The sequence below is a fragment of the Trichosurus vulpecula genome, chromosome 5, assembly GCF_011100635.1.
Source record: "Trichosurus vulpecula isolate mTriVul1 chromosome 5, mTriVul1.pri, whole genome shotgun sequence".
Taxonomy (NCBI): Eukaryota; Metazoa; Chordata; class Mammalia; order Diprotodontia; family Phalangeridae; genus Trichosurus; species Trichosurus vulpecula.
The window spans coordinates 275,676,706-275,748,446 of NC_050577.1; the positions used below are offsets into that span (position 1 = coordinate 275,676,706).

Below are 71,741 nucleotides of genomic sequence, written 5' to 3' on the forward strand. Positions count from 1 at the left end.
AGCCCATTTCCATAGTCCTTTAAGATTTGAAGAAGGCTTTACATATGTTACCTCCTTTTGCCATCACGACTCTGTGAGGAAGGTGCTATAATTATCCCCATTTTCCAGATTAAGACAGTAAGACTGAGAGAAAGAGTTAAATTAGGAGGGTAGAGCACTGGACCTGGAGTCAGAAAGACCTGAGCTCAAATTTGACCTCAGCCATCTCCTAGCTAAGTGACCCTGGGCAGATTACTTAACCTCTTTTGGTCCCAGCTTTCTCATCTGTAAAAATCAGGATAATGATAGCACCTCCACTCCAGGGTTGTTGTGAGGTTAAAATGAGACAATATTGTAAAATGCTATAAAAGTACTAGCTACTATATTATATGTTATATTATATATAATATATATTATATTAGTAATGATTTGCTCAAGGTCAAACAAATAAACAAGATTTTAACCCATCTTGCTGATTTCAGGTCCAACTACTACATATCTACCAGGAATCATTGTGGAGTGGGGCAGAAGGAAGAACTCTTTTGAGCCAAGGCTTTACTATTTGCTCCCCTGTGAGAGGGTTCTGTTAGATAACCATTTAGACTTCTCCCAGTCAGGGATGGGCTGGAGCCAGCTGCTTTCCTGAGCAGATTGTTAAATTTGCAGCATGAGCATTTTGGCAAACATTACAAAGCAGGGCTTGATTTATTGTTCTGTTGATTATCTGGACTTAAGAAAGCATCGCAGAAAATGTTAATATAACTGACACTGAGAAATGTGTCATGCAACACTTTTTTTTTTTCCTGGAGGGCCGATTATTAAACATTCACCAGCACACCCCTGCTTCCAGTTCTAAATCCTATGAGTCTTGGCCCCCAAACAGCCCTTGACAGAGAGTGCTGGCAACTAAAACATATCATTCAATGGACAAGATCGACATCTGCTGGCCAGAATACTCATAAATACACACAGGCATTAAATGTAAGGGACTCCTTTGTATTTTGAACTAGAAAGGAACTTAGAGAATGAGTCCAATCTCCTCATTGACAAGAGAAAGAAACTGAGTCACAGAGAGCTGAAGTGATTTACTCATGGTGGCATAATGGTAAGTAACAGATTGGTCGTGAAGTCAACCCACTTTCCCCGGCCCCAAATTCTATGCTCTGACTCATTGTTCTTGGTATTCTATCTGTTCAGTATTCTATACTTCTGTCTCATTTGATCTTCAAAATATCCCCATGAAGTAGGCAGGGAAGGTGTTTCCTCATTTCCACATGAGGAAAATGAAATTCAGAAAAAGGGACTAGAAGAGAGACAAATTCCTTTCCTGCCTTCCTGACACCAGTGTAGTCAAAAGTCCATCCTACCCTCTTCCCTCTTTTGACCTTGGTTGCTAATATTTCCACACTCCCTTCCTCGATCCCTAGTCAAAAACTAGAGCGAAGGACAGTGACATCATGATGCACCAAGGATCTGTGTCAAGAGCCTGGTTGGGAAAATCAAGGCTCAGACAAATGACCTTTCATTCATTCCCTTGCCTCTAAGTAGGACTGGCCTTCCAATAACTAGCCCAATAGCCAGCCCGTTTCACTTTGAAAGCTCCCAGTAGAACTACTTTCCAGGTTTCCCTTACTCATAAGTTGGATTTTCTCCCCCTCTTCACCTCATCTCCTGCCATCACTGACTTTTCTTTATTTAGTATGGTACAGTGGAAAGAATTCTAAATCAGGAATCACAGCACCTTAGTTTTGAACGCAACCTTGTAAGAATCATTTGACTTGTAGGAGCCTCAGTTCCTCATCTATATGTAACCCAGGTGTAGGCTGTGGGTGTACTTGGTGCAAATATGATGGGAAATTTTGGAACTGTAGGCTTACAAGCAGCCCACGCCAGCTTGTGTCCTACCTTATGTAACTTTACAGAAAGACTCCTCATTAATCATCAAGGGAGTAGAATGTTTTCCCCCACCAGATGGCACTATACTCAAGCCACCAACTCAGTGGTCTTGTCAAGGTCTCTCTGACACAGGAGCAGAAGATATCTTCTTAATGCCCACGTTCAAGCCTTCCAACCCTCCCACACCCCACCCACCCCCAACCAAGCTGCATGTTTTCAAATGACTGAGCAAGAAAGAAACCCTATCTGAATTCTAGGCTAAGGATTGATATTGTTTAAGATTTTCAAATTAGAAAAATCTATATTAGATCTAGACCACCACCCCCTTCCCATATCCCAATTTTTTTTAGCTCAGTCTTGATCCTATTTGTTGACTTTATTTATATTTATGTGTATTTATATTACACAGACATCTGTAGTCACATAGCTTATTTATTTAACACAGAAAGAAGACAACGGGGTATATGGTGGTTTGTTTTTTTGTTTTTTTTTTGCATTCTTACACGTTCTAAGATTCACCTCTCTGTGTTGGCCTCCGTCTGACTACTCTCTAGACCTAGGATGCCCTCCCACACCTTGGTCTCTAGTTCAGTTTACAATCCAACCTCAGCCTTCCTGCCACTGCTCCCAGGACTGACTTCAGTTGTAGTCACAATTCATAACTACCATTTGTATCTCTCTCCATTCTCCCTCCCTTTGAAGTTCTCAGCTTCAAGCACCACAGCCTTAAAATCCTGCAGTGTGTGTGCGAGTGTACTCACACGAGCGCATCTCTCTTATTCTTTTTTTCTCTTTCATGGTCTCTCTCTCCCCCCCTTTCTCCCTCTCCATCACGTGTAGGATGTCTCTCTAAAGGGCAAAGAAGGAAGGAGAGATATCGCTACCAATCTCCTATGCACAAAAATACTTTGTCCAGAACACGTGCTTCCTGAGGCTGCACCACCTCACCGTGCTCAAGCAAAGTGTCGTCCTGCCTCAAGCTGGAGTTTTACTCAGTCCCACTCTTTTCCTAGTTAGGGAAAGGGGAAAATGTGGCCATGGGCCTCCGTGCTCTGTTCCCCAAACTAGCATCAACTCCAGGGCCCTAGGACAAGAATTTGGAGGGAGGATAAGAGGGTATGAGAACCAGTTGCAATATAAAATGAGGGATTTGGACTTTATGACTGTTAAGGTCTTTTCCAGCTCTAAATCTATGATCTTATGATTCTACCCTGAGTCTTGAAGGCTATAGTTGAAGCCCAAACTCCTAGGGAGATACAGCCGAAGTGCTCCCCCTCCTCTGTATCAGGTCTTCTTCCTCCTGTCTTACCCCAGTTCAGGTTTTATACTATCTTCAGCCTTGTTGAGGGAAGAGGGAGCTAGGCTGGGCTCAGGCTGAACATCTTTTTCCTCCTGGTCCTGTTAGTGTCTTCTCTATTTTCTCCCCACTTCCCCATTAGCCCATACAGCTCTGAAGTCTTCAGCACTTTGTCTCACTCCCTTCCCTAGGTGAACAGGCTGTCCCAGGGCTATCCTGTGTTTGAGCTGCTTGATGAGGGAGTTCACTGACTGCCAAATCACATAGACCAGCATAATAAGTGTTCTAGGTGGCCACTCAGTATATGCCTGGTTAGAGATAGAAAGACTCCGAGAGGCTGAATCAGAAATGGGAGAGACAAAGAAATCTAAACAGAGACACAGGAAGAGAGAAACCAGGGAGGCAGAGAGAGAGAAAGAGAGAGAGAGAGAGAGAGAGAGAGAGAGAGAGAGAGAGAGAGAGAGAGAGAGAGAGAGAGAAAGGGAAGGGATGGGATGGGAGGTGAGGAGAAGGGATGAAAAGGGAATGGAAGGGAAGAAAGAGACAGACAGAGAGGCAGAGAGAAAAAGATAGGTAGAGGGGAAGGGGGGGAAGGGAAGGGAAGGGAAGGGAAGGGAAGGGAAGGGAAGGGAAGGGAGACTGAGACAGAGAGGCAGACAGACAGAGCCAGACAAAGACAGAGAGACAGATACAGAGACTGAAACAAGGCACAGAGAAAAAGTATCAAGGAGAGGCTGGGACAAAAAAACCACGAAAAGACTAGAACAGAAAGACAGAAAAAATAGCAACATTAATAGAGAGAAATAGAGAAACAGAGCAAGGAAACTGAGGGAAGCGACCAGAATCAGAAATTGATAACAGCTCGAGACTGGGATAACCCCCAAAACAGTTGAAGAAACCCAGAAAACCGGCAATTCAAGGGAGTGTCTCTTATTCCTGGGAGTCAGGTCATTCCTTAGGCATCTCAAGGGGCTGCTTAAGTCGAGGGCTACCTGCTCCTTGACTGCCCAGCCCCGGCACACCCTGAGGCTGATACCAAGTCCTTTAGAAAGTGGCAGTCTTGAGATGGCTTTGAAGGGAGTCGCCCCCAAGCTGAACTCAGCGGTATTGGAAGTTGGGGGTGGGGAAGGGAACAATCCAGAAATTCTGAAATCTTCTCTTTATGTGCCCCCAATTGTATTTCTCTCTTTCTGTCTTTTTCTAGGTCTGTCTCTATTTCTGTGTCTGTCCTTTTGTCCCTGTCTCTGTCAATGTCTCAGTCTTCTCTGGGCCTTTATAGGCCTTGCATTTTTTTTCTGTATTATTGGTCTGTCTACCTAATTTATCTACCTCTCAATACTCTTGGTCTTTAGTCTTGCTATCTGAAAATCTACCATTGTCAGCTAGCTGGTAGTGCTACAGCTGTTGGTGCAATGGATAGCCCCCTGAGCCCGGAGTCAGGAAGACCTGAGTTCAAATCCAGCATCAGACACTAATTAGCGGTGTGACTCTTGGCAAGTACCTTAACCCTTGATTGCCTCAGTTTCCACAACTGTAAAATGGGGATAATAATAGCACCTATCTCACAGGGTTTCTGCGAGAATCAAATGAGATAATATTTGTAAAACACTTAGTACAGTGCCTGGCACACAGTATATAAATGCTTATTCTCTTCCTCCTTCCTTATCTGTCCAAGAAGGAGATATCTTGTCCTTTCCCTCTCAGGGGAAATGGCCTTAAAGAGGGAAAGATAGAGGAGGCAGATCAGGATTATTAATGATTTATTGGGGGATGGGACAGCCCTCCCCCAAATACCGCTATACACCCCCAGCCTACCCTTTGGCCTAGTTGATTGAAAATAAATAAGGTGTCTTTCAATGAAGCAGTCTGTCTCTCCTAGAGGAGCTATGGAACATGGATAGGGAGGAAGGGAGAGTCCTTGCTATTCCTTGGGATTCAGGTCTCCCTCACTTTGAGGCAGAACTGGTGAGGAGTTGGGCCCAGGCCAGACTATTGATTATAGAACTTGGGCCTGTTTGGCAGAATACTCAATAGGCTGGGTTCTAGGTTCTGGGTTCCACAGGTTCTAGATTCTAGGCCCTGCAGTTAGGTTCTGAATTCTAAGCCTCCAGGTATGATTTCTGAGGTCCAAGCTCTGATGCCTGCCCATCCCTGAGAGAAAACTCTTCATAGAGAGATCCCTTTCCCTCATAGTCCCATGACCACCCAGGAGCAAGTCCTAGCTCCCAGCTCTAACTGGGTAACCATGGAGACCGATTCCCTAGCCCAGAATGCCCGTCTATGGAAGAAGGAAACTTTGCTGTTATTTTTGTCCCTTTTTTCCCCCTGGATGCTTTATGGGAGTAAAGCATTGTCTCTCCCCACACTGCCAGGCACACGTCAGTGACAGGTAAGCTCCATAGTCTTCTTCCGTTCCTCTCGCTGCTCTTCCCAGTCTTCCTCTGGCTCATATGTACCCTTGACAATGGCAACTCGGTCGCTCAGACTCATGGAGTTAGGTACCAGCAGATAGAAGTAGAGGATGGCGGCCAGGACAGCCCCAGTGATGGGCCCCACCCAGAACACCTGATGAAGACGGGGGAAGGTCATAGAAGGTCAAACACTTGAGTCCAAATATTAAAAAATCTACCCAGAAGGGCCTGGATAAGCACCGGAGGCAGATTCCACAACCCAGCCCCCACCCCACCCTGCCCCACCCAGGGCAGGCCATAAATGCCTTCAAGAAAAATTGTACATAGAAATCCTCCTCCCTCCCCCTGCCCCAGGGGCAGTCCATATAATTTGCCAACAAATTAGCTCCTTCCTACTCACCCACACCTCCATTCTAAACTCTCACCCCCAGCCCTCCTCCCTTACATTCTGGGGGAAGGGAAAGACCCCTGTACAGCCAGCTATTTAATCCCATGGGTTTAGGGGTGAGGAGTTGGTTGTCTCACCCAGTGAGCGGGGCTGAATCTCTTCATGATGACAGCTGGACCAAAAGATCGAGCAGGGTTCATGGAGCACCCCGTGAAATAGATCTGTGGAAGAGAGGGTCGCAACCAGAGCGATTTACCCAACAGCTTGAACTTTCTTCCTTTTCACCCTTGGCTCCTCTTCCTGCCCTCAGCCAATCATGGACACTGATATGGAATTTTAGTGGACAAAGAAAACTTGTCACATAATCCAACCCCTGTATTTATCAGATGAGGAAACTGAGGCAGAGCGGAATGGCTTATTCAAGATCATACAGCACGTTAAGAGTGGCGTTAATATTAGACCCTTATTTTCCTAATTCTCAACTCTGTGATCTTTTTACCTCACCAACCTGTCTAATTAATCCTGGACTAATCAATTCTTCCACTCTTCTCATTTGATTCTTGACTCTTCCCTCTTACCCAGCTTCCAGCCCTCTTCAAACATATCCTGTGAGTTTCTAGAGGGACAAGATCAGAGCTGGAGCTTGGAACACTCAAAGCTAAACCAGAATCTCATGTAAATCTGGGCCTGGAAAAGGGGTTGTTCACCAGTCCCTTGAGCTCCTTGGCTCTCCCAAAGTCTGGGACCAAGGGAGACTGCCAGTGGGATTCCCATCTTTCCCCTAGGCAATGGGTACTCCTCTCACTTAGATTGTTATCTCCACCCTATCCCCAAAATAGAGCTGAGTCCTTGAGACTGGTTTGCTCACCCCAACCAGATGTCCCAATGTGACAGACAGGCCAATGGAGAGGGCTGGGGAGCCCACCGGCTCAGTGCGTCGGGTGTCAGTGGAGGAGAAGATGCAGAGCGCCAACTGAAAGGTCAGGATCATCTCTACCACTACGGCCTGGCCTGGAGATGTGTTGTTGTTGAGCTGCAGGTGAGGAGAGAAGTTGTGAGGGGTCACTGAATGGAAGGAACACCCCAAGTCCTTCAGTCATCATGGTTGCACTGACGAGTTTGTTCTCCACCTTCTTGGCTCTCTGCCTCTGCCTGAGACCTTAGGCTGAAATATTAGCTGAATCTCAGCCTTGAAAAATGACTTGGGCCCCCCAGACCAGACAAGCTTTATCTTCTGTCCAGGAATCCTGGTTGTAGATAGATTGCATGGATTGTAATTATGCATAGATGTAATCATTCACTAAGATTGTGTAGGGAGAGAGGGAACAAGTATTCATTAAGTGCCTATCATGTGCCAGGCACTGTGCTAAGCACTTTACAAATATGACCTCATTTGATCATAAAAAGTATTTGGGCCTTGCAACAGAGCCTCTGATAGGTCCCACATTTACTCGGGATAGCTCTGTCCTGCCAAATCCGAAGTGATTTAGAGGAGAACCTTGTCCTTCCAAGTGTACTTAGTTTCCTCTTCCCCCTCTATGAGGAGCTGCCCAACCATCCCCCTCCTCCCCACATCCATGCCTGTCCAAATGCCAGTGCCAACCCCAAACCTGTCTCTCCAGTGGGACAGACTGCCTCACAATAGCCGAGAAAATCCTCCTTTGGATTCAGACTGTAAGAGAGATTATGGGCCAGATTTGAGGTTAGGGAAAAAGGCTTCTATCAGGACTGCTGGGGTTGGGGTGTTGAGGGGGGGAAGGAAGGGGAGTAGAAAGATCACAGGATCCAAGGACAGAGTCTGGAAATGGGGGACCAGGAGACAAGTATGAATGAGGGATGCGGGCAAGGCTATGGGATTGAAAGGGAAGGAGATGGTAAAGGAAAAGAAATTTAAAAAGCAGTCAGAAGAACAGAACAGGGCAGGAGAGAGAAAAGACAAGGGAAGGGAAGGAGAGGAGAGGAGAGGAGAAAAGAGAAGAGAAGAGAAAAGAGAAGAGAAGAAAAGAGAAGAGAAGAGAAGAGAAGAGAAGAGAAGAGAAGAGAAGAGAAGAGAAGAGAAGAGAAGAGAAGAGAAGAGGGCATATGGAAAAGGGGTAGGGCTTGGGGGCAGGAGCTTGACCAAGGAGCCATTGGCACAGATTGAGGTCCCTCATTCCACCTCTCAACAATGGCAACCCTCCTACCCATTTCCTAAATGGGAAATTGAGGCCTATATTAGAGACTAAAGCCAGAAGCCCCCTCTGGGAAAGGGAGTGGAGAGAAAAAAGGCACCATGATTTGATACTCCCCTCCCTCCAACACCTCCTTCCCCTCCCCCTATCCCTCCCGAATCCCCCCCCCCCCTCCATTCAATTGGCCCTAGGCCAGGGACTCACAGCATTGACAGCTAGATTGCCTCGAGCATTGACAGGAGTGAGTCCATAAAGGATGCCTGCGCCAGCAATGGCACCCACCAGCTGAGCGACCACATAGAAGACAGTTCGGAACAGAGAAATCTGGTTGCCCACAAAGAGGGCCAGGGTGATGGCAGGGTTAATGTGTCCACCACTCACAGGACCTAAGGCCTGGGCCAGGGTGCCAATAGCCAAGCCAAATGCCAAGGAGATCTGTAAGATGCTGGGTAGTGCTGAGGGCCACTTCAGGGCTGAGCCCAAACCGAAGAAGACAAAGATGAGGGTGGCAAGGAACTCGGCAAACACAGCCTTCAGGAATGCCACAGAGCACACCTCCTTCTTCATCGTGGTTGAAGGCGCCCTCCCTGGTAGTCCTGGTGGTGGGGTCACTGTCCTCTTGTTGCTATGCTGAATCCAACCTGCCTGCTCTCTCACTCCCTCCTTCTGCCTCCTGGTTGCTTGACACTAGAGGAGGAGGAGGAGAGGGATATATAGGAGGCAGGAGTCCAGGTAGGGGGCAAGGGGGTGGGGAGTGGTAGAACTGGGAGGCTCCTCCACCCTGGGGCTGTGAGTGGGGAAAAAAGTTTCCATTTAGGGCTAGCTCCCTCCCACCTGCCTGGCCTCAGAGACAGCTTTCACCCATCCACCACTGATAGGCATCTGGTGACCAGTCCTGCTAGGTTACACAAGGGATTGTAGAAGTGTGGTGTGGTGCTCTCTCTGATCCCCAGCTCCCACCACCCTCCAGACTCCGTTCTGGAGCTAATCCTCTCTATCTTCTTCTCTTCCCTTGATCCCCTCCCCTTTTGTCTTCAGTCTCCTCTTTCTGTATCAGCCTTTCTTTTCCCCTTCCTCTCTGCTCTCCTCGATTTCTCCCGGTCTCGTTTCTGTTTATCATCAGCATTCTTCATCAATCTCAATCTCTCTCCTCTGCAGTCTCTCCTCAGTTTGGCTTCTCTTCATACGGCAGCACACCCCTGGGCTCCCGTCCTGCAGGATTCAGGCATCCTGTTCTTCCCAACCATCTCACCTGCCTGAGTTGGCTCAGGCAGCGTGACTGGCAAGGGTGGGCAAAGACAGTCATTCTGGCCCAGTTGGCATCCAGACCCCTTGCCTTTTGTAGTCCCCAGGGCTCCCTGTCTTTCCTTGCCTTTCTGTCTCACCCTGGGCATGAGAAACCTTAAAGGGTTTTTTTTTTCTACAAGGGGTTGAAATTGGCATGAAGGCACACTGGCAAGATTGGGCACGGTGCCCACCAGCTACTTGGCAAGTCTACCTCCCTATGGTGTGCTGACTAAATAGGGCTCTTTGTCCCATGAATAGGAGAGCTGTTAACCCTATGGGAGTGTTTGGCTTCCCTAAGGTATAGGCTGAGGTGGTTCCCCCTGCCTCCCCTATGGAAAGTAGGAAAGTGGCTCCAAATCCTTATTCTCCCTTTCCCACTTTCATGGGTGGGCTGGGACTAGGAAGTCAAGACATTGGGGTTCTTTTCCACTATTCACTGAGGGTGGGGGTCGGGGGAAGGTAGTCTTTTCTCTCCCTCAGTCTCTTTTTCATCCAGGAAAGGGGAGGGTTCATGGAGGGGAGGGAATGGGAGAGGAAGGGGTGACTTGGATGGTTTAACTGTTCTGCTTTGAGTAGGGTTTAGAGGAAGGAGCCTTGGGGGGCAGAGATAGGGAGAGTTAATCACCGTGTGTGTGAATAAGTGAATGTTTGTGCACCCCAGTGTGAATGGGTTGTTATTTTGTCACTGTTGATGTGTTTTTGTTTGTCTAAAAACAGATGGGGTGGAGGGGAAGTAGCAGGACTGGGACCCAGTCTGGATTTGAATCTAGAATCTGCTACTGGCCCTGTCCATGCCTGAACCCTTCTCCCCCTCCTCACCTTCAGCCTCTTCTTATTTTGACTCATTTCTCTTCCCCTCCTGGTTTCTCAGTTTCCCTCCTTGGTCCGGTGGTTCCTTCCCTCTGTTTCTCCCCTTGGAGAGGCAACGTGTCTCAGTAGAAAGAGCACTCATTACATTTGGAGTCTGGAGGCTATGAATTCAGATCTGGCTGTTATCTCCATGGGTCACTAAGTGACTGTAGGCTAGCCACTTACCTCTCTGAGCCTGAATTTCCTTACCTGTAAAATGGGGATAGTAATTCTTCCATTATCTTGTTGTGAGGAAATCCACAGCTCAGACCTCAAATCTGAGTTATTACTCAGTTTCTCAGTCCACCTAGATTCCTTCTTCCTCTTTTAGTGGAAGGAAGGGGTGTCCTTGGTTGGCTGCTGGCTTCCACAATCTGCTCTCCTTTGTCCCTTTCTCTCTCACCTTAAATCTCTCTCTCCCCTTCCCTGAGTGGCTCCATTTCTTCCTTTTGAACTCCTCATCTGTCTCTCCTGTTATTCCTTTTTCTCTCATTCCTCCCCTTTCAGCCTGTTTCTTTCTGTCCCTTCTGGTCTTCTCCCATTTTTCCCACTCCACCAATCTCAAATTCCCAATAGCACCCCTCCTCGAAATCCCCCCAAAGGACAGACTTTTCCATAGCCCCTCATAAATGTTAGGATTCCATGTGTTCCTCCCCCCCCATCTTTCTTTTCCCCATTTTCTTTTCCTTTCCTCCTGCTTTCTTCCCTCTTCCTTACCTAGGCTCAGGCATGTGGAGAATGAAGTTCTAGTGTGTGTGCCCTGCTCACTAGTGTTTAGAGAAGTGAGGGGGCCGGGATGTCAGGGAATTCAGGCAAGAATGGAGTGTTGGGAAGGACAAGCCCCAGGGCCCTGGACTGGGGAGGGGAAATGTCACTGATGTCCTTCAGCTGTTGTCGACGGTGGGATTCTTCTCACTCTAACTATACTCTCCTAATGACTTCATGGTGGATTGTGGTCTGAACTAGCTCTCATCTCTGACATCCTCTTGCATTGGGTAGCCTCAGTATAGGGGGACAGGATGATGCAGAAGAACGAGAGACTGCTCCCCACAGTTGGCAGATTGGAGCTCAGAAAGGAGAGCCAGCCTTGGCAGAGGGGGTAGAAGTAGGGTGAGGGAACAGGTTTCCTTGGCTGACTACCGGCTTTCTGGCCAGTGGACAGATGGGGGTTGGGAGTGGGGATGGAGAGAAACATTTTAGGGAGGGAGAGAGAGAGGCCAGAGGGAGGGGAGGAGCCTGAGAGTAAACATGAGACAGAGAAAAGGCCAAGGAAAACACTGGCCCATGAAACCCCACTATTGTTTCTACTCTCCTGGCATTTCCGGCTCGTGCTGCTTCCTTCCCCACCCCCACTTCCCCGTCACCTCTCCTGGAGCCAAGACACTGCCTGATGAAGCCAAAGCTGGTCTCAAGAAGGTTATAGAGGTCGTTGGGACGTCAAAGAGTTCATCTTCAAGTTCTCAAAGCATTTACCTTTCCTGATCTCAAAGCAGGAATCCTCAGGATTCAGGAACCCTCAACTCCCCCAATTCCTCCCATAAGCAGCACCATCTTGGAACTAGGGAAGACCCTTAGTCAGGTGGGGGAGGGGTGGTGGGAAGAACTGGCAGCTAATCCCACTCCACCAACATCCACCTCCTCTCCATCCCCCTCACAATCCCCTATACAGGCCAGCTGTTCTCCCTGTATTCCAGGTCATTCAGAATTCTCTAAACTCTCCTTTCTCTTCTCTCTTCTCCTGATGAGGTTAAAGAAAAATGAGGTAGGGAACCATAGGTTTTTAGGTGTGCTTGAGACCCCAAAACACCTACCCACCGGGTCCTGCCTAATGAATTCGACTCAAGCCTTCTCAGCCAAAGAAAAAGACAAAGTCTACTAAAGATTCACCATAATGGCTTGTCTTAAGAAATCCCATCTACTGAGCTAGATTGAATCTGAGTGACTTACATACAGAAAGGTTGTGGGAGGGATTGAGGGGTGGTCTTGAGTAGTCTGGGATGACTAGAGGAGGGGTTTAGAGCAGACTGGGGTGACTGGGGTGAGGTCAGCTGAGGGCTATAGATATATAGTCTTCTATATATCTATATCCTCCTTGATCATGATCAAGGGTGGGAAATAGCTGGTACAGATTTGGGCCTAGATAATGAAAGGCTTATGGCCTCAGGCAGAGGCCAGATCTAGTGGGGAGATTCAAGGAGAGTTCAAGGGGGTTCCCAGAGACTGTACTCCATCAGGTTCAAGGGGGTTCCCAGAGACTGTACTCCAAATTCAAGGGGGTTTCCAGAGACTGTACCCTCACCAACTCCTCTCCCACCTTTCTCTCCCACCCTCCCCAATCTTCCTCACGGTCAGGCATGCATGTGAGGCTCTAGGATATGTCTTTTTTTTTTCCTGGAGGGGGGAAGACAAGGCAATTGGGGTTAAGTGACTTGCCCAAGGTCACACCGCTAGTGAGTGTCAAATGTTTGAGGTTGGATTTGAACTCAGGTCCTCCTGACTCCAGGATCTCCACTGCACCACCTAGCTGCCCCTATGGATGTCTTGCTTTCCAGAGCGGGTAAGAATAAGAGAATCCCAGGGGAGGAAGAAAGAGGAGAATCGTTTGATCCCTGTCCTACAGTGTTGGCTCCCTTATATTCTTCACAACAAGAAATTTGGATTCCCTCAAAGGGCCTCACTTGTGGACCTAGAAGGCCATATGTGGCCTCAAGGCCCAAGGTTCCCCACCCCTGTTCCCAGGTAAATCAAGAGAGAAGATAAGATAGGCAAATTTCTCCTGGTCCTACAGTGGGATGTCCGTGGTAGGTAAAGCCTGGAATCTTCTCACTTCTGGGTACTCTTTGATTCAATCCAATTTAATTCAATAAGCATTTATGAAATGCCTACTATGTGTGAAGCACTGTTCTAGGTGCTGAGGATAACAAAGACAAAAATGAAATCAGTCCCTTCTTGATTTAGGGCCGGTGACTCCTAGGGAAAGTTCATATGATATGATCCCAAGAGCCACCTCAGAGCCAAGCTCTGCTATCATTCTGAGATCTTTATGGTCCTCAGCAATGCGTCCTGCCCAGTCCAGCCCAGCCCAGTCCAGTTCAGTTCCAAAGGCCTCTTCAACCAGCTTGGGATAGGAGGTATCCTTTTTAGTTGGACTGGAAGGCTTCAGACTGTCTGTAAGAAACCTCCTGAGGCTTCCTTTGGTTCCACCCTCTCCCTCTTCCCTGCCCAGTTTACAGATAAAGAAATTGAGGCCCTAAGAGAGGCAGTTCAGGGTTATAAACTAGAAGGGCAAGATTTTAGAGTTGAAGGGGACCTGAAAGACCACCTAGTTTAGAATAAATGGTCCTTAATTTTGGAAATGAAGAACCTGAGAGGTCCAAAGGAGGAATGTGACTTGCCCAGGGTCACATAGCCAGGAAGTAGAAAAGCCAAGATCAGAACCCAAATGTTCTGGATCCTGCACTCTGTTCCATTACTGTTCTCTCTCTCCCTTTATACCACTGTCTGGCACATACAATAGACCAACTGTATTATTCGACTACAATAGAATTAGAATTTCAGTGCTGGCAGATATCCAGGGTAACACCTGGCACAACCCTCTCATTTTACAGGTGAGAAAATCAAAGCCCAGAGAGGGCGAGTAATTTGTCTGAGAACATATTGCAACTTAGCAGGGGACTGGGAGCTGAGGGCCCTGAGTTCTAATGGTGGATGTGGTAAAGGAAAAGCCCCATTGGCATGGGAGTAAGCACCCAGCTCATCCCTAGGCCTCCGGGGAATCAAGGAGTATCTCTCTCCCTCTCTCTCCCTCTCTCCCCCTCTCCCTCTCTCCCTCTCTCTCTCTCTCCCTCTCTCTCTCTCAGTGATTGATGAAGGAGGAGAGGAGGCTCCTCCAGCTCCCCATCTCTTCCTCTGATTCTTGTTCCTTCCAGGACCGGTATCTGTTCTGTGCCCACTCTATGCCCTTAAATGCCTTAATGCCTTCTCTCTAAAATGCCAACCAGGCCACAGAATTTGGGGAGTAGAGTATGAGGTCAGGCCTCCCCTGGTGTGGCAGGGCATTCATTCAGCAAATTGGTGAGTTATCCACGTGGACTGAACTTTTCTAAGTTGGGAGCAGGACTGTCATTCATCAACAGATTGAAGAGACATCTACTGAGGGCTTGCTATGAGAGGGGAAGGTAAAAAGCTTTTACTAAGCACCTACTATGTGCCGGGCACTGTGCCAAGTACTTTACAACCTTCACAACAACTCTATGACATAGGGACAATTATTTTACCCCTCATTTTACAGATAAGGAAACTGAGGCAAACAGAAGCTAGGGGACTTGCCCAGGGTCACACAGATAGTGAGTATCTGAGGCCCATATGGAACTCAGATCTACCTGACTCCAGGTCCATCCCTCTAAATGCTTAGGTTAGGGAGTGAAACACAGACAAAAGAAAGGACTCACTGACCTCAGAGGATTAATAGTCTAGCTGGGGGAGGTGCCATAAACACAGAAAAGGACTCAGATGATGATTCAAAACACCTGTAGATACAAAAAGGAACTGACCCTTCTTGTCATTACTGGGTCGATTTCACCTCCCATAATGCTCAGCCAGGGTACTAATATTCAAGGCTCTCTCCCAATCTTGGCTGGGTTTATGTCTATGTGTCTGCCTGTCTCCTGGGTATATGTCTGGCCTGTCTCCCCTGTCAAACAGAGTGCTCCCTCAAAGCAGAGACCTCATTTCCTCCTCCTGGGCCCATTTCAGTATCACTGACAGGGCTCTCCTCCTCATCTCTGTCTCTGGCCTCTCTGGTTTCTTTCAGGTCTTAGTTCAAACCCCACCTTGTACAAGAAGCCTTTCCTAAGCCCCTAAATGCTATCACCTTCTCTCTGAGATTATCTCCCATTTATCCTGTCTTCATAGACTTGTATTCCTTAACAGCACAGACTTTTTTTCCCCTTCCCTTTCTGTGTAATCCACAGCATTTAGTCCAGTGCCTGGCATACAGTAGGTATTTAATAAATGCTTGTTGACTGAATGACTGACTCTACAAACAAAGAGTTTTCAGGTCAGGATGATTCTGGGCAGCCCTGGAAGATGGGGCAGGGCATGTCTTAGGGGACTGTAGAGGCTCCAGGGTCTCTACAGATACCCCGTCCCTTCTCACTCCCATCTCCCTTCCCAACCATTTGATTATTGAATTCACACTTTTGAGATACACCTCCTATGTATAGGTCTGAACACTGTGCCCAGATTTGTGCCCCTCCTATCTTCATTGGTTGCTAATTTACTTTGGGGAGGGAAGCAACCTTTAAGTTGTGGTCAGATGATCCTTTGTCTGGGATATGCCTGACCCTGAGGAAGAGCAAACGGGGGGGAGAGAAGGAGGAGAGGGGGAAAGAGAGAAGAGAAAAAAGCATTTAGAAAATTCTAAATGACCCGGAATACAGGGAGAACAGTTGGACTGTTTAGGGGATTGTGAGGGGGATGGAGAGGAAGTGAGGATTGGGGAGCAATGGGATTAGCTCTTGCCTCCCCACCCTCCACCTCAGACTGAAGGTCTTCCCTAGTTTCAAGATGGTGTTGCTTACAAGAGGAATTGGGGGAATTGAGGATTCCTGATTCGATTTGAACTTCAAAGATGGGTTGAATTAGATGACCCCTAAGGGCTTTTGTGATTTTAGTCCTCTGTGCTCCTGGCTTTGACCTCTGATCTCCTGTTGGCCTCCTGATCTGGACAGCAGAATGGAGGTGAGGGCCACTTCCCGGGAAGGCTTGGATCAAACTCAGTGTTTGCTGCATCAGCACGTAGGAGAGTCCCCAGCAATTTGGCGGATCAAGCACAGGACGCTCGGAACCCAGCAGGGTTGGCAGCCCCAAGGGAAGAACATCTAGAACTCAACTGCCTTCTTAGAACTATTCAGTTACTCATCAAATTAGGCAGCACACCCAATACCCTGTGTAAGGTGAGTGCACACTGACTTCTACTTGACCCCACCCTGTCCAAGGAGTTTGAATTCTTGTGGAGCTGAGAACCAGAAGGTATGTCCCCCAAAGGAAGGCTAAGCTTCAGATTGTGTGTGTGTGTGTGTGTGTGTGTGTGTGTGTGTGTGTGTGTGTGTGCTTAGCATGTGAGGAGCCAATGACCAGGTCATTTATTCTCATCTTGTCTTAAGGATCCCTGATGATCAGAGTCCTTTACTGGCCTCTGAGGGAGGGGAGGCATTTCCAGAGAGAGAAAGAATCCTAGTCTATCATACCCAGAAGGAACTTTGGAGGTGATCTAGTCCAACCTTCTTATTTGACAAATGTGAAAAGGAAACTGAGTCCCTAAGAAGTTAATTGACTTAAGGTCACAGAGTGGAGGAAGGGGGGGTAGGGAGGAGATGAGCAAAGTGAGGTGAGATCCAAGAAATCTAGGAGGGTAAAACAGAATGGATAGGAAGGGTATGGTGGGCATGATAGGAGAAGAGGTAAGAACACCTGATAACTAGGGGGTAGAAATATCCTATGGGCAGATCAAAGGCCAGACAAAGGTCAAAGTGTGAGTGAGGGGTGATCAACACTTTGGCCTGGCTGAAATTAGGGAGGCAGGATCACATAGTGGAAATAACATTGACTGTTATTTCAGAGTCAGAGACCTGAGGTCAAATCCTGTTTCTGAGGCTTTTTTGATCATGGAAGTCAGTGGGCCCCATTTTCCTCATCTGTAAGATGAGATTTTTAGACTAGATGTTCTCTGAAGGCCCTACCAACTCTAGAACCATGAGCCTATGAATGGAGAGTCCAAGGGGTGTTAAATATATACAGAACAACAGCTACCTTGCTCCCCCTTGGACCCCAAAACTTTTGAGTCTTTTTCCTTCCTCCCTCCAACTCAAATAAGATCTCAGTCCTGGCCTCAGAAGATGATCCTTGAGAATGAGGCCCCTGCCATGATGCTCTCTCCCTTGAGAAATGGGGAGGGCCTGGGCAGATGAGGCTGAAAGAGATCAACTGAACTGGAGAGGAAGCCATTGCTGGGTGGGAAGGGCCACTGGGCTCGTGTGGGAGGTTGGGTGTTTGGTGGATGGAAAGGGTAGGTAGAGATGGGAGGAAACAGGAAGGTGGTGTGTGATGCCAGTGTCTCTGCATAGTGTAGAAGTGTACGTGCTGGGTGGGAAGGCTTCCTTGTGAAGTGAGTGGCTGCTTTCAAGAAGTGTCTCCTTGCTAAACTTCCCTCCTCCTCCTTCACCACTCCCCTCCCTTCCCCAAGACAAAGGCCAAAGGGCCACAAAAATCCCTTTGTTCTCACTGATACTCGAGTTTCATCTCTGGGGATGGGGACCTAGGTGATGAACATACTCATGCATCCAAGCAAATCCTAATCTTCAGAAAAACCTTCCTTCTAACCCTTTAAATGGAGAGTGCTTGGGAAAGGGAAGGACAGGGACCCAGGAGTATGGGATATTCTTAGTCTCCTCCCCTCTCCATCTCTCCTTCCCCTCCTTCCTCTGTGTCCAGGGGGCCAAGTTCAGGGAAGAAAGCTCCAATGCACTGACTGAGTGCCTGCTTTGTGGTTGGCCACTGAGGAGCCTGGACCAGAAGTTCCAGCAGATGGGGTGACCCAGCCCAACAGGTTCACGTTCAAGACCTGGGACAAGTCAGAAGAGTCTTCTAGGTAAAGTGGGTAGGGAAATTGAGGGCCCTCCTCCAATTTATTTCAGTTCTCAGTGGATTCACTGCTCCCTGCCCCGCCCCACCCCACCCCACAAATAGATATCTAACTGTCTCCACCTTCTTGGCCTTTACAACTTTTTCCTGCCTCATCCACCCCATTCAGCATCAACTTATTTAGCGTTTGACGTAGTCTCTCTTTGGATGAATAAAACATCAAAGGATTCTAAGCTGAGGAATCTGGTTTATTGCAAGTGATCGGTGTGAACCCAAAGAAAATGGTCAAAGGTCTGGAGATACCAGAAGAGATAAGACAAGTTAAGGAAAGAGGGAGGGGGCCTTGGCTCAGGCTCATTCACAGATGCTTCCAGACATTCATCCTCAAAGACACACAATCAAGAATTGGTGCTCACTCCTGGGCACAGCCAAATATGCCTGTGCAAACACACACACACACACACACACTCACAGTAATATATACATATAAAACAGCACAGTCACATGTGCAGAAATACATTTGTGTATGATCACAACAACATGCCTGTGCAAATACAAATACACGCTGATAAGTAATCTGCACGTGCAAACATATACATTGATACATATGAAAACACATAACCCCAAATGCACAAACTGACTGGCATGTGGTAACTGATATCCTATTATCCCTAGGCCCCTCAGCTCTTAGCTCTAGTTAAGGGAATCTAAATATTTAGAGAACTAAGGGGAAGAGGTGGATCTGTGGGTTCTGAGCCATCTTAAAGAAAGCAGACAGAGTTATAGAAACAGGTGGGAATTGATTCTGCTTCCAGGGTCAATCAGGGGAATCTCCCAAGCTCCTTCTTCACTAATAGCTCAGCAGTTCTTACAGCTTCTGTCTGTTGACCTCATCCCTTGCCCCAGATCTTCTTCTTACACCTACCAGTACCTGCTGCTCCCCTCCCCCCCAATGTGCATCCTGTGCAGGGGTCACCCACTGCATCAAATGTACAGGAAGCTTTTTCTGATGCTGTACTGGGGCCAACTTCCATCACTGGAAGGATGAGAACATAGGTAGGAGCAGGCAGGTGGTCTCCTATCCGGATAGGGAAGAGAGGCACAGTAGTGTGTGGATGGGAGAACCACCTTCAATCTAGGGCACAAGCTCTGACCCCCACAGTCAACAGCTCCAAGTTCCCCTAGCTGCTCTGTTTCTGGGGTTCATTCTCTTTGCCCCAGAGGGCCTGGTGGGGCTAGGGAGTGTGTGTGTGGGGTGGCCAAAGGAACATCAGGCTTTGCTGCCTCGAGGCAGGCTCTGGGGGGAGTGGAGTTCCACAGATTGCCTCCTCCTCACCTCCCTTTCCGCCCAGTCTACATCTGGCTCCTTCCCCTTCAGAGTGGCCAGCCTTTCTGAGAGGCTTTTAGCATGAGGAAATAGGAGGTAATTGTAGATGAGTGAACCCAGTATGGCACCAACCAGAGGTCCAATCCAGAAGACCTAGGAGAAGATGGAGAGAAGAGAAGGTTTAGGAGTTATAGAACCAGCAGAAGGAGGTGGTTCTGTGATTCTAAGCCATTTCTGAGAGGAATTGTAGGAATTCTAGAGCATCTTGGATCTTCCTTACCCCTGACTTGGTTCTACCTTCAAAAGCCATCAGAGCCCCTTGGGGAGTTGAATGGTGAGGAGTCTTTGAGTTCTGCTCCTTTGGGAAATCGCTATGATATTAATCCCTTAATGCTGAACCAATTCCCCTTTCCCAGAAGGTCCACAGACTGGCCCTCAGTCTCTCTCTCTGATCTTTTGTGGGGAGGGGAGAGGGTTTCAGCAATTACCCAGTGGTCATCAAACTTGCCCACGACGACTGCAGGGCCCAGGGAACGGGCTGGATTCATGGAACAGCCGGTATAGTGGATCTGGGGGAGAAAAAGATCATAGAGGATCTTCAGTAAAAAGGGAGAGGGTTTAAGTAGATGCTTTAAGGCACCAAGACTGAGGATTTCACTTCATGTCCAGCCTCAGCCTGAGCCTCACTCAGGGTTTCCCGGATTCCTCATTGTTGGTATCCTCCCTCCTCCCCTGTACTGCTTGCCCCCACCACCACTTTGCCTCCATGTAGCCTAGGCAGATGTATGTGTCCATAGGTACATGGGGGCAGGATAAAGGATGAAGATTCCACTGTATGAATTCAGCTGCTGAATGGGAGCTGGAGTGTAAAGAGGCCTGGACTTCTAGAGAGGAGAGGCCTAAGTGTTAATCCCACCTTCAATATGTACAACCTTCATGTGAGTCCTACCCCTGCCCCAACCCATGACGCTATAAAGTGGGCACTACGACACTCTCCTCAGCAGGTCTGCTGCGAGGATCCAGTGGCAACCTTAAAGTGCAAGGCATAAATGCCAAGTATTTTTAAATCATCATTATAGTCTTTTATGCCTTACCAGGGAATCAATAGTGGGGAGCGGCACAGTACAAATTAGGGGATGGCAGTGGGAATCATGTCTTCTTCTTGGGAAGGGTGTCTCTGTGTTTCCCCTCTCTCAGGAGGCCTGAACTGGGCTATGACTTACCCCCAGGAGGTGGCCCAGGGCCACTGAGAAGCCAATGGAGAGGGCTGGGGAGCCAATGTTGTCCTCTCGACGGTCGTCAGTGGAGGCAAAGATACAGAGGACCAACTGTAGGGTCAAGAAGAGCTCCATGGTGACAGCTTGGCCAGGAGTTGTGTTGTTACTGAGCTGGAGAAAGAGAGCAGTCAGGGTAAAGGGTGGCCTGAAGGAAGCAGAGGAGATGGGGCCCTAAGCACCAAAGCAAGCGGTCACCCCTTCCTCCTTCCCTCCCTCCCTCTCTCCCTTCTTTCTTTACTTTCTTTCTTCCTTCCTTCCTTCCTCCTTCCCTCCTCCTTCTCTTCCTTCCTTCCTTGCTTCCTCCTTCCGTTCCTTCTCTCCTCCCTTCCTTCCTTCCCTTCCCTCCTTCCTTCCTTCCTTCCTTCCTTCCTTCCTTCCTTCCTTCCTTCCTTCCTCCTTCCCTCCTCCTTCTCTTCCTTCCTTGCTTCATCCTTCTGTTCCTTCCCTCCTCCTTTCCTTCCTTCCTTCCCTTCTTTCCTCCCTCCCTCCCTTCTTTCCTTCCTTCCTTCCTTCCTTCCTTCCTCCTTCCTTCCTTCCTTCCTTCCTTCCTTCCTTCCTTCCTTCCTTCCTTCCTTCCTTCCTTCCTCCTTCCTTCCCTTCAGGAAGTTCACAGGGCTCCATGGTTGAAAGAGGCCTGAGAGTTCTGGCCCTAATTTTACAAATAAAGAAACTAAAACCAAGAGTGATTTAGCCAAGGTCACAGAGCTAATAAATGGGAAAATATCACTAATATCTATATAGCATTTTAAACTTTGCAAAGCACTTTACACATAGTCTCATTTTATCCTCCTAGCAACCCTGTGAGGTAGGTGCTATTATTATCCCCATCTTACAGATGAGAGAAACTGAGGCTGAGTGAGATTAATTGACTTGCCCAAGGTCACAGAGCTACTAAGTATCCAAGGTAGGATTTGAACTCAAGCATTCCTTACTCCAAGCCCATCACTTTATCCACCATGCCACCTAGATGCTTCAAAGGAATAGGTCTCAAACTCGGTAAAACTCCAATCCCAGTTCTCTTTTCACTAGATTCCCCCCTCTGCTCCACTACCATTCCATACGGGGATAATATAGAACAATACATACCTAGGGTCACCTGTCATCCTAGTCCCAAGCTCATGATTTCTCCCTATCTTGTGTCTCTACCTGGAGCTGGGAGAGTAGGGATGTAGCCAGATAAAGGAAGGGGAGTAACCTTCATGGTATAAATGTTTGGAGCCAGACTGTGAAGAGAAATGGTGATAGGAACAGATATTGTCTAGGCTTGAGAAGGGAATAAGGACAAGACATATAGGTCCACCTCATTTTATTATACTTTGCTTTATTGCACTTTGAAAATACTGTATTTTTTAAAAATTGAAAGTTTATGGCAACCCTGCATCACGTAAATCTCCTGGCGCCATTTTTCCAACAGCATATGCTGACATTGTATCTCTGTGTCACATTTCGATAATTCTCGCAATATTTCAAACTTTTTCGTTATCGTTATTCTGTCAGTTATGTGATCTGCGATCAGCGATATTTGATGTTATTATCGTAAGGCTCATATAAGACAACAAACTTAATTAAGGTTGTGTGTGTTCTGACTGCTCCGCTGACAGGCTGTTCCTGTCTCTCTCCCTCTCCTCTGGCCTCCCCCACTCCCTGAGACACAACAATATTGAGATTAGGCCAATTAATAACCCTACAATGGCCTCTAAGTGTTCAAGTGAAAGAAAGAGTCATTCGATGCAGTGGACTTCATTGTTATCTTATTTTAAGAAATTGCCACAGCCATTCCAATCTTTAGCAATCACCACCTGATCGGTCAGCAGCCATCAACAATGAGGCAAGACCCTCCACCAGAAGAAAGAGTATAACTCTCTAAAGGCTCAGATGATGGTTAGCATTCTTAGCAATAAAGTATTTTAAAATTAAGGTATGTACATTGTTTTCTCAGACATAATACTATTGCACATTTAATAGACAACAGTATAATGTAAACGTAACTTTTTATATGCACTAGGAAACCAAAAAATTCACATGACTCGCTTTGTGGTGTTGTTTGCTTTATCGTTGTGGTCTGGAACTGAACACACAATATCTCCAAGGTATGCCTATATTGAGATCATGCTTCAGTCTCAGGCTTCTTGTAGAATCTCTTTATTATAGGAGAAGCAAGTGGGATAAGAGTGGAGGGGGTTTCCACTGCGGGAGAAGATGGACAGAAGGAAAGCCTTTGAACGCCATAGAAGTCAAAGCACCCTGTGTGGCATTTTCCTTGAGGGGGCTGGGGAGGGGAAGGGGGAATTTTTTGGCGGGGGGAGTTTAGAAGCTAATTCTTTAGAATTACAGCTTCTTTAGAAGCTAAGCCTATAGTTCTTTTCCCAAATTTTGGGGAAACTGGTTGTCTGTTGAGGCCTCAAGTTTGGGGAAAATTTTCTATGGTAGAGAGTTTTTGGAATGTTATTCCCACTCCCCAAATCTTTCCCTGGACCAAGATTTTACCCTGGTACTATATGTCTCTGTTTCCTAGAGTTGGCCCTATTCCTCCATGTATTCCTGGCCTATACCTACACCTTCTCTGATTCTCACTTTCCCTAATTATGCCCTCTCCCCATCCATCCCAGTATAACTCCTGGCACCAACCTTACCCCTGTGCCAAGCTGGGTGGGAGCAGCCTTAGGCAGAAGAGCTAAAGGTTGATTTCATAACCTAGCCACACCTAATGCCAAGCCTAGTTTTTGCCACTAATTTTGCCAAGGCTCTCCCTGCCCCCAGGGATTGGGCATTGGTCTGAATGGAACAGCTACCAATAAGAGGCCCCCAGGCTTTTTCTCCAGGTCCCAGCCTGCTTTTTCTTCTTTTCTTCTCTATCACACCCTGGGTTACAATGGTCTGCCTGGGTATCTGAGGCCCTTCTAGCATCAAATCTTAATCTCTCCCATTATTACTGGTGCTCAGAGCCACTAATGGGCACACAAGGACTCCTAGGCTCCTCAGAATCTCTGGAGTCATAGCCTCCGTTATCCTGCCTTGGGTCAGGATAACCAGTCATGTGAACCATCCCCTACCACTTAATGCCTTCAGTGAAGTTGATTCCACCAACTCTCCCCGATTGGAGGAGCTTAATTTGTTAGTTCTCTAACAACTGCACCCAGTAAGTCCTTCCTTTGTTGTAAATTAATTACAACAGGCAAACATATTAAATACTGGTTTATAGGTTTGCGCTGCTATCACTTTTGTTGCCGTTATTATTATCCCTATGTACAAAGTACTCTGTTAGGACCCTGGGGATACAGTGATGAAAAAGATCTCAGTCTCTGCCTTCAAGTAGTTCCTGCGATGTATACAACAGGCACTTAATAAACATCTGCTGAATTGGAAAAGCTTTCACTTTAATGAGGGAGACCGACATACACAAATAAATATAATAATAATAATAAATTATGACCTCCTAAGCATCCTTAGAGCTGGAGATTATGCAGTCTTGCCCCAATCTCTTTTCCTGATGGGAGTTCCTGCCTAAGATCGCCCAGTGGAAGGCCATCATCCTCCTTCACAGTAACGTCCATCTTGAAGGGAAAATATTCCCCCTACTCCCAAGACACTCACATGCCAAGAGGAGGGAGGATCTAGTGAGTGCAACAGAAGGAGGATTCACAGAATCAGGCAATTTCAAATTTAAAAGCATCCTAGTACAGGTTGTGCAGTGGATAGAGCTCTGGGCATGAAACCAGAAAGACCCGAGTTCAAATGTGGCCTCAGCTCACTAACAAGCAAGTCACAACCTCTGTCTGTGTCGGTTTCTTCATCTCTAAAATGGGGATAATAAGAATTTCTACCTTCAAGACTGTTGTGAAGATCAAATGAAAAAATATATATACAGTGCTTTGTGAACCTCAAAATGCTATATATTAGCTATTACTGTTATCTAGTCCAACCCATATCCAAGAAGGAATTCCCAGTAAACATGCCTGACAGTCATCTAATCTTTGCTTGAAGCTCTCCATTAAGAGCACCTCATCTTCTCCAACCCACCCCCCCCCCCCCCCCCCCCCCCCCCACCCCCCCCGCCCAGCTCCCCAGGCAGGCTGGCTCACTCTGAGGCTGAGCTAATTGTTGGGAAGTTTGTCTTCCAGCCTCACTTTGCATTTTTGGGGCTTCTAATTCTGCCCTCTGGGGCCAAACAGGTCTAATTCATCTTCCATGACAGCCCTTCGAAAGCTTGAAGACAGACAGCTATTATGTCTCCTCTGAGCCTTTTCTTCTTTAAGTGGCCTCAATTTCTTCAAATAATCTTCATATGTCATGGACTATTCGATGTCTAAGTCATGCTCTGGGCCCCCTTTGGCTCATCAGCATTCTTCTAAGACTTTGGGGTCCAAAACTTAACCTAATAACCCGGATACCTAGACAGTATCGGACAAGAGCAGAGTATAGGGGACCTATCACTTCCTTAAACCTGGAATCTATGTCCCTCCATGCTGTCCAACATTTCATTAGCTTTTAGGGCTGTCAATCACATTTTAAACATTTTTATTGAGATCTGTTGTTTTTACATCACTTCTATTTTCAAAGGTTATGTCTCCTTCTTCCCCTCCCAGAGATGTATCACGGGCAATGAAGAGAGAGAGAGAGAGAGAGAGAGAGAGAGAGAGAGAGAGAGAGAGAGAGAGAGAGAGAGAGAGAGCAGTTTCAAAAAACTAACCAACCCACTGATGGAGTTTGACAATGAAATACAATGTTCCACAGCCCTAGTCCTCCACTTCTACAAAGAAGGAAAAGAGATACATTTTCTTAGCTCTTTTTGGGGGCTGAAGTGGGTCATTATAGTCACAGTTCTCTCCTCTCCTCCTTTTCCTTTTCCCCTTTCCTTTTCCCCCTTCCTTTCACTTGCCTTTCCCTTTTCTTTCCTTCTTCCTTTTTTTCCTTCCTTCCTTCTTTCCTTCCTTTCTTTTTCTTCCTTCCTGTCCTTCTCTCCTTCCTTTCTTTTCCATCTCCTTCTTTCTTTCCTCCATCCTTTCTTTCCTCCTTTCTTCCTCTCTTTCTCCTTCCTTTCTTTTTCTTCCTCCCTTCCTTTCCTTCTCTTTTTCCTTCCTTTCTTTTCCATCCCTCCCTCCCTCCTTCCTTCCTTCTTTTCTTTTCTTTTCTTTTTCTTTCTTTCTTTCTCTCTTTCTTTCTTTCTTTCTTTCTTTCTTTCTTTCTTTCTTTCTTTCTTTCTTCCTTCCTTCCTTCCTTCCTTTCTATTCATAACCAAATCACATTATTAACTCACATTGAGTGTGTAGTCCACTGAAATCCCCAAGACTTTTTCAGATAAACCATTATCTAACCGTGCCTCCCTGTGTCTTTCAAAGTCAGCTTCCTAAACCTGAATATAAAACTTTCCTTTTTCCCTTCTGAGTTTTATCTCATTAGATTTAGCCTAATTTTCTAAGCCTCAATGAACATTTTGGACACTGTCATTCAGTATATCAGTTATCCCTACAGGCTTTGTATTCTCTGCAAATGATAGCTGGATGGGATGAACTTTCTTAGGGCCCGGTACTGCTGATATTTCTTGGGAGCATCCCACTGACCTCTTCTAGGAGTCCAGAGAGGCCCAAAAATCGGATCCCAGTATCACTGCATGGGAGAAACTGAGGCAAAGAAGAAGAACCTAGGTGACCTGCACTTTGTTCACTACTGCCCTCTCTGACTAACAGGGAGGCTGGGGTAGGAGATAGTGAGTTATGTTCCAAATCCTACAGATTACTGTGGACATGGGATCCAAGCCCCTCAGTTTACAGAAGAAAACTAAGCCGCAGGAGGTGAATGGATTGGTTGAAGATCGCATAAGTAAACAACAAACCTGGGACTCAAATCTGACTTCTGTCTCCAGACCCAGGGCTCTTTTCACAGTGTCAATGGATTACTTTAGTACTGTGAGTCGGATGGTATTGGACAGCCTTGGGAAATTTGGGGACTTGGCCAGGGAGGAGGGATGGAGAAGCAGAGATTACGTCCTACTAATTCAAGTTGTGGCCAGTGTAGGAGGGTAGCACATGTGCCTGGCATACCTCGGGCTCTCCCAGCGTAGGTTCTCTCCATGTCAGCCAATGAATCAACCTCTACATTGTGATAATAGCTCAATTTTTACATATCTTTAAGGCTCATAGAGAGCTCTCTTTATAACCACCCTATGTGGGCTATTATGCCCACATTTTTTTTTTTTTTTACAGACAAGGAATTCACAGAAGTTCAATTACTTTCCAAAGATAACACAAGCTGAACTTGTTTGAAGACATGGACGCAGGGCTCCTAACTCTAAGGCTAGAGTTCTTTGTAACGTATCACAGTGCCTCTGGGGGATTCGTGTTTGTAATTCTTAGCTATTATTAACTCAAAGGACTTCTCTAGGACCTCTCTATGACTGTGGCTAGAACTGATGCTCAGGCTTTCTAGGTCTCCCCAGGTAATGACGAGTGGAGTCTGTTCCAACTACACAAATAACTTCTCTCCGCAAACACCACAGCCCAGCAGCACCACAAACACAAGAGTGGCCCGCATTTCTTCTTAGCTTTAACTGTGGGGCGTAATGCAAATAGTTAGAGGACCTAGTCTGGGCTCTGCCACTCACTAGCCTCCCTGGGCTTCAATTTCCTCACTTCTAAAATGATAATAATAGATCACATTTTTCATAGTACTTTAAATAATAATGGCTAGCATTTATATAGCACTTTATAAATATTATTATCGCAGCAGCCCTGGGAGGCAAATGCCATTATTATCCCTACTTTATAGCAAAGGTTAAGTGACTTCCCCAGGGTCACACAGGTAGTAAGTATTTGAGGCTGGATTTGCACTCAAGTCTTCTTTACTCTACGAACAGTGCTCTATCGACTGTGCTGCCTAGTTGCCCCTAATAGCAATCCTGTGAGGTAGGTAGTACTAGTATCATTAATTTTATTTGCTAAATGAAGAAATTGAGACTTGAGGAGACTTAGTGACTTGCCTAGGATCACGAGGAATCAACACAACTCAAGTAAGAGATTGGTTCCCCCACAGGGACTAGCTACGATTTCCTGTGTATCTGGTGGCCCCTGCCTAGACTCTAGTAGACATATTCATAGGACAGTGGGAGGAGGGCTGATGCGCCCTAGTAGGTAGAAATAGAAGGATTGGGGTAAGAGATGAAGTCAGAGAAAGAAGGGAAAGGAGCAGAATTGCTGTAAGTTGGGAGCTTGGTAGATTCCCTTACCTGATCCTTGAGGGGTGAATCAGAGTCCAGTTGCTCCTAGAATACCCCACCCCGACCTGCACTACTCCTCATCAGGATTCCTCAGAACACATAGACCTACCTCCTTCCCCTTGGTTCTAAGTGGACTAGAGCTAGAACCCAGCTCTTCAGCTGAGCAACCTAGCACCTTTTTCTGTTACAACAGGGGTTTTTAACTAGAGTCCATGAACTTGAGTTTTTAAAAAAAACTATTTTGATAACTGAGTTTCAATATAACTAATTTCTTTTGTATTTTATTTTATGCATTTAAAAACCTTTTTCTGAGAAGGGACCAAATAGGCTTCACCAGACTGCCAGAGGAGTCCAGGACAGGAAAAAAAGAAAAAGAAAAAAAAAGGTTAAGAACTTTGTACTCTACTGCTGATTTCTAAGGTTGCTCCTTGGAGGACAAAAATTCTGAATTTATGTACCCATCACAAACATCAGTCCTATATCTGTTCTTAAGGATACCTTAGACCTTTGATAACTTTTTATTACATTTGTAACCCTCATTCTGATTTTGACTAGAGCTTGCACCTGGGGCTTGAATCTCACCTTCAATCCCCAACATTCCTCACTAAACATAGACTGTCCTGGTTACTTCTCCTTTCCATTAAAACACAACGACGACAACAAATCTAGTCTCAGATTCAAACCCAGAATCCTGAGTCCTAGATCATCTTATCCCAGTAATCGACAAAAGCCTTTCCTGGCCCTTTTCTATTACTGGAAATTGAGAAGAATAATGATTCCCATTAATACAATGTTTTCGAACTTACAAAGAACCTGTGAAGTCAGAGGTATGTGTTGCCATCTTAATTTTACAGATGAGAAGATATGTTTAGAGATATAAAGTGACTAGCCCAGAGTCATGTAGCTAGTAACACCTGACGTTTACAAAGCCCTTGGAGACTTACAAAGCACTTAATATAGATTAACTCATTTGATCATTACAACAACTCAGAGAGGCAGGTTCTACAGGAATTATCATTTATGTCTCGCAGATAAGGAAACTGAATCACAAAGAAGTTAAGTGATTTGGCCATGGCCACATAGCTAGAGAATCAGAAAAGGATTCAAAACCAGGCCTCTGCTAAATTCAAAGCCCCTAGTGTTTCCACTATGCTGAATTGCATCCCTACTCTGGTACTATTTCTATCCTACATTGAGATCCTCTGCCCTGAGGGGTGAGGCTTCTGGACTACTCACCTCATTGATGGCCAGATTCCCCCGGAATTCGGGTGGGGTGAGCTCTTGGAGAATGGCAGCCCCAGCTACAGCCCCCAGGATCTGGGCAGCCACGTAGAAAATAGCTCGGAGGAAGGAGACGTGGCAACCCACAAGACAGGCAACAGTCACAGCTGGGTTAATGTGGGCTCCGCTCACATGGCCCAAGGTTTGTACCAGGGTTCCAATGGCCAGACCAAAGGCAAGGGAGATCTGCAGGTCAGAGGGCTGATGAGGCCAGTCGAGGGCTGACCCCAGGCCAAAGAAGACAAATAGAAGTGTGGCCAAGAATTCTGCACAGACAGCCCGAGAGAAGGCTAAGGAACGCAACTCCCACATCCTTTGGGCCGGGGTCTCAGCCTTTGGGCTGAGAGAGATACAAAAGGACTCAAGCAACAGAGGTTTTTCGGGCAGTCTCTGGAGAAAGCTGCAATTGGGGCATTTATAGGGCCATCTAACGCACAGGCGTGGGCACAAGGGGAAACTTGAGGGGCGGGAAGTAAAGCTGGTACCCAATAACCTGGCTTTTTGGTAGCCACCCTCACCCCCACCCCTTGATTGCTGCCAGCATGGTTATCATCCCATCTTAGCCTTCACAGCTGACTAAAGTTCCCCATTAATAAGTCCTAGATCACTGTAATATCTCTCTCTTTTCCTTGTTTGTTCTCCTCTCTTGCCGTGGATGGCCTCTGGCCCTCCCTCCCTGGGCACTCCCTCCTCCCCAGGTACATACCGGTGAAGGAGAAACTCTGGAGGTCATTCAATTCAGTTCAATTCAGCATTTTTTTTAAAGTGTGTGCTACACACATGGTACTGGAGTACATGGTACACAGTACTTTATATCCAGAGACATAAAGACAAAAACAGTCTATTCTTTCAGGGAGCTTAATAACTCACATTTAAAGTTTGCAAAGGGGCTTTATTATCTCATTCAGAGGTTCCCAAAGTGGGTGATACTGCCCATGGGGGCCACTGGACCTACGGGGGGGTAGTAGTCTCAGGTGCAATTGGGGAGAATTGGATAAAAATAAGGGGCATTGGGAAGTATAAGGAAAGAAGAGAAGAAATTTTTGAAAAACCATTTATACATGTTTCATCTGTTGTGTAACAGAGTTAAAGTTGTAGTGATTACATTATTTTCCAAATAAACACAAAATGCAAGTTATTACCAATCATTGGTCAAGTCCTCCTTACAGGTGTTGGCAGCTAGGAAGTCCGGCATGCATCTGCAGGAAAATGGGCATGTAATGACTTGTTTACAATATGATTCTCTACAGTTACATGATGCAATATTGCATCATCAAAATTTCAATGCAGGAAAAAAAACCCACAAGTTCACAACAAATTATTAAATTTAAGATTCATCACTTAAAAATATATATTTATTTTGTATTTTTTGAAATTATGCTATTTAAAAAAAAAAACCCAAACCATTAAGGAATTAAAGTAAATTCCCAGGGGGGGTGCTGAGTAATATTTTTTTTTTGAAAAGGGGGCGGTAGACCAAATAAGTTTGGGAAGCTCTGTTCTACACATTCAAGAATGAAGAACAAACAGCAACAAACTACACATACACAGATTAAGTAAATACAAAGCAATATCAGGAATGAGAGAACCCTGTTAAGTCCAGGGAGCCAGGAAATATTCCTGTAGGAGAGGGTTGTATCACAGAAGCCCAACGGAAGAAAGAGTATCCAGGAAGACATTCTCCTCTTTCCCCCCGTTTCTGACAATGTGAAAAACTGGAGAAGTCAAGTAGAATGAGGACTAAGAAAAAGCCACTGTATTTAGCAGTTAAAAGATCTTTGGTAACCTCAGGCAGACCAGCCTCAATAGAGTAGTTAGGTTAGAACCAGATGGCAAGGAGTTGAGAAGTGAGTAGAAGGTAAAGAAATGGTGGGCAATGAGTGGAGATGGCCCTTGCCAGTGGTATAGAGGATGGTAAGGTCAAGTAAAGATTTTTTGTATTGTTTTGTTTTAAGGGTAGGAGAGATCTGGGCATATTTGTAGGCAACAGGGAAAGTGAATAAGAACATAGTGAAGATGGGAGAGGGAATTCTCCAAAGGGCCAGCTCCCAGAAAGTCGAGGATCAAGAGAGGAGAGAGTGAGACCAAGAATAAAAGTAGAGGGATTGACGTTGACAAGAACAGCCCCCTCTACCCTAGAGACTAGGGCGAAGGAGAGGAGAATTGGGAATGATGGAGAGCAGGTTTAGGGGTACAGAACAGAGAACAAGGAGCTTGAGATGGATGAACTCTGTTAGGGAATAAGAAAGGGATGGTGTAGAGAGACTGAGGAGAGAAGAGTTTGTATAGCTCCCAAGGAAAGTGTATCAGATAATTAGGGAGGAATAAAAGAATTGCTTTATGACTGTGAGGGCTCAGTTGAGATTAGATAACATAAATTTGTAATGGATCCAGTTCGCACTGTTAGGCAACTTTCTCTAGCAGTATTCAGTGGCAGTGAATAGGAGAAGAGAAGGGTGATGTTTGGCGTAACCAAGGGTTGGTGTTTGTCAAGGTGTGACTGGCAATAGGGCAATGGGTTAAGGGATTCAGGAGGGTACACAGCATTAACTAAAATAATGGATATTTCATAGTATACCTATGAAAACAGATCCACAGTTTTCTTTCTTTTTGTCAGTGTTTGCATTATTTTGTTTTCTTTTTAGCATTCATTTAAAAATTTTGAATTCTAAATTCTTTCTGTCCCTCTAACCTCTCCCTAAGGAGGCAAGCAATATATTCGTGTGAAATTATGCAAAACATGTTTCTATATTGACCATGTAGTAAAAAAAAAAGCAAGAAAAATGCAATGAAAAAATATTCTTCAATCTGCACTCAGAGTTCATCACTTCTCTCTCTGGAGGTGGATAGCATTTTTCATCATGAATCCTTTGGAATTGTCATGGTTCATTGTATTGCAGATCCACATATTTCAAAGAAAACAAAGTTCAAAGTCAGTAAAAGCAAGACTAATATGACGAATTCTCTCCAACTTGACAGTGAATGCAGTACAGTTATTATTTAAAAAGTCTGTAAAAATGAGGTTGATTTAGTCAGAGCTGGTTGAATTTCAAATCTTGACTTGGGTACAACCTGTTACCATTCTCAGCTCTTCTTAAGCTCATGACACAGATGAATTGTGTTATCAGTAGCATTTCGATATGAAGTACATAAGCTTAAAACTAAACACTCTTTTGTAAAAGTATTGTACTATGTATTTTATTTCTCAATGTCATTCATCCTGATGAGTACAATTGTTATCAGGGGCCATCCCATGGACCAAACACATACACAGGGCTGGGTCCATGTCTCAGTCCCTTCAGGTGGACACATACAACTAACAGATATGGGTTGGTCCTTTGGTCTCCTTTATGGGCAAAGGACTGTGTCAAAAAGGATTGTCAATTGAGCTAGAAAGAGCTACCCGCTCTTTGGGCTACAAGGAGGGATGGTTCTGGTCCCCTCTGAAGCAGCCTTTTTGTTGGGATACAACAGCATCAGCTCTCCTTTGGACTTCTATGGGGGAGCAGAGGACTTTTCTCTCCTGCCCCAATCTACCAGCAATGACAACCCACAGCTAAAACACATTGCAATAGTGACCAATATACGTGCTTGTCTAGGTAAGCCTGAAACAGAACTTCAGGGTCATCCCTGGAGAGCTGCCCTTTCTGTTTTGAGTTTCTTTTCCTGAGTATCGATCCCTAAATAGCGATCCTGAGAAATGGGTGTTTCTAGTTTTCATGGCTACCATTGAGTTGGAGAGGTAAGAAGTCATTGAATTGGACTACCCAGTTGGGGGTGCTCCCTCCTTGGAGCAGATGACCACTGCTAGGAAGATGAAATACACATGCCTGGTTGTCCAGAAGATAGGGACCTTGATAGTACAGATCTAATGTAAATATTGAAATAGCTATTCAGCAGCTCCACAAGTTATCCGGGAGTCTTAGCCTGGGAGAGTTAAATAGAGGTGAGGCATTATAGTGTATGTTTTAAATATGTGTTAATACACATGTATAAGTCTTATGGTGCATATTTTAAATATTTGTAAATGAGTGCTTATAGTTCTTCGTGTTTTAAGCATTTCCTTTGTTGTAGAAGAGATAGATTGTTATCCTATTCCTGATACCTACTATTTTGTACATTCAAATAACTTTTCTAAAAGGGACCATGCTAATCCCTTTTGGGGAAGCTCTAGATATGAGCCACATCTATGTTTTGGTTTTTTTAAAGATTTTTTTTCCATAGGGATCCCAGTTGGGGGCATAATGTGAGCATGAAAAAAGCCCAATCCCTTTTTTCTTGGAGTCAGGCTCACCGAAGACTGAGTCTGGTCTGCTGGAATCCAAAGCCAGAGCCTTACATGTGAGAGGAGTGTGCCATAAGTTGGTTTCCAAAAAATCTGCAACTATAAAAAAATGGAAGTCCAGAGCAATTATGGATAATTGTTTTAAATTTTAAAGAATTAAAGTTAATTATCTTTGATTTTTCTTTCTAATTAAGAAACAAAGTTTTGCTGATATCTTTTGTTTTTACATTGCATTGATTCCCACTTGTATTCCTCCCCTTATCCCTCCTGTCTCTAATTTTAAAAAAGTAAAGTAAGTATGGGCCTTACCTTGGGGCTCCACTAGTGCTGATTAGTGAATAACTCAAATATGGGCCATTATATCAGGCTGGCTGCTTCAGTCATACTTCACTTTATTTCCTCATCATCTCTTCACCGGTCATTTTGCTACCTAGACCTAGAAGATTTAACCTTTGCAGCTCCAGGACTCCCTCCCTGGGCCCCCTGAGGTCCTAATTGGTGACTATCTCAGCTGCTTCAGTAATGCCTCACTTTACTCCTCAGTTAGGGTCTTGTAAGCTACTTTGCTACCACTAGCATACCTTTCTTGGTTCACCCCTTCCTATCCCTTTCCTCACTTTCCAGTTATGGAACTATAATCAAATCAATACTTCTACTGCTACTGATAAGGGTGTACACACATAGCTTCTTTATGACTCCCCTCACTACCCTTTTAACTCCTTAAAACAAAATACCCCTTTCTGACCAATAATCCCTTATTTGTACTGACTCTCCCATTAGAATGTAGGCTCCTTGAGAGCCATGGGCTTTTTTTCTTTTCTTTCTTTTTTTGTTTATTTAATGCTTTTTCATTCATTCATATAGACATAACCAGTTTGAGAAAATCTACCGTAAGAGTTGAAACTAATAGAAGTATACAAGAGCTTTAGAGTCAAACATACTTACATGTAGCCTAAATGGGATGGTCACTGTTCATTCTGCTACATGACTCATTGCCATATTTGTTCTCTCATCCTGAGTCATATGATAATTAAGGAGAATCTTCTGATATTTCCATATCAATTGCTAAAATTGCCATCAATAAGTTCTGAGGCCCCATCTTAGTATATTAAATATTGTTTACTTAACAAACTAGAGAAATAACTTTTGCCTGTAAGCATTGCTCATTTCACTACACACATAAAAAGTTTTAAACATTAAAGTTACTGGTGATGTGACTGATTAATAGTATAATGTACAATAAAATGAAGATATAAATAATTACTTGTAATGTTTTAGCTATGAGAAACATCATACCCAGAGTTGCCTCTAACCATCTCTCTTGATCTCTCTTCACTTCTGGAACATCAACTCACTATTTCAGATTCTGGACAGCAGTCAGAGTTTTTAAAGAATTCTCTTTTTGGTGTTTTTACACAAGATAAAAGTTAAAAGTTCAATCAGTTAAAAGGTTCTCTTTATTTGCTTTCTCTTTGTACATCACTCAGTCTCTCATCAGCCATAAAAGGTAACAATTTCTCTAGCATTCCAATTTCTTCAGTTTCTATTACCCACTTCAAACATTATTTTAAAATTTTGAACTTAAGCACCAAAACCCCTCAGTATTTCCTTACAAATAGCAGAACACAAAAAAAGGATTTTATATAAAATCCATGAATCTCCACTTTCTACTGCTTGTTTTTAACACACATACACATACGTATATGTTATATATATATATATGCATGCATATATATCATTATACTTGTAATGGAGGTATGGCACATGTGCAGAGTGCCTGTGACACTGTCTCTTCTTGTAGAGAGTCCTTGATTCCAGGAGAATCATGATGATGTGTAAGGAAAATGTCTTGGGGACACTGTGGAGCCTGTGAAGACATCCTGTAACTGATTCCTGTAATTAAACATGTATTGAATAGGAGGATCATTGATTGGCTACAGAGGAATTAAAAAATGCTTATCAGCATGAGCAATACCTTCTTTTGTCTCACTCATTCTTGAAGGATCTCAGCCACCTTTTATTCATGGAATCCAGTGAGAGAGCATGCCTGACACATAGTAGGCACTTACTAAATGCTAATTAGTTGGCCAATTGTAAGACCATATCGTTTGCCATTTGGGATATTGTATTCCAAGATCTCCTTTCATTTTAAGTAGAAGCGGCCAGGTCTTGTGTGATCCTGACTAGTTTGTTGGTACGTGAATGGGTTCTTTCTGGATGCTTGCAGTACTTTCTTGGGAGTTCTGGATCTTATTTATGACCTTATTTATGACATTCCTGAAACTTTTTCTTTTGGAGTTCCTTTCAGGAAGTTATTGGCAGATTCTATCTTTATTTTATCTTCTGGCTATAATAGACCTCAGCAGTTTTAATATATGGTTTTTTGAAATGAGGTGTCTAGGCTTTTTTTTTTACTTGTAGTTTTCAGAAAGTCAACCAAGTCTTAAGTTCTTTCTCCTTGACATGTTTTTCAGGTCAATTGTTTTTGATGTCACATTCCTTCAATTTTTTTCAATCTTTTTTTCATTTTTTTCTTGCCACCTCATGGAGTCATTTGTTTCTTCTTTATTTATCCTAGTTTCAAGGAGTCCATTTCTTGAGTAAGTTTTCTTGTCTTCTAAATGATTTATTCTCTTTGCAATTCTTTCCTCCAGAGCCTTTATATCATTGTCTATCTCTTGCTTTATTTCTTCAAGAAGTCCTTGTGGAAAAATTCATTTCTTTTTCCTTTGAATCTCTGCTTGCAATTTTTACAGAGTTATTCTCTTTTTGGCACCTCTAGATTTGCAACAATTTTTCATATTAATTAATATCTTCTTTGCTTTACTCATCTCTCCAGCTTTAGTTCCTGAATTGACTCTTTTTGCCAGAGCTAGGTTCTTCCTTCTGCTGAGCTCCTATGTTCCTATGTTGACCTTCGATTCCTGCAGTTAGACCGCTTTCTCCTTCAACCCCCACCTCGGATCTTTAAGGTTCAGAGCACTGCATGTGTAAGGCCATCTCTAGTGTCTCAAGAGAGATTATTAGGGACCTTAGTGCTGCTGGGCCAGGGGTATTTTGGTCTGAATATTAATGCATCATATTTGTAACTGCCTGAGTCTTCCAAAGTCCTTACCCTGGTGAATGGCTCAAGGGAGTGAAGCTGGTGACTTTTGCACAGCCTTGCCTCACTTAAATCCAATTCACTTGCAAGTCATGAAATCACTTTCCCAATGTCATAGTTCTCTTTGAGAACAAAAGACAAACAACAACAACAACCTTACCCTGGTGCTTTCTGACAATTTGGGGGATTTTTCAGGGGATTTTCTGCTATTGCTACCTCTGGACACAGAGCTTTGCAGACTCCGTGTGTCCCTGGCCATATTGGGAAGGTACCATACAATGATGCTGCCTTTGTTGGCAGGAGCTCTTTGCTATTTTCTGTGAGCTTCTGGATGGCTTTTTTGTGCAATTCTGAAATGGAGGAAGCATTTATTATAATTTCTTATTGGATTTCTTAATCATTATTCAGTCTGGTTCTAACTTCAGAGTTTTACTGTAGTAGTTATATGTGAGCTGGGCGGTCAGTCTCCTATTCAAGAAGCCATCTTGGCAATAAGTCAGGACTTTATTGCCTTTTAATGATACAGTAATTGTATCTATGGTCTCTGTGGGAGAAGCTATTGAAGATAATAGAGTCAGTTTAAGTAACAGAACTACAAAAACACAAAGAAAGCTTGAATTCAGAAGATACAATCCGCTGTTATTAGGATTCACAAGTACTGTTAATGATAGAGATGACAAATCATTGTGCTTGTATAGTGAGAATATGTGGCAGACCACTGTGGGTCTACCCTGACTGGAACATGCAGTACGGAGGGCTGAACCTGCTCCCCGGCCACTTTTGGGGAAACATGCACAGCTGTGAAGGACTTGATGGTCTGTAATGACACAACAAATCCTAAGTGGTCCTTCGATTTCTCTGCTCTCTACTTTATGATAGCTGTGGGGCCTGGGCAATGTGTCAACTTAAAATGAGAAACAACTTCTGTTCTCTCTTTTCATTTAACTCTGTGGAATAAGTAACTCTGGGACTTCTTTTTGAGGGGTAGAAGAGGGGCATACTTGCTTCTGCCTCATCTATTTTGTGTTCCCTGAGCATAGGTGACTGAGCTGTGATCTTGAGATAAACATGTCCAACTTTGGAGTTAGTCCCATGAGTTCAAGATATTGATAGCACCTGGTTAGACAGAGCTGACTAGTAGTAGCAGGAGTGTTTTTGACATAACACTATTCTTGAAGAGAAGATTATCATGAAAAGGGGTCCTAGCCTGGCTTATCAGAATACATGGACTTAATGAAAGTTGTTTGCACAATGTAAAGCCAAGATGAAGGTGAAATGATAATTTAGCAATCTCCCAAAATGTCTCATGTTTGGCTGTTTTAAGTATGAACCTCTCTGGAGAGTACAACAGTAGTTTTAAATGACCATGGCTTGTTTAAGTCCCTTGGGGTCAGGCCACCCAGAACGAAGCTTACATCCTTGTAAGCCTGAGGCACCTTGTTGAGTTGTGTAGAACAATTTTATGGGGAAAATTTCCTCTGAAAATTGGAGTTGGAGGACATTTTTTTAACTGAGTACTCCAAATAATGAATGCAAGATCCTCATTCATATTAGAATTCAAAAAGAAAAAATAATGGAATTTATGGAAAAGTGGGAACAATGGTTAATAAATTTACAAAATGGAATTTTTATATCACTTTCAATTTCTGAAAAATGTCAGCTCTATGAATGAAATAGAAGAAAGTAAAGACCTGTTAACTTATCCCTTGACTACAGAATAATTTTTATTTGATTTTTAAAAGTTTTTATTGACATGCCTTATTTTTGTATCACATTCATTTTGTCCCCCTCGTCAACGAGCCATCTCTTGTAATGAAGAATTTTTATAAAGAGACAGAAAGAAGAGGAAAAAAGCAATTCAGTAAAGCTAACTAACCCATCAATGGAGTCTCACAATGTATTATTAAATTGCTTCAGTCACGTCCAGCTCTTCATGACCCCATTTGGGATTTTCTTGGCAAGGGTACTAGATTGGTTGTCATTTCCTTTTCCACAGAAGGAAACTGAAGCAAACAGGAGTAAGTGAATTGGTCAGGATCACACAGCTAGTAAGTGTCTGAAGCTGCATCTGAACTCAGGTCTTCCTAACTTCTAGGTCCAGCGTAGGCAATATTCCATATCCATAGTCCTCCATCTCTGCAAAGAAAGGGGAGAAATTCTTTTTCTTTTGGGGGACCAAGCTGGGTCATCATAATTGCACAGTATCCAGTTTAGAGTTTTTCCTCCCTTTACATTATAGTGTTTGTATTATTTTATTGTTTCTTCTTCCTCCACTCCCCATCTGTTCATGTAAGTCTTTCCATGCTTCTCTGAATTGTTCATTGTCATTACTTCTTACAGTGAAGTGACATTCCATTATATTTATGTACTGGAATTTGTTTAATTACAGTACATCCCAATCAGTGGGAGAGCTACTTCATTTACAATTCTTTGCTACAGCAAATGTGCTGTGATGACTATTTTGGCATATATTTTATTTTGTTTTAAACACCTAGATGTTTTAAAATGTGAGTAGAAGATTAACTCATTTGTCATGGATAAATATGATGCATTTGATCTTAGTCTATTTGAACAAGAATAGTTAATAATCTTACAATAACAGACTTATAATAGTTCATAGACTTATACTGGCTTTGTTTAGTGTTGAAGCAAGATTTAAGATCTGAGAATTTTAATTTATTTTGATTAATGATGAAAAAGAGGGTTTTTTATTTATCAAAATAATAAAAAGTTTGCCACCATTTGTAACATTTTATTTGTGTAAAATATAGTTTTCTGCTATAAAACCAAAATATTAATCTTGATTAGTGTTTGAAAAAGAATTATAAGCAGTGATTTCACCACTGAAATTATGTTTTGAAAACTTTTGCAATGAAAAACAAGTCCACCCATTACATTATGGTTATAATTTATATAAATTTGAAAGAGGGAGGATTGGATCTGTGATTTCATTGACACAGGGAAATCCTGATGAAATAACTTTCTCTGTTGATGCAGATTAACTGCTGTTCAGCAAATTATAGTTTTATAGAAAATTAGCTTAGTACTCTGACAGAGTAAGTGACTTGCCTAAGGTTATATATAACCAGAGGTAGAACCTGAACCCAAATGTTGGTTGGGTTCGCTACAAATTCATGTTATTTAATCTCAAGTAAGCCCTCACTGAAGAAAGGCAGTCCCTTTGTTCTTCCTTAATTGATTATTGAGCTCATTCCCCACAGAAGCTTTTCCCAATCTTCTCTTCTTGGGCAGCTAGGTGGCAGAGTGGATAGAACACCTACCTTGGACTCAGAAGGATCTGAGTTCAAATATGATGTCAGACACTAGATGTGTAACCCTGGGCAAGTCATTTGATTCTGATTGCCTCAAAAAAAAACCAAAACCCAAAACAAATCTCTTTAATCAAGTCTCCCACTCTTCCTCCTTGCTTTTCAACCAAGGACCTCCTCTTATGCCTTCCTAAGTAAAGAGGCAGTAGTGAGCTCCTTCTTCTCCACTAGTCTATACCTCAAAACCCATGTCATCATCCTGTATTCTCTCCTCTTTTGCTCTAGTTTCTGATGAAGAGGTGACCCTTCTCACCACAAAAGACAGACCCCTGATCTCATCCCCTCCTGTCTCATCCCTAGAGGAGACTCGTCCACATTTAAAAATCCTTCCCTTAATTCTGTCATCCCCTCCATTTATCCTCCCATACTTCTCCTTTTCAAAGCCTAAGAAAGTTGTCTAAACTAGTTGTCACCATTTCCTCCTTCCTTTTTCATTTGTCAGCTCCCTGAAATCTGGCTTCTGATCTCATCCCTTAATTGAAACTGTATTCCCCAATATTATGATTATGAATGATTTCTTAATGGCCAAATCCAACAGTCTTTGACACATTGAAGCTGGGAGAGAGCAGGGTTGGAGAAACAAATCAGAAACCATTATGTAGTGTGGGTAACTTCTGAATTATTAAATTTGATGACCCTTTTCCCAATTCTCATCTTTCTGGACTTCTCCGAAGCATTTGACATGGTTGACCACCTCTTCCTCTTGAATGTTGTTTCTTGTCTGGGTTTTCACGGTTCTGCTCTCTCTTGGTTCCTCTTACTTATCTAATTGATCTTCCTCTGCTAGATCATCATCCATCTCCTGTATCCTCATTGTGGTTTCACCCCAAGGCTCTGTTCTGGAGCCTCTTTTTGCTCTCTACAGTCACTTTTGGTTCCATTGTGCTCAATTATCTTCAAGCAAATGTCTTCTAGAGCTGTATACTCAACCCAAGTCTTTCTCCTGAACTCCAAATGCCTACTGGATACTTCACACCGAGTGTCCTAGAGACTTTTCAGACTCAACCTGCCCCAAAGTGGACATTATCCTTTCCTTGAAACCCGGCCCTCTAGCTAACTCTCCTATTTCTGTTGAGAGCGCCTCCATCCTTCCATTTTTTCCATATTTGTAACCTCAGTATTCTCCTTAACTTTTCACTCTCTCTCATCCCTCATATCCAATCACATGCCAAATCTTGCATCTTCTACTTTCACAACATCTCTTGCATCTTTTCCTTTCTCACATAGGTCACTAACGTAATTCAGGCTCTCTTCACCTCTCACCTAGATTATTGCAACAGCATCTTAATTGATCTCCTTGCCTCAATTTCCTCTCTACTTAAATCCATCCTCCAAATGACTGCCAGAGTGATTTCCCTTAAGCACACATCCGACCATATCACTCACCTACTCAATAGATTCCTGCGGCTCCCTATTGCCCTATAGTCAGAAATTTATTAGTTATTGTTTATCTTTCAAAAACCTTCACAACTTGTCTTCAACCTGTATTCCTACCTTCATACATCATTCCTCTTCTAGCACTTTACAATCCAGTCAAAATGGCCTTCTCTCTGTTCTTTACACCTGGTATCCTATCTCTCATTTCCATCACTTTCCACTGGTTGTTTCTCATGGGTGGAATGCAAATCTTTACTCCTGCTTTTTAGAACCCTTCACTTCCTTTCACAATGCAGCTCAGGAGCCAGCTTCTGCACAAAGCTTTTCCTAATCCTTCCCATCACTAGTGGGTTCTCTCCCCAACTACCTTGCCTTGAGCTACCTTGTTTTATTTTAGATTTGTTCTGTATGCACTTTTTGTAGTACGAGCAACGTTTCTCTGGACTCTGCTATTAAAGACTAGTTTTTTTTCTGGGGTCCTATCCCACATAGGTTGGGGTAGTTCTTTTTCTTAAGAGGTATTAAGACTCTCTTTGAGACTTGATTAGCCAAAGAGACAGCTTAAATCCTTAACATGATTTCTTGGTTTTCTGACTACAAAAGTCCACAAGGACCTCCAGTCTTTTCTCTTAGGGTTCTGATCATGGAACAACGGCATAGCTAACACTGGGAAGCTGTGCTTAAGCATATCAGTATGGTGGCTTCATTGAGTATCATCATTGAAAGTCCTAACCTTTTGTTAACTGTGGAATGACTTACAAGAGTCTCATTTTATTCCAATACTGGACCTAAATTACCAAAGGACAAACCTTCCTGAAACAAGCCCAGTCCACAACAACTTATATGTGTCTAACAATTAGAACTGCTTCTAGCCCCAAAGCACTGAGTCACTACACCCTTTCCCTCTCCACTAAGGGATCTTTCTGCTTTAGACTGATGCACATGGGTCAGTACAGGGGAGCCTGACTACATAAAAGAAGGGTCAGATTCCTTTTTACTCACCATTAGCTTGTTACACTCCACCTGAGATCTCTGAAAAAAAAATTTACTTATAGCTTAGATTTAGCTATAGTCTAGAGTCTCTCCAAAGTAGAAATGTACTCACTGCATAATGAGGATCAGGGATGGGACAGCTATTTATTTCCTCTATGCCATTAACGTGTGTGTGTGTGTGTGTGTGTATGTGTGTGTGTGTGTGTGAGAGAGAGAGAGAGAGAGAGAGATGCTTCTTCGGTAGCTTAGTGACTTCTGTGGACCCATTTTCAGAAAAATGTTGTTAAATATATAAAATAAAATATTTAGAATTACAAAGGAAACCAGTTTTATTGAAATACAATTATCAAAATGTTTTTAAAAGAAGTTCATAAACACCAGGTTAAGAACCTCTGCCCTGCACAAAAGGAATGCTTAACACACATGAGACCCAGATGAGTTCTTTACACAAAGATAGACCTCAATAATTGGAGAATCATTAATTGCTCATAAGCTGTCAAAATAATAAAAATTACAAAACTGCCTAAATTAACATAATTATTAAGAATCATACTGATTATAATATTAAAAGATAACTTTATAGAGTTAGAAAAAAAATTATAACAAAATTCAGCAACTTTTAACTGCAATTCTACTTCCCCGGGAGGCTGACTCTAAAAAAAAAATCAAAACACAAAGCATTTTGCGGAACCACTGAATAGACATTTTTACGTTTCACCTTGGCTCCACACTGTCCAAACAATTTTCTCCAGGTTTATATCTTTTGGCAAGCCAGGCTAGAGGTTGAGCCTTCCTTGCTGTTTGTAGCATCTTCTTTAATGCAGAAATACTTCCTGTCACCAGCCAGTTACAAGTGACCCTAGATCTCCAACCTTCTGAACTCACAGTGTTGTCTCCTAGATAGGACATACCCACTCTCAGGATTGCTGTTTGGACACCTATATTGAGAAACTAGACTGACACTGGGATTGGATTTGGGTTTTCATTGGTATAGAGAACCCTAGGTGGAAAAGCTCTTCTGCAACGTATAGTCATAGAAAGTTGATAAGAGTACAGAGAAGTTAGGGAACTTGGCCATGGGTGACACAGGCAACATGTGTTGGAAATAAAACTTAAGCACAGGTCCTCCTGGCTTTGAAGCCAGTCTTTATCTGCTATACCACACTGCCTCTCATAATGAGGAAAGGAAACACAAGGGGAAAAGGCATCTGGAAGCACAGACTCAAGCTCACTTAAGTTGTTTTTATTTTTAAAGATCCACTGAGTTATTGGCTCTTCCTGATCCATAGCCAGCAAGGAGAATACTTCAGTCCAAGGTCACATAGCTAGTATCTGAGGTAGAATTTGAAGCTTTCTGACACCATACCCACCACTCTATCCAGTATGACAGGTTGCCTCTACCAGATCATGTCCCTTCCCTATCTAAATCCCATACTCCTAGGACCTCTCAAAAGCTCTTTGAGACTCTGAAACTTGGAAGGCAGAAGGAAAGAAGGCTCTCCAGATATCAATCCCCAACGGCATACCAGGCTGCTCCTGTTCAAACATTAACATGACAAAGTTTTTGACCAGGATCCTAATGCCTGAACTCTCCCTAATCCCTGGAGCCACCAGGGCCACTGGGCAGGGCGGGACATTTCTTTGAGTTAGTGAGCTGTGCAGCCTCAGGGAGGCCAAGATCCCTTGATAACCTCGTTCTATGGACTTAAAGTTCCAGCTGAGCCTCCTCCCACTCCAGCTACCACATCCTAAGCTTCATGCCTTACTATTTTTCTATTGGAATAATGTTCCAAGTTCCCGCTCCCTGTGTTGTTCCTAAGCAAGCCACATCCTACTCTATGCCAAGAAAACCTGACCCCACAGGATAACAAAGGGATGGTCTATTGAGACCATTTCAGAGTCATTCATCTCTGTCTCTTTGTCCTATAAACTCAGAATCAAAAAGAGCATTAACTAAAATAAAATCATCCACAGCTGGCCTACCTTCAAGACTGGGATGTTTCTAAGTCTCAGAGATCTGGGTTTGAGAGCCATAGACTTTTCTGTCTCTGGCTTAGCTTCTCTCCTCCTTCCAGATTAACTTACTCATTGACAGTACTATTTACCCTCTTGCCCTCCTCACACAGGTTCTCCCTATACCGTCTTTTCATTTCTCTCTCCTCTTTTTCCATACTGCTTTATGCTCTTCTCTCTGGGAAAGACTTCTATAATTGCTAACTTCCCACCATACTGTTCTGCCTTTCCCTATCCTTCTCTTCCCCATCATTGCCTCACTGGGTTTACATTCATACCTGTGTCTTTTTACGTCCCAGGTATTTGTCCCATATCCTTCATCACACTGGAAACTCCCCAAGGAGAGGAGTTGTGTCTCCTCTTCTCTCTAGATCAGATCTTTTTTGTACCATGGACCCCTTTGGTATCCATCTGATGAAGCCTATGGACCTCTTCTACAAATAATGCTTTTAAATGCAGAAAATAAAACACACAAGATTGCAAAGGAAAAAATAACATCAAAATACAGTTATAGAAATATTATTATTCATGGACCCCAAGTCTAGATCATTAAGAATTCTTGCTCTGGGTTATTGTGTCTATGGCACCAGGGACAACTCAGTACTGGACAAAGCTATGAAGTAGGTCAAATGTGTCTCCAGCATCCTTCCTCTTCATTCCATGTCCTTTCTCCCTTTTCAAGGTCATTGTCTTTGACCTTCTATTGCTGATGGATCTGATGAAATTCGTTCATACTTGGGTGTTAGAAACTCAGGTTTTGCTCTGATTATTAAAGGAAGATAAGAAGAAGAGAGCAATGTTTGGTACAAGGGGATGAACTCATAGTGGAACTTTGAACATCAGTTGGGGGAGAGTGTTTTTGGAGGTAGGACTTTTCCACACACTGCTCCAAATTATTTGCCTAAAAGAGAAAGGCTTATCTAATTTATAAATGAGGGTGGCCCTGAGATATATCCCTGCTCTCTCCATTTTAGAGGGGATCTGCTTGTGGGGTGAAGTATTATTGGGGGAGGGTGTGCATGACATTCAGAGGGAGAAGTAGTTACTGAAAGTTTCTAGATAAGCTTCTTTTGTCTAACTTTTCTTGAGTTCTCCCTTACTCCACCTCACCTAAGCCTCCTCATCTTGTTTTTCCTGGATTTTCCCCAAGTCTTTCTCCTCTTCCCTTCAGGGCAGATGTTACCTCCCCTAATGTTTAGGGACAGATCTAGATGGGGAATATCTAGAAAGGTGAGTCCAGAAACTAGCTTTGGACCTCCCAGGCCTCAGGGGAGAGAGATTGTAAAGATCTGGGAATCATACGTTCTAATTATCCACTTATTCATTCAATAAGTATTTACATAGAACAGTTCTTAACCTTGGGTAAAACTGCTAGACCCCTTCTCAGAATGTTTTGGTTTTTTTTAAAAATTGAAATAAATGGTAAATTTCAGTTAGAGCTTAGTGAAAATAAAGATGCAATTTTTTTCCCAGCCAAGTTCACAGACCTCCTTAAATCTTAATCTTGGAGGTTAGGAACCTCTGATTTAGAGCCTTCCATGTGTAACTCCACTGGGTCAGAGATAAAAATGATAGCCAGCATTTATATAGTGCTTTAAGGTTTACAAAGTGCTTTACACATATTATCTCATTTGAGCCTCACAGCAACCATGTGAGAGGTAGGTGCTATTATTATCCCCGTTTACAGCTGAACCTGAAAAAGGTTAAGTGACTTGCCCAGGGTCACATAGCTAAAAAACGTGTCTGAGGCAGCATTTGAAATCAGCTCCACTCTGATTCTAAGTCCAGTGCTCTATCTGCTTTGCCACCTCGCTGCTTATAAGAATAATACTGTCCCTAATTTCGAGGGACTTACATTCTAATAAGGAAGATATGACATGTTTATAAATAAGTATAATACTCAGTAAAATAAGATGGGGCAGAGGAGAGATTCAAAATGCTCTAAGAAAATTTGGGGAGGAAGAGAACATTTTCTGCTTGGAAGAATAAAATAAGTCTTCATCAGAGAGAGAGAGAGGCATCATAGCATAGTGAGTGAATAGAGAACAAAAAGACCAGAGTTCCAATCCTTCCTCTGGCACATACTGGTTGTGTTACCCTGGGCAAGTCACTTAATCTCTCATTGCTATAATAAACCCTCTAAGATTCTAAGTTGCCAACCTGCATTGGTAGGAGGAAATTCCTGGTTCCCTCCACCAATAGAAAGCACAACTCCAGCCTGTGTCCTTCATGGAGGAGGTGGAATCTGATAAAGGTCTTGAAGGAAGAGAAGGATTTTATGGCTACAGGTAAGTCCTAGAAGGAGAAAGCTGAGAGAGTTTAGGTAAGAGGTAACGAGGATCTACACTGCTGGATAAGTGTCAGCTACAACATGTGTAATAAAACTGTACATTTCTATAGCGCCTGGGGGTTTACATCCCTCTCAACTACCTGTAAGACAGGTAGCATAAATATAATTATCTCTAGTTTATAGAGGAGGAAGCTCTAAGTGGCTGTTTAACTTGCCAGTCATTGCATATCTAGTGCATTGCAGAAAAGGAGCCATCAAAGAAGACTGAGGTTTTGAGTTTGGGAGACTGGGCTTTCTCTTTTTCTCCTAAACTAGATTGTAAATTCCCTGAAGATAAAGATCCTGTTTACCACATATTTATCTCTCCCAGGGTTCTCAAGATGCCCTTGATCCCACATATATCTGCCTAATTTGTAAAAATTATAAAGTCCCTTCTTTAAGGACTTATTTGTCTTCATGTTGTTTCAAGCAATAGAATATAAACTCCTTTACAACATAGCCTTTTTTCTTTTAGTCCATTTCCTCTTTTTTCCCCCTCAGTTAATTGAATTATCTATGCTTTCCGTGGTTGCTGTATTTGCTTACCTTTCTTGTATTTTCTGTTGGACAATTCGTTCAGGTCTGGGGTTCTTTGTGGGAATGTTTCAAAAGCCTCTTTTAGAAATTAAATTTCCATTTTTCTTCATTAGGTTAGGCTTAAGCTTGCAGGGTTTCATTTTGAGCCTCTTTTTCTTTGAAACACATTGTTCCTTTCTGTGGTATCTGGTGGGTGCAGAAAAGTCTTGTGTTATTTGAATTTTCTTTCCTTTATATTTGAAGGTCTTTCCTCTGGTCTAGGGGTGGGGAATCTGTAGCCTCAAGGCCACATGTGGCCTTCTAGGTCCTCGGGTGTGGCCTTTTGACTGATTCCAAGCTTTATAGAACAAATCCTTTTATTAAGGGGATATGTTCTGTGAAGTTTGGATTCAGTCAAAGGGCCACACTTGAGGACCTAGAAGGCCACATGTGGCCTCAAGGCCACAGGTTCCTCACTCCTGGTCATTTAGAGAATTTGTTGTCACTGGAATTGTTAAATTTAACCACTATGTGTCCCGGAGTTTTCAGCATAGTATTTTTTTTTTCGGAAGGTGATCTATAGATTCTTTTAATTGGTATTTTATTTTCTATGGTCAGTAGTTCTAGGCAGTTTTCTTATAGTACTTCTTGCATCAAGGCACAGAAGTTTTTGGATTTGTCATGTCAATCTGGGAAAGTTATAATCTTTACATTGTCTTTATGTGTCCTGTTGTTGAGATCAATGTGTTTTGCTTGCATAGTTCATATTTTCTTTTAATGTTACTGCTTTTCTCTTCTTCCAGATTGTCTTTCACTTCTTTGCATTTGCATCCCCAATCAGTTGTTCTCTCTTTTGTTTCTTTGGTGAAGTTTGCCATAGTGCATTCACGTTTTTCTAGTCTGACAATTATATCTGCTGTGCAGACCATAAATTCTGTTTTTACAATTCTTATTTATTTTTTAAATCATTCAGGAACATCCTACTATGGGGCCATGATCCATTAAGAATTCATATTCATAGAGTTCTCTGCTTCATTGGCTATTTATTCATTTTCCTTTCTCTTGCAATATTTATTCATAGATGTCTGGACTCATTTGGCTGATCTGGGGGCCATATTTCCCTTTTGTCATTAATATCTTCTATTAAGGACTTATTTGTCTTCATGTTGTTTTAACCAATAGAATATAAACTCCTTTATGGCAGGGACTCCTTCTCTTTTAGTCCTTTTCCTCTTTTTCTCCCCACTCAGGTAATTGAATAAACTGTGCCTTCCTTGGTTGCTACATTTGCTTACCTTTCTTTTATTTTCTGTTGGACGATTTTTTCAGGTCTGGGGTTCTTTGTGGGAATGTTTAAGGTCTTTGACTCAGTTTTACTCCTGAGATCTCTGGTAATTGCAGTCTTTTTTTCCTTATTTTTCCCCATTTTTTGTTGTTGTTGTTCTGTCATTTAGTCATGTCCAACTCTTTGTGATCCCATAATAGGTTTTCTTGGCAAAAATACTGGAGTGGTTCTAGTCTTTGATGAACCCAAAGAGTCCAGCTTCTGGGTTAAGAATTCATTATTTCACAAAAAATGCTGGGAAAACTGGAAAATAGCATGGCAGAAACTGGGTATAGACCAATATCTTACACTGTATACCAAAATAGAGTCAAAATGAGTTCACGATTTAGATATAAAAGCTGATACTATAAGCAATTTGGGAGAGCAAGAGATAGTTTACCTGCCAGATTTACGGAGAAGGGAAGAATTTATGACCAAAGATAGAGAGTGTTATGAAATGCAAAATAGATAATTTTGATTATGTTAAATTGAAAAGTTTTTGTATAAACAAAGCCAATGCAACAAAGATTAGGAGGGAAGCAGAAAACTGGGAAAGAATTTTTATAACCAACGTCTCTGATAAAGGCCTCATATCTAAAATATACAGGGAACTGAGTCAAATTTATAGGAATACAAGTCATTCCTCAATTGAAAAGTGGTCAAAGGATATGAACAGGCAGTTTTCAGAGGAAGAAATTAAAGATATCTGTAGTCATATGAAAAAAATGCTCTAAATCACTATTAATTAGAGAAATGCAAATCAAAACAACTCTTAGGTTCCACATCTCTCCTGTCAGATTGGCTAACATGACAAAACAGGAAAATGATAAATGCTAGAGAAAATGTAGGAAAACAGAAACACTGTTACATCATTGATGGAGTTGTGAACTGATCCAGCCATTCTGGAGAGCAATTTGGAACTATGACCAAAGGGCTATAAAAATGTGCATACCCTGTACAAAAATATTTATAGCAGCTCTTTTTCTGGTGGCAAAGAATTGGAAGTCAAGGGAATGCCCATCAATTGGGGAATGGCTGAGCAAATTGTGGTATATGAATGTAATAGAATACTATTGTGTTATAAGAAATGAGGAGCAAATGGGCTTCATTATAACCTGGAATGACGTATATGAACTGATGCTGAGTGAGGGGAGCATTGTACACGATTACAGACACACGGCATATGTAAGAGCTAACTTTGATAGACTTGACTCCTCTCATCAATGCAAGGTTCAAAGACAGCTCCAAAAGATTCATGATGGAAAAAGCTATGCATATCCAGAGAAAGAATTGTTGAATCTGAATGCAGATTGAGGCAAACTTTTCGCTCTCTCTTTTTTCTTCCCTTTTTTAAAATTTGGTTTCATTTCTCCTTTTTCATGATTTATTCCATTGGTTACAATTCTTCATTACAAGTGGACTATTATAAAAATAAGTTCAATGTGAAGGTAGATATAGAACCTACATTGGATTATATGCTGTCTTGGGGGATTGGGGGAGGAGTGGGAGGGAGAGAAAATTTGGAACCCCAAAACTTGTAGAACTGAATGTTGTAAACTAAAAATAAAAAATAAATTTTAAAAAAATGTGCACACCCTTTGACCCAGCAATACAACTTCTAGGGCTGTATCCCAAAGAGATCGCAGAAGTGGGAAATGGACCTGTTTGCACAAAAATATTTTTAGCAGCTCTTTTTGTGGTGACAGAGAATTGGAAATCAAGGGGATGCCCGTCAATTGGGGAATGGTTAAACAAGTGGTGGTAAGTGAATGTAATAAAATACTATTGTGCTATAAGAAATGAGGCGCAGATGGACTTCATTACAACCTGGAGAGACTGATGTGATCTGATGCTGCGTGAGGGAAGCAGAACCAGGAGAACATTATACACAATTACAGACACATAGTATCTGTGATGACTAATTTTGATGGACTTGGCTCTTCTCAGCAATACAAGTTCAAAGACAGCTCCAAAAGACTCATAATGGAAAAAGCTATCCATACCCAGAGAAAGAATTACGAAGTCCGAATGCAGATTGAGGCAAACTGTTTGCTCCCTCTTTTTTTTTTACTTCTTTTTTGATTTTATTTCTTCTTTCTCATGGTTCATTCCATTGGTTATAATTCTTCTTTACAACTTGACTATTGTGTAAATAAGTTTAATGTGAAGGTATATGTAGAACTTATATCAGATTACATGCTGTCTTGGGGGGAGGGGGGAAGAGAGGGAAGGGGAGAAAATTTCGAACTCAGAAACTTGTGGAATTGAGTGTTGTAAACTAAAAATAAAAAATAAATTAAAAAAAAATACTGGAGTGGTTTGCCATTTCTCCAATTGATTAAAACAAACAGAAGTTAAGTGACTTGGCCAGAGCCACATAGCTAGTGGGTGTCTGAAACCAGATTTGAACTCAGGTCTTCTATCTATTGAGTCATCTAGCTGACAATTTCCCCCCCATTACTCACTTTCTAGCTCTTTCCCTTTTGATAGTGGCTACACCAGGGGCTATATCTCAAAGCTATCTTAGTCTCTTTCCATGATGGGGAATTCATGGTTCACTGGCCTCAATTTCTGCCACAAGTGACTTCTGAGGGGACAGAACTAGCCCTAGCTGAATGCCGGACCCTTTCCTTTAGTCACACAGGTTGGTGTCCTGCCCCAGTTCCTGTTGTTCCTCAGTTCTTTGAGGAGAACAGTTCCTTGGCTGAATTCTGCTGCAGGACAGAGCCCTACCAAATTGCATTTCCAGCCAGAAAAAGTTTTTTAGTTTCCTGTGGTATAAGCAGGAGGGAGAGGGTAGAGTTGAACTCTGTTGCAAGCCTATAGTTAGTCAGTCAGTCAGTCAATAAGCATTTATTAAGTGCCTGTTATATGCTAGGCTAAGTGAGGGCATTCCCAATAAAGGTAAAATATCATCCTGGGCCTGAAGGAGCTCACAATCTAATGGGGGAAGACAACCACAAACAACTATATACAAACAAGCCGTGTACAAGATAAATAAGAAACAATCAACAGAGGAGAGGCCTCAAAATTAAGAGGGATTGGGAAAGGCTTTTTTGTAGAAGGTAGATTTTACCTGGAATTTAAAGGAATCCAGAGAAGCTAAGAGGCAGGAATGAGGAGAGAAAGCATTCCAGGCAAGGGGGACAGCCAATGAGAATTGCCTGGAGCCAAGATATGTGGTGTCTTGTTCAAGGAACAGCATGGAGGCCATTGTCACTGAATGGTAGAGTGAGTGTGTGTGTGTGTGTGTGTGTGTGTGTGTGTATGTGTGTGTGTGTGTGTGTGTGTGTGTGTGTGTCTATGTCTGTGTGTGTATCGGGTAGAGAGTGTAATGTGTAAGGAGACTGAAAATGTGGGGTAGGAGCTAGGTTAGGAAGGGCATTTAGGGTGCCGCACAGGTGATCGGGAGGCACTGGAGTTTGTTGAGTAGGGGAGTGACGTGGTTAGACTTAAAGTTTAGGAAAATCACTTTGGCAACAAAATGGAGGATGAATTGGAGTAGAGAGTGACTTGTGGCAGGCAGACCAATAGGTTGGCTATTGTAGTAGTCTGTGCATGAGGAGAAGAGGGTCTGTACCATGGTGGTGTCAGTATCAGAGGACAGAAGGGGGCATATGTGAGAGGTGATATGAAGATAAAGTTGACAGGTCTTGGAAACCAATTGGATATGGGATGTGAGAAATAGTGAAGAGTTAAAGACACCTAGGTTGTGTACCTGAGGTACGGGGAGGATGGTGTTGCCCTTGGTAGCAATAGGCAAGTTAGGAGGGGGGAAGGGTTTATGCAGAAAGATGATGAGTTCAGTTTTGGACATGTTGAATCTAAGATGTCTACAGGATATCCTGTTTGAAGATATATAAAACGGAGTCAGAGGTTAGACTGAAAGGAATTAGGAACAGAGTGAGAGGAAAGGAAGTGGAGGCATCTACTGGGGGCAGACTTCTCAAGGAGTTTAGCCACAAAAGGCAGAAGAAATATGGGAGAATAATTAAGGGGGTGGATGGTTCAAGTGAATGATTTTTTTTTTTTTTTTAGGATAAGGGAGATATGGGCTTGTGTGCAAGGCAGTGGGGGGAGCAGTCAGGAGATAGGGAGAGATTGAAGATAATGAAAAGTGGGGATGATAGAGAAGGTAATCCGTTGGGAGAGTCAGGATGAAATGAGATCATTTGTGCAGGCATAAGGGTTTATCTTGACTGGGAGAAGGACTACCCCTTTATGTGAGTCAGGAATGAAAGAGGAGATAGTGACAAAAGGTAACTGAGTGGTATGAGATGAGGAAGAAGGGAGGAGTGTGATTCACCTCTTGGTGAATGGTCTCAGTTTTTTTGTTTTTTTGTTTTGTTTTGCTTTTGGTAAACTATGAGGCAAGGTTCTCACCTGAGAGGCTGGGGAGAGAGGAAGCCAATAAGAGGTTTGAAAAGGGATTACAAAAATGTTTAGAAGATCAATGAGTTTCCTCCAAGTAAGAAAGACCTGGGTTCAAGTTTAGCTTCTGACACATACTAGTTGTGTATCTGTAGGAAAGTCTTTTAATCTCTAAGCTTAGTGCCTCAAAAAATTCTCTAAGAGTACATGTTACTATAAAGTTGTTGACTTACTGTCTTGGTGAAGGCAGTTTCCTTGCTGGGAGAGTTCTCTAAACCAATGAAATCACAGTCTAGACTCCTTCCCCCACAAATATCCTCAGCCTGTAGGAGTCTTCAGTAGGTCCCTCCACTTCCTTTCCTCATTCTCTTCTTAACCCTCACAGCCAGGCTTCTGACCTCATCATTCCACCCAAATTGCTCTCTCCAAAGCAACCAGTGATCTCTTAGTTGCCAGATTCAATGGCTTTTTTCAAGCCTCATTTTCCTTGATCTCTCCAAAGCCTTTGACACTGTAGATCTGATCTCTCTCTCTCTCTCTCTCTCTCTCTCTCTCTATATATATATATATATATATATATATATATATATATACACACACACACACACACACACACACACACACACACACACACACAAAATATAATATATATATTGTCTTTTCTTTAGGTTTTTGAGACTCAATTCTTGCCTGGTTTTTCTCCTAACCTATTTGATCTCTCCTTAGTCTCCTTTGCTAAATATTCATTCAGAAGACTTACATGAACTGATGCAAAGTGAACTGAGCAGAACCAGTAGAACACTGTACACAGTAACAGCAATGCTGTATGATGCTGAACTGTGAGTGACTGAACTGTTCTCAGCAATACAATGATCTAAGAGATGACCCCAAAGGACTCATTATGAAAAATGCTATCCACCTCCAGAGAAAAAACTGATCAAGCCTGAATGTATATCAAAGCATACTATTTTTCATTTTTTGTGGTATTTTTTTCTGTTCTGTGTTTTCTTTCACAACATGAGTAATATGGAAATACTTTTTGCATGATTGCACACGTATAACCTATATCAAATTGCTTACCATCTCAGGGAGGAGGAAGGGGAAGGAAGGGAGAGAATTTAGAACTTAAAATTTTAAAATGAATGTTAAAAATTGTTTTTACATGTAATTGGGAAAAAATAAAAAAAATTTTCATTACATGTTAAAGACAATTTTTAACATTCTTTTTTATAAAATTTTGAGTTCCAGATTTTCTCCCTCCTCTCCTTTCTTCCTTCCTTAAGAATTGCTTACTAGCAATTTGATATAGGTTATATATGTGCAATCATGTAAAACATATTTCCATATTAGTCATGTTGTGAAAGAAGAAACAGAACAAAAGGAAAAAATTATGAAAAAAATGAAATGAAAATAGTATCCCTTCAATCTGCTTGCAGACTCCATCATTTCTTTCTCTGGATGTGGATAGCAAAAAATAAAATATCATTCTAAAAAATAAATATTCTTTCAGGTCATGACTACTAACTGTGGGTGTCTCCTGACTCTCAGCTGGGCCTGTTTCCAGTGCCATGTGTACTGGGTCCCTCCTTACCCAGAGTAGATGTAGATACTCATTGCTTTTTTCTACGCTGAGTTTCTCCATTGTGTGAAGCTGGGAAGGCAGTAGCCCCTCCAAGTTTGTGGGTCTCCAGTGCTCAATTAAAACCCTCTTTGAGCTTCCATCTTTCTGTCATTTTTCTCTCTTGTCTCCCCTCTTTCTTTCCCTCCTTTTGCCTCCTGCCTCCTCCCTTCCACCTTTTCTTAAGCCCCCAACTCTCCCAGGCACCACTGTTCTCAATCCTTGTCTCTAGGCTGGACAGTAGAGAGAGAGTGAAATACCTGAAAGGTGTAAGACCCCAGGAGAGGAGCAAATATGCATTCCAAACTTCATGATGGCAATTATTGGGCAAGGAAGGTAATAACAAGTTATAAAATTTGCTGGCTATAGTATTTATTCATGCCTATGCCCTTCCTCCCAAAGGCCACTCAAACCTGTTTGACTCCTTGACTCTGAACTCTTAAGTGGTTCAAGGCTCTCCTCACCTTCTCTGTTGTCATAGCCATCCCCGCCCCACCCCAGCCCACTGGGCTATTTGAGACAAACTGTACTTGGTGTTCTTTGGTGGGGAAGGGTGGGACCCACGGGGACTTGAGTGCCTTCAAATACTTTGCCCGCATAGAGGGTATGGTGAGGGTAAAAGAACATGGTACTAGAGGGTCGGAAAACATGAGCTCAGTCATTTAGCAGCTATGTGAGCTTGCTAAATCACTTTAATGACCCTAATCTCATTTCCTCCACCTGTAAAATACTTCCATCATCTACTTCACAGGATGGGAATGAAATGAGATGATGTAAACAAGAGCACTTAGGTATTATTATCTGGGTGATGGAACAGGCTATTTGGGGATGGATCCCTAAGGTCTGGGCCTCAGCTAGGATTCCCCTCTCCAGGCCATCTTCTACCTCTGAATTCTTCCCCAGACAGGAATACCCTCTTTTGCTTTCCCTTTACTCTTCCCTTTTTCCTAACCAAATGCCACACTTTCCCTCTCCAAGAAGCTTTCCTTAATTTTTGGTTCCTTCCCTCCCACAGCACTCCCCATTCCATTGGCACTAATGTCCAGTGACCTCAGACCACCTACTCCTAATTCGATCTTTCTCAGTGTCTGCATGCCTACTCTTGTCTCCTCCGTTAGCCCAGAGAGCTCCCCTAGGCAGGAATTATCTCCTTCTGCCTTCAGTTTTCCCCCCAAGAACCTAGCACATAAGGGCCCTCAGCTCAGCTCAGGGGTGGTGGTATGGATTAACTGAGAGCTTGAATAGAACACATTTCTCTCCTGGGTCTGCCCCACCTCTTCAATCATCACTTCAGCTCAGTAGGCCGTGATTCCTTAATCTCCTGCCTGATTACCTCAGAGTGCCAGCTTCTCGTGGGAGCAAGGCCCAGTTGCTTGGTATTTTCCTGGGCACTGGGGGATGCTTAATACAGGTGGGGCACTTAATCTCCTGCTTACTTTGTTGCAATATAATATCAGCTTCTACTTCATGCACTTTGGGCTATGTCTTCCTGCTGCAATGGAGAGAACATTCAGTTTTGTTCTTTACCAAAATCCCCTCGAGAATTCCAGATCCTGATACACATGTACAAAATCCATCTCCACCCCTACTTCCAAGGCCATCGTGTCTAGGTCCCTGTTTCCAGGAAGATCTCCTCCTAATCTATCAAGAACAAACACTCTCCTAGCTCCGACACTTACTACCTATATAACTAAGGACGAGTCACCTATACCTTTATGACTGTGGGCATGACGCTGGGTCTCAGCTTCCCCATCTGCAAATGAGGAGGTTGGACCATATAATAATAGTACTTTAAGGCTGACATAGTGCTTTGCAAATATTATCTCATTTTGTACTCACAAAAATCCTTGGAGGTAGGTGTTACTGTTATCTCTATTTTACAGATGAAGAAACTGAGGCAGACAAAAGTGAAATGACTTGGTCACACTGCTAGAAAGACTTGCCCAGGGTTGTGAGGCAGGATTTGAACTCAGGTATTCCTGATTTCAAGTTCTGTCCACTGTGCCACCTAGTGACCTCTTATGATCTCCGAAGTCCTTTTCCAGTGCTGAGTCTTATGACCCAATGACAGTTGTCCTAATTCTAAAGTTCTCCAGGGACGGAGGTCTCACTATCTTTCATTAAGAGTTAAATCTCTTGCCTTTCTGGTATCTAACTTAGATCTTTCTTGCAGAAATTTTTTAGCGCATTTGCTCCTTCAGTTCTCTATGGAAATGTAGAACAGCTGATCAATAGTGTCCTTATGTTATTGTTGGGGCAGCTAGGTGGCACCATAATGCAGACTACCAGACCTAGAGTCAGGAAGACTCATTTTCCTAAGTTCAAATCTGGCTTCATACACTTACAAGTTGTGTGACCCTGGACAAGTCCTTTAACCCTATTTGCCTCAGTTTCCTCATCTATAAAATGAGCTGGAGGAGGAAATGGCAAACCACTCCAGCATCTTTGCCAAGAAAACCCCAAATGAGGTCAAAAAGTGCCAGACACAACTAAATCCTATGGAACAACAACAGCATTCTTCTTACGTTGACCCTTTAAATGTTGACAATTTGTTACATTTGCTCTCAGTATTCTCTTCTTCAGCTTAAAAAGAAAGAAAGAAAAGAAGATGGAATATTGGAAAAGGAGAGTCTCTGTGCCACTTTTCTTGGGATTTCATCATTATTCCCTTCATCCTCATTACCATGAATGGCATCAACAAGTCCTCCATCATTGCCAAGATCACCATTACAATCACAAAATTACAGTCCTCACCAGTGCTATCAATATCACCTCCACAACCATTAGCATCACTATCTTAATCATCTTTATCACCACTGCTGCTGGAAAAATCTTGTATTATGTAATTATTTCAATGTTGTCTCCCCCTTCAGAATGTGAGTTCCTTAAGGGCAAAGACTAAGGGTTTTGGGGTTTTTTTTTAACTTTCTTTGTATCCCAGCAATTGATACAGTACCACATATAATAAATGCTTAATAAATGTTTGTCGACTGATTGGTTGATTCCAAGATACTGTTTAAGGTGTTGGGGATTCAAGACAAAAATGAAACAACTCTTGCCCTTTAGAAGCTTATAATATATTGGGGAAAACAATACAAACACATAAAAGTATACACAAAATATATATGAAGTAAACGCAAGGTAATTTGGGGATAGGGGAGGAAGGAAGGAAACATGCATTTATTAAGCACCTATGACTTGCCAAGAACTGGCTGAGCACTTTACAAACATTATCTCATTTGATCCAAACAAGAACCTTTGAAGGTAGAATCCCCATTGAGGCAGACCGCAGTTAAATGATGTACTCAAAGTCACACAGCTAGTAAGTGTCTCAGGGTGGATTTGAACTCAGGTTTTCCTGACTCCATACCCAGCACTATATTTACTGCACCACTTAGCTAAGTCTTTTCCTAGCTTCAGAAGCTGGAGATTCTAAGAGAGAGAACTGAGGGGAGAGTATCTGTCCCCCAGGGATGGGGCTTAGCCTATGCAAAGGCACAGAAATAAGAGATGGATAGAATGTCTTTGTGTGAGAAACAGTGAGAAGGCTAATTTGACCAGACTGTAGAATGTGGAAAGGGAAGTAATGTGTAATCAGCCTAGAGAGTCGGGTTGGAGCCAAATGATGTTAACAACAGCTTCGGCATTTTGCAGTTACAAAATGCTTCATATGCCTGATTTCATTTGGTGGAATTTACATAGAGGCAACTTTCCAGTCAATAGAAGGAAGGAGGGAGGGAGAGAAAGATGGAAGGACAGATGGAAGGAAGGAAAGAGGGAAGGAAGAAGGAGAGGGAGGGAAGAAAGAGGGGAGGAGGAAAGGAAAGAGGGCTGGTGGGAAAGAAGGAAACAAGCATTTATTAAGTACCTATTATGTGCCAGGTACTGTGCTAAGCACTGTATTATCTTACTAGATCCTCACAACGAGCCTGTGAGATGGTTGCGATTATTAACTCCATTTTACAGCTGAAGAAACTAAGGTAGAAAGAAGTTAAGTGATTTGCCCAGAGTCACAGAACCAATAAGTGTCTGAGGCCAGATTTGAACTCAGGAAGAACTTTTGATGAATCAGAGAGACACAAAAATGGAATGGATTATCTTGTGAGAATTCTTCATTAACCACGGTATTCAAGCAGAATATAGATGCCCACAGTTTGGGAGTAGGAGTCACAGATTTTTCAGAAGATATCTGGAGATAGAAAGGGCTTTAGAAGTTCTACACTACTTTACAATGAGGTGTCTGGGGTCTAGAGAGGCTATGACTTGCCTAAGGTCACACTGGTGATAAGTAACAGAGTCTGGAGTTGAACTGAGATATTCTCGCTCCAAACCCAGCGTTCTTTCCACTCGCTCAGGACTCTGCACTGGAAGACAATTCACATTGTTATTGTGATTTAGGTTTACAAATCATTTTCTTCACAACATTCCTATGGAATCGGTATTATATAATACTGGCAGTTCTAATTATGTAAAATGTGGTCATTGGTTCCAGCCCAATGGAAATATTTCCAATGTGAATTTGAATAATGTGACCAGTTCACAGGACCCGTTATAACTGAGATCTGACTATAGTGTATAGGTGAAGAAATTAAGCCTTAAAGAAATCCAATAATTTGCTCAAGGTGACCCAGCTAGTAAGTGTCAGGCAGTATTTGAACACAGATCATTTAATTCTAAGACCAACTTTTCCATTGTACTATGCAGTTTCTCTAAGGTTCTCCGAATGAGACCTCTAAGGGCCCTTCCAGACAAAGACTCTCTGAGTGTGTGAAGAACAGAGGGTCTATCCTTACCCAGTACCGGACCATCTCTTTCATTTTCTTGGGCTCCCAACCCTATCCTCTCCATGTCTTAGGTCAACCTGCTTAATGTCCCCTCCCTTCATTTTATCAAGATAGGGAATTGTGGGAATTGAGTGAACCACACTGACTCGATCCTGTAACTCAATTCTGGATCTAGCTCAGCTCCCTTTATATTCAATTATGGGTCTAATCCAATTTCTGTCTTGTGAGGAAGCTTTATTCAATTATGTGAATTACTAGAAAACTTTATTATATTGTTTGAATCTAGCCCCTGTGTCTGGGAAGCTGACCTATCTCTACCTGTTGCTTAGAGACCTTAACTAAGGAGTTAGGTTATGCTGACCAGAAACCCAGTGAGATATGAAGATTGATACAAGGAGTTTTCTCACAATTACACATCTCAACACACTCATATGTTTTATCTGAAAACTGGCCCTGTACTGGTCTATCAGCTACTGTTTCTATGTTTCTTTGATTGCTTCAGACACTTGGGGGAAGTGGGACACCTCTTTTTCTGATTTCAGGTAATTGTATCTGTTTGCTCTCCTCCCTTCTGACTTGGAAAATCCCTAATTTTTCCTAGAATTAGAAATCAGGTTAACTAATCTTGTATCCTGGTTTTATATCCTGTTTATTGTTTTTCTTTAATGTATAAAAATCTGTCTCCCCCTGTGTTCAGGGCCTAGTGCCAAGCTGAGAAGGTCTGGTCCCAATTTGTTATGCTACTGGCATGCATTGCTTAATAAATTGATATGCTTGGAAGTTCAAAACTTTGTTTCCTCAGTCATTTCAATCAATCCACCCATCACACAAGCCCCTCATATGCTGCTTTCAAGACTAGTGTCCAGAACAGCCTCCTCCACTGAATAAACTATCTCTCTCATCACTCAATAGTTTCTGAAATGGTTCCTCCAAGAAGTCATCTTAAACTGATGGAAGTGAGGATTTGTTTGAGCCCTATCTTGCCCAACTGTGAAAGCTCATTCCCTGCCTCTTCCTTCCTTCCCCTAAGCTCCTTGTTCCATAAAGCAGAGCACTTTCGTACTCTACTAGTTGGTCTAGTCTTGTTTTGTTATTTAATTCCATGTGATTTTCATGGCCATCCACGTATCTTAACTGTCTCTTACACTGAGTCAGGGGATCCAAGGTGCCTCAAGCAATGATCTACTCCTTCCCCTCCTCCACCTTCTCATGCCTAACTTTTTTTTTATGGTTTTTTTTTTGGAGGGGGAAGGCAAGGCAATTGGGGTCAAGTGACTTGCCCAAGGTCACACAGCTAGTAAATGTGTCAAGTGTCTGAGGCCGGATTTGAGCTCAGGTACTCCTGACACCACGGCCAGTGCTCTACTCACTGCGCCACCTAGCTGCCCCACCCCTAACTTTTTTTCTGGGTCATATTATCTCCCTTCAAAAACATCTCCCCCTGTTCTTCCTTAAGACATTCTACCCCTGTCTTATAACATCCTTTCTCTTCTCCATTCACCCTTATTCTTTCCCTTCTTCCCAACCAAACTCTTCCTTCAGAAAGCCTTCATTGAATAAACTCTTCCAGGTTTCATCTTTCCCTGTTATTCCCAGCACTGTATCTAAAGCTCAGTATAGCTACTTCTAATTATGTCCTTATCTGTTTGTGTGTTTATTAACCATCTCCCCTATCAGATTGAGATTTCCCTGAGGACAAGGATAATGCTCCCTCTGCCTCAGTTGCCCACCATTGGCTATTGGTCCTGAGGGCAACAGATTCGTGATTCAGGTCCATAGTCCATTTTCATTTATTCCAAAAACTGTGTAATTCATTGCTGGGTTCTGTGTGAGATAAAAAAAGGTAAGATAGGGTCTGCCTTGAAGGAGATTATTTTTTATCTAGTAATCTAGTAGAAGTGATAAAAATACACAGATAAATATGTGGCAACACAAATTAAAGTACATTAAGTACATGAGAATAGGGCGAAGTTCTATGAGCCTGGTGAGTGATAAATCGCTTCCAGCTAGGGGAATTGGGGAAGGCTTCATCAGTAAGGCTTTGCTGCTTTGAGATAGGTCTCTGTTTGAGCCAGGGCAAGGGGAAAGAGGAAATACATTATATTCCTTGATAATCTGACCTGGGGTTTCTTCAGTACGTGGCTTGGGCTTCTCTGGCTGAGTTGCAGAGGTAGCAATTATTTGGGCCATTTGGGGATTTTATTACCATCATCAGGTGCTAAATACTCTGCTTAAGCAGTAAAACATGACTTTCTGAAGGGCCCAGGGGATTGATGTCATGGCATCAACTCTGGGGAGCCTAGGGAACACTGGGAGCCACTAAGCTACACAGGTATGGAAAGTTAAAAAAAAAAAAAAGAGGAGGGGTCAGGATCAGGGGGGTTGGGAGAAGCAGGACTAAAGGCATAATCCATGAAGGAACTTCAAATCACACTTCATACCCTCTCTGGTAGCTTACTGAGTCACCCAGGAGTCTAGGTTTTGGACACTTCCTAGGGATGAGTTCATTTTGCTGTTCAGGGATGAGGAGGTCCAAATCAGTATCACCCTATTCCTTCCATTCTGTCTTTAAAGCTCTATGCTTTAGATATTTTTTCTGTGCAACCTGTTTCTGTGCAACCATTATGAGAAGTGCAAAGAAGTATGGAACCCAATTTCAATTTCAGAGGCCTCCCCATAATCATACCTGTTGGTTCATGCCTCCAAACCAGAATGAGGCTTCTATCTACAAGGGTGCTGAGATTCCATGCAAACGTTCAAGCTCACAAAACATCAAAGATAGGAGAGTTTTTTTTTGGTCCTGACTATATCTGTATCCCCCAAAGAACCTAGTACATAGTAGGCACTACTAAGTGACTAGTACATAGTAGGCACTTAATAATACTTGATGTGTTGATTGAAAAATATATTGGAATATTTTTCTAAGTAATGTCCTGAAAATATTAATTAATACATTCTACTTATTTGGAATAAAAAATTTTTTATTATAAGGCACTGTACTAAGTGATAAGGGAATGTGAGGCACTGTACTAAGTGATAAGGGAATATATAAAGATGAATAAGACATAGAGGATATCCTTAAGGGCCTCATAATCTAATATTTAAAAAACTCAACAAAATTTTAAAAGTCATAAAGTGTCAATCTCTAAGAGTCTCTTTGTGTCTTTTAACAACTCATTCACATGCTGAAATAGCTTGAAAGTATAAAGGTCAACATTTTCATTTGCCAGGGTCACATGAGGACCTGATCTCTAGTCCAGCACGCTAGGCTGCAAGGATCTACATCTCCTAGAGAATGAAAAATCTAGAAGAAATGTTTCAAATCAGTGGGCTGGAAGAAGATAGGAATGCCCATTTTAACATTCGGGCAAAAGGGCTATCTTGTAAAATATTTTTGCTGATATCTTTTGCTTTTACATCACTTGTATTTTCTAATGTATTCCTTCTCCTTCTCCCCCTCCCAGAGAGCCATCCCTTATAATAAAAAAAATGTTTAAAAGAGGATAAAAAAGTTCTGCAATACTAACCAGCCAATCAAAAAAGTCTGATGTTAAAATCAATGTTCCACACCCATGGAGCCCTATTTCTGCAATGAAGTTGGGAGGAGGTGTCTTCCCATCTCTCTTCTTTGGGACCAAAGTTTAATCTTTATCGTTGTGCAGCAACCAATTTCAACCATCCGTGTTGTGTTGCTCTTTTGATTGACATTGCTGTAATCAGTGTAAGTTGTTTTTCTGATTCTGCTCATGTCTTTTCATATTAGTATTTCCATGCTTCTCTGTAATCATGGCATTCATCATTTCTGAGAGCCCAGTAATATTCCATTACATTCATGCACCAAAATTTCCCTGCCTCCATTGATGGACATCTACATTTTTTCCTAGTTCTTTGCTACTACAGAAAATACTGCTATAAATATTTTGATGCATGTGGGGCTTTTCTTTTTTTCCATTGATCTCATTGGGTCATATGCTTACAAGTAAAATCTCTGAGTCAAAGGGTATAGTTAAAAATTCTCCCTCTCTGCCCAGCCATAGCTATATTGATCTGCCTTTCTTTTCTTTTTTTATTCTAATATTTTTAATATTAGGATTTAATTTAATATTAATAATTTCAGGTCACATATCCATTTTGTATTTGTTGTAGTATATGGTATAAAATGTTCCTCCAAACCAAATTGCTGCCAGACTGCTTTCTAGTTTTCCCAGCAATTCTTGTTAAACAGAGAGTCCTTGCTAAGTAATTTATGTTTTCAGGTTTATCCCACATGGGGTTATTGAGTTTTAGGTACTTGTAATTGATTTTTTGTTTCTTTTTCTTTTTTCAGTAATCTATTTTTCTATTTTTAACCAATATCAAATAGTTTTGATAATTATGCTTTATAATGTTGTTTGAGGTCAGGAAGTATTATTCTTCCTTCATTCCTACCTTTTAAAAATTATTCCTTTGATATTCTAGATCTTTTGCTCCTCAAAATGAATTTCATTATTATTTTATTTAGGTTTGTGAAGTATTCCTGTGATAGTTTGATTGGTATGTCACAAAATTTGTAAATTGATAAGGGGAGTACTATTATTTTTATTACAGTGGCACAGCCCAGCCATGAACACTAAGTATCTCGCCAGTTATTTAAGTTGTTCTTTATTTCTTTAAGGAGATTTTTGCAATTGTATCTATACAAGTATAACTTTTTTTTACTGTATTTTAAGTGTATTTTTTTTCCTAGGCGGCAGCTAGGTGGCACAGTGGATAGAGTGCCAGGCCTGAAGTCAGGAAGACTCATCTTCATCAGTTCAAATCTGGTCTCAGACACTTACTAGCTGTATGATCCTAAGCAAGTAATTTAACCCTATTTGACTGAGTTCCTCATTTGTAAAATGATCTGGAGAAGGAAATGGCAAACCACTACAGTATCTTTGCCAAGAAAAACCCAAATGGGGTCAAGAAAAGTTGGAAATGACTGAACAACAACAAAACCATATTTTTATTGTATTTTTTTTAAAAGAAAGGATCCTTCTATCCTTAAACTTTGTAGGGTATGCTTGTTAACTTGACTTTTTTTTTTTTTGGCATAAGTGAATGTTAAACTTTTTCAAAGACTTTTTTTACATCTATTGAATGGACTTTGATAGCTGATTCCCATTTCAAGTTACTTCAAATATGACTTTCCTTTCTATTAGTGTCTCCTGATTTTTGTTACTGCATATAGAAATACTGTTGATATTTGTGAGTTCATTCTATGTCCTAAAATTTTACTTAAGTTATTAGCTGTCTCACTTAGTTTCTTTGCTGATTTCCTAGGATTTTCTGAGTGAATCACCAAGTCATCAGCAAATGAGGATTTTTTAAAATCATCTTTGCTTTTAATTTCTTTTGTCTTGCTATTGCTATGATATCTCAAAACTATGTCAAATAACATCAGGGAAAGGAGATATCCTTGCTTTACTATAATATTTATTGGGAAAACTTATCACATGTAATATGATAGCTTTTGATTTGAGATTAAAACTTTTTGCTGTGTTAAAACATGATCCTTATATGCTTGTGTTTTGTAGGATGTGCTTATTGAGTTGACTTTTATAGCATAAACGAATGCCATACTTTTAAAAAAGCTTTTTCTGCATCTATTGGTATAATCATACCGAACCAACTACATTAGATGGTTGGGTGGAGTGAGTGCTTCATTAGCCCCTTTGATGAAGCGCTGCTACATGGAAAAGTCTGCCAACACTTTCTTGAGTTTGCTACCATTTAGATACTGATTTTCTTGTTGAATAGATGGGTAATAGAGGTGTGTGGAATTATTTCTGATAGCTTTTCACTGGTATCAATGTACATGATTTTTATTGCAAGTGTGCATGATTTTTTTGCTTGTGGACATACCCATATGAACACCTCCATGTTCATTACATAGAAATTATGTACATGAAGAAGTGTGCATTATTGTTTGTATATGAATAAAGTATATGATGACAAATATGTACTTTAGAATAGATTTGGGCTAATATCTTTAAGCAGAAAAGCTGTTGACAAATTAACTAAAGCTCTTTTATAATTCTATCAAAGAGGTTAATCATTTTAAGCTTAAATAAGATCATGGCTTTTGTTATAACTGTCATTGTATTAAAATATAGGGTGGGGCAGTCAGGCTTCTAGGAAATGTCAATGTGTACAATTCACAAATACTTGTGAAATCCCCATATATTATCTCTCTCTGATTGATCTTATAAATAAACTATAATAAACTAAGAAAACTTCAGGGGCCACAAATTATTACAGCTGAATAGTAGAGAAAGAACCACAAATTTAATAAATTTATCAGTCAATCAAAAACTACTGAATACTATGTGTCAGTCATTGCGCTAGTCACTGGAAGTGCAAATGAGATAAATGAAACAGATAGACAGATAGATAGATGGCTAGATAGAAAGATAGACAGAGAGATAGATGAATGGATGGATGGATGGATGGATGGATGGATAGAAAGTGTATTTATTAAGTGCTTACTTTGTGCCACACACTGTGCTAAGTTACAGTGAGGACATGAATACAGGAAAGCAAAACAGTCCCTGCCCTTAAGGGGCTTATTATTCTAATAAGGGGAAGATAATGCATAAAGGCAACTAGGAAGAAAGAGGGGGGTTGTATTAAGTAAGTTTCAAGTATCATGAAAGTGAAGTGGAGGCCTAGTTCCAGCCAACATAAGGCTTCTGGTAGTAGGAGTTGGGGGAGAGGGGTATGATGAGAATGGTGGTCAGAGTACAAAAAGTTTACATTCTAACAAGGGAGACAACAAGGAAATATATAAGTATATACAGAATAAGTATAAAGAGAATTTACCAAATTATTCCCTGTTAAGAGTTAAGGCCCAGCTTCTGTCATTCTATGCATATGAATGTGAATTAGTCTCTAGTACTTATTTATTCTGCATACCTTAAAGTTTAAGGCTTAAACTATTCTGTATTATTACCTCTCCATTCTTTTATAGCCAAACTCCTAGAAGGAGCTATTTATACTTATTTCTTCTACTTCATCTACTTTCACTAATTTCTCAACCCTCTTACAGTCTGACTTTCAACTTCATCACTCAACACAAGCTTTTGTCTCCCCAGTTACTAATAATCTCTTAATTGCCATTTATCTGGTTATGTCTGACTCTTCATGACCCTGTTTGGGGTTTTCTCATCAAAGATACTGGAGCAGTTTGCCATTTTCTTCTCCAACTCATCTTACAGATGAGGAAACTGAGGCAAGCAGGGTTAAGCGACTTGCCCAGAGTCACATAGTTAGTAAGTATCTGAGGCTACACTTGAACTCTCAAAGAAGAGTCTTCCAGGTTCCAAGCCCAGTGCTCTATCCACTACACCACCTAGCTGCCCTCTTACTTGCCATATCCAATGGCCTTTTCTCAGTCCTCAGACTTTTTTGATCCCTTTGCACCATTTGATGCTGTTAGCCAACCTCTCCTAGATACTCCTTCTCTGAATTTTCATGACATCCCTATCTCTTGGCTCTCCTACCAATCAAGACGCTCCTTCTCAGTCTCCTTTGCTGTATATTCATATTCTGCTCTCTAACTGTGGGTGTACCCTGAGTCTCTGTTTGGGTCCTCTTCTCTCTTCTCTCTATACTCACTATCTTGGCAATCTCATTAGCTCCTATAAGTTCAATTTTTATCTCTATATAGATGATCTTTTGAGTTCAAGAGAAGTCCATTGGTTAACCACAGTTTCCTTATCTGTAAAATAAGGATAATGATAACTCTGAGAAGATAACCACCAGCTGGCAGTTGTATGAACAGTACAGAACTGAATTAAAAATGTAAAATGCCTAATCAGCAGTCCTGAAAACTATTCTATATCCTGATGAGGTTTAAGAATCAATTTCCTAAGAGACTGTAATAGTAGTTATAAGTTGGTTACTAAATTCTGATTTAAGTCATTTTATCAACGTGCATTGTGAGTCTTTGGTATTTTTAACCTTTCTTTTCTGTATAGGAAATAAATATTTTCCCCCATGATTTTATGTTGTACATTGAATATGTTTCTGGGAGATATAGACATGACCTCAAAACCAAACTTTAAATAATTTGTCAAGGGACCTGAATGGTTATTTAGCACACTAAAGAATATGAGAAAAGAGAGCCTAGCCCTCTTTTCATTAACAGCCAAAGTACCCCCTGGAATGAATCTGGTATAGACAGCCTGGAGGGGTCTGGAAAAAGGGAGCCCCTTAAAGAGAGGGAGAGGGTGCAATGTGCTGGCCTCTTGGGCCTAGCAATGGTTCCTTAACTGTAGATGTCAATAAAATTTTAAAAAGAGGAGGAGGAAGAGGAAGAAGATGAAGAAAATAATGATGATCTTGATAGATCTTAAAAAGATAACTGATCAAAAGAAAAATATTTATTAAGTACCTACTAAGTGCCAGGCAGTTTTCTAGATGCTGGGGGTACCAATACAAAAATTAAGCAGTCCTTGCTCTCAAGAATCTCACACTCTATCAGGGGAAATAGCATGTTCTTGTGTAAGTAAATACAAAATGTATCCATAGTAAACACTTAATGATTGTTGTGAGCAGGGGCCCTTGCAACTGGGGAGGCAAGTCAGGTAAGGTGTTGTATAGTAGGGGGCACTTGAACCTATCTTTGAAGGAAACTAGGGATTCTAAGAGTAAGGGGTGAGGAGGGAGTGCATTCCAGGCATCAACAACAGCCTGTGCAAAAGAACCAATAGGAGCTAGAATGTCGTGTGTACAGAACAGCAAGTAGCCCATTTGGCTAAAATATAAAGTGCACAAAGTGGAATGATGTGTAATAAGTCTGGAAAGATAAGCTGGAATCAGATTGTGAAATCTTTTAAGTATGAAACAAAGGAGGCAAGAGAGAATCACTACCTATCCTTGAGCATGATAGACCTGTGCTTTAAGAATATCACTTTGGAGGAAAGGTTGGAGAGACAATTGAGGCACGGAGGCCCATTAGGAGGTTATTACAACAGTCTTGGTATGAGGTGATAAGAGCTGACTACCATGTTTCAGAAAATCATAAAAGACAAGGCAAAGTGCAGACTGTTAGAATCCACAGGTCACTACTAGAGAGGAATCTCAGCACTCATTCATCCATAAATGTGATTGTCAAATTCCATCACTCCCAGATCAAAGAGAAAATATTGTAAGCAGCCAAGAAGAGCCAGATCATGAGAAACTCTAAATAGACTCATAAAGAACAATGCAAAAGAAAGGAAAGAATAGAATATGACATACCCATAAAATAAATGGAAAATGGTTTACAGGCAAGAAAAAATTATCTAAGTAGTTGAACATAATCCTACATGGAAAGAAATGTATACTTAACAGAACTCTATCATTGCATTCCAACTGAGAAAACCAGAGCTAGGCCGAGACTTAAACAAAATAAACTTGAGGAAGGTAAACAAGTTTGAATACCTTGAAAAGGCTAAGTGATTATCTATGCCTACCTTCTGAATGGGGGGGGGGGGTGGAGAAAAAAAAAACCCTTATTGTCCTTTTGGAGTGCCACCCTTTCTAAAGTATTAATGAAGGAACAAAGAAAAGACTGGTTTTGGACTTGGGTGTTTAAAAATAAGCAAATAAATAAACTGAAACACCACCTTAGGGAAGGAAAGGGGGGAGAAATATTTCTTGTAATTGGGGTAAAAGAAAGCGGGAAATGGAGTTCTGAACTTAACACTTAGCTGAGTTTAACAAAGGAAGATTAACAAAAAAGATTAAAGTGACAAAAATAATGTAGAGTAAATAGGAGATTGATCTGGACAGGGACATATGAATGGGAGGGTGGGGTTGGGAAGGGCATTGATTCAATCAAAACAAACTGCCACTATAGGTGACTGATTGCAAAAGAAAAAAATACTAAGATGAAGTGACTTGGGCTGGGCTGAAAGAGGGAGGGTAGGGAGGAGACCAGGATTAAATTTTTCTAAGTATTATAAACTGCAGGTATCTAATGTTGATTTCTACTTTTTTTTTCTTTCAAAAGGAGGAAATACCAATATTTGAGTCAATTCTATTCAAAAAGCATTTTTAAAGTACTATGTGCCAGTACTGTGCTAGGCACTTGCGGCACTAAAAAAAAAAAAAAATTAAATGGCCCTTGTCCTCAAGGAGATTGTGCTCTCCCTTTTTTTTTTTTTGGTGGAGGGAGAGGAACAAACAATATGTACTCAGAAAATTAAATTTAAAATATGTAATGTGAGTTGTACAGAGCATGTGCAGACTACAAGAGCCTTCCAGTCAATTTTAATCTTTGTCACAAGGCAAATTACTTAATCCTGTTAATTTCGCTAATTTGAGCTGTGACTCTATATTTAGCATTTTTTTTCTAAATACACACCACATTCATATTGTTAGAGTGAGTATCATTTTTTTTTGGTGGGGGGGGCATATATGAGCTATAACCTAAGCTATAAGTAAAATTGTTCCTGGGAAGGTGGAATTGGAACTTTAATGAGACAATGAGAGGGAGGAAAGGGAGCCACCTCTCAGAGACAAGGTCCCCAAGACTGAACCCAGTCCAAACTGCATTCCTCCCTGAGCTCAGTCAAGCAGTATCTCAAAACTAAAAATATATACAGAATGATTTCTGAGGAAATATACTTATTTTTTCATCTTGCATATCACCTTTACGAAACCTGATCACGTGCTAGAATATTAGATTATAAACTTCTTGAGGGCGAGGACCATCTTTTGCCTCTTTTTGTATTCGGGAGCTTGACAAAGAACCTGGCACACAAGTGCTTAATAAATGTTTATTGAATGAATGAATAGAATGAATAAAAAATGCATCCTTTATAGACCATTGTGCAGTAAAAATTATAATCAGTAAGGTAAATTTAAACAAAGGACATAGACTTAAAAAGAGTGTAAATAATATTACTTAAGGCACAATTAGGTTAAAGAACAAACCATAGAAGATGAAAGAAGCAATATTGTTTAGGATTTTTTCTTACTATTCCCTTCATGACTATTTTATTTTATAATATTTTATTTCCCTTCAATTACTTGTAAAGACAATTTTTAACATTCATTTTTTTAAAATTTTGAGTTCCAGATTTTCTCCCTCCTTCCCTTACCTCCTCCCTCTCTTAGATTGTAAGCAATTTGATATGGGTTATACATATGCAATCATGCAAAACATGTTTCCATATTAGTCATGTGAAAAAAGATGCAGATCAAAAGAAAAAAAAACCACATACACAAAAAATAAAGTGAAAAATAGTGTACTTTAATCTGCATTCAGACTCCATTAGTTGTTTCTCTGGAGGTGGATAGCATTTTTCATCAGAAGTCCTTTGGAATTGTCTTGGACCACTGTTATTGCTGAGAATAGCTAAGGCATTCACATTCAATCATTGTACAACATTGCTGTTGTTGTGTATAATGTTCTCCTGGTTCTGCTCACTTCATAAGTTTGTGTAAGCCTGCTCATCATTTCTTATAGCACAATAATATTTCACTACATTCATATGTCATAACTTGTTCAGCCACCCCCCAATTGATTGGCATTCCCTCAATTTCCAATTTTTTTGCCTCTATGAAAAGAGCTGCTATAAATATTTTTGCACAAATAGGTCCTATTCTCTTCCTGACTATTTCCAATCAAACTGAATTAGCTGTTCTCCAAAACTTGAACTCAATCTCCTGTCTCCATGTATTTATGGAGGCAATTCCCCATAACTAGAATATGTTCCATGTTCATTGATACCACCTTTACGTATCATTACCTTTCCTTTAAGCTTTGGTGCTACATTCTTGATGAAGTCTTCTCTGATCCCCACTGACCTAGTGCAACAACAGTGCTGCTAGCAGCTGCTGTGGAGGTGTAAGACCAACCACAAGACCAACAACACCAGCACACTGGAGGGCTGCTAGCACAGATTCTTTGATCTGCTTTTATAAGGAAAGCAACTTTAAGGAGTTAACAATCTTACTTTAATTAAACCTACATATATTCACTTAGTTCAGGGGAAAAAGTCAGCACGCTCAACTTCAGAGAAAACACAAACAGAAATTACAAGCAGAAATTATATAAACAGAGCAAATAACACAAATTAGCAGATAGGGCTTCTAACTGTCTGTCCATAGCAATACATACATAATTACCAGAGAGAGAAGCACCACCATCTGGATTTTCAAAGCCCGGGGGCTCCTTAATGGCTACTCAGAGTCTCGTCTGGCCAAGTCACAGGAACATTCTTCCAATGAGTGAGCCCCCAAAGCAAAATGCTAACCTCAGAGTATATATACACTTCTTCAGGGTCAGAGGGTGTCACAACCATGTGACTCAAACTCATGAGACTTAGGCTTTCTTGTGACATAAGCAGGTCATCAAAGACTCTTTTTTTTCATTAAATATCCTTTTTCATTGAAAGATTATTGTAATTTTTTCTGGGTAGGTTATTCTTGGTGGAAATTCCAGCCCTCTTGGATTCTGGAATATCATATTTTAAGCCCCCTACTCCTCTAATGTATTAGCTGTTAAATCTTGGTGATTCTGACCATGGCTCCATGGTATTTGAATGGCATTTTTTTCTTGCTCCTTGAAGTATTTTCTTTTTGACCAGTGAACTCTGCAATTTGTATATAATATTCCTGGGAATTTTCCTTTTAGTATCACTTTCAGGAGGTGATTGGTGGATTCTTT

The 71,741-nt window shown here is 42.0% G+C and overlaps 2 protein-coding genes across 2 annotated transcripts; both read right to left on the reverse strand.

Moving 5' to 3' along the window:
* Positions 1 to 5,551: 5,551 nt before the first annotated feature.
* AQP5 (aquaporin 5) lies at positions 5,552 to 8,709 on the reverse strand. The gene is made up of 4 exons (XM_036761350.1): positions 8,347 to 8,709; positions 6,840 to 7,004; positions 6,109 to 6,192; positions 5,552 to 5,737 (listed from the first exon to the last, which is right to left on the reverse strand). Exons 1-4 carry the CDS (start codon positions 8,707 to 8,709, stop codon positions 5,552 to 5,554), a joined length of 798 nt encoding a protein of 265 aa, XP_036617245.1.
* Positions 8,710 to 18,287: 9,578 nt separating this feature from the next.
* On the reverse strand, positions 18,288 to 29,406 carry AQP2 (aquaporin 2). Its single transcript, XM_036761171.1, has 4 exons — positions 28,976 to 29,406; positions 20,473 to 20,637; positions 19,738 to 19,818; positions 18,288 to 19,402 (listed from the first exon to the last, which is right to left on the reverse strand). Exons 1-4 carry the CDS (start codon positions 29,330 to 29,332, stop codon positions 19,193 to 19,195), a joined length of 813 nt encoding a protein of 270 aa, XP_036617066.1. The 5' UTR covers positions 29,333 to 29,406; the 3' UTR covers positions 18,288 to 19,192.
* Between the last annotated feature and the right edge of the window lie 42,335 nt (positions 29,407 to 71,741).

What these genes read in the sequence shown, in the direction of transcription:
- AQP5 (XM_036761350.1), bottom strand. Translation starts at nt 8,709, where the DNA reads ATGAAGAAGGAGGTGTGCTCTGTGGCATTCCTGAAGGCTGTGTTTGCC. An exon ending in GCAATCTAGCTGTCAATGCT is followed by an intron (nt 7,005 to 8,346) that starts GTGAGTCCCTGG and finishes CCTCACCTGCAG; the next exon opens with CTCAACAACAACACATCTCC. An exon ending in CATTGGGACATCTGGTTGGG is followed by an intron (nt 6,193 to 6,839) that starts GTGAGCAAACCA and finishes TCTCTTCCACAG; the next exon opens with ATCTATTTCACGGGGTGCTC.
- AQP2 (XM_036761171.1), bottom strand. Translation starts at nt 29,332, where the DNA reads ATGTGGGAGTTGCGTTCCTTAGCCTTCTCTCGGGCTGTCTGTGCAGAA. An exon ending in GGAATCTGGCCATCAATGAG is followed by an intron (nt 20,638 to 28,975) that starts GTGAGTAGTCCA and finishes CTCTTTCTCCAG; the next exon opens with CTCAGTAACAACACAACTCC. An exon ending in CCCTGGGCCACCTCCTGGGG is followed by an intron (nt 19,819 to 20,472) that starts GTAAGTCATAGC and finishes TTTCTCCCCCAG; the next exon opens with ATCCACTATACCGGCTGTTC.